General features: G+C 38.8%; 1 protein-coding gene and 1 long non-coding RNA gene across 5 annotated transcripts; one reads left to right on the forward strand and one right to left on the reverse strand.

Annotated features, from left to right (window-relative positions):
- The first annotated feature begins 1,216 nt into the window (after positions 1-1,216).
- On the forward strand, positions 1,217-56,895 carry LOC106070797 (cholinesterase 1-like). 4 transcript variants are annotated; one of them, XM_056036385.1, is made up of 13 exons: positions 1,217-1,502; positions 8,201-8,267; positions 12,666-12,781; positions 29,337-29,530; positions 30,063-30,196; positions 37,147-37,317; positions 37,681-37,765; positions 38,949-39,122; positions 43,374-43,598; positions 46,141-46,403; positions 51,920-52,177; positions 52,689-52,849; positions 56,395-56,895. In XM_056036385.1, the coding sequence occupies exons 4-13, from the start codon at positions 29,354-29,356 to the stop codon at positions 56,526-56,528; spliced, it is 1,782 nt and encodes a 593-aa protein (XP_055892360.1). In that variant the 5' UTR covers positions 1,217-1,502; positions 8,201-8,267; positions 12,666-12,781; positions 29,337-29,353; the 3' UTR covers positions 56,529-56,895. The 4 variants fall into 4 exon arrangements, with proteins under 4 accessions (XP_055892360.1, XP_055892361.1, XP_055892358.1 ...); XM_056036383.1 differs by having other exon boundaries at positions 1,218-1,502; positions 29,333-29,530; XM_056036384.1 differs by lacking the exon at positions 8,201-8,267 and having other exon boundaries at positions 1,218-1,502; positions 29,333-29,530.
- On the reverse strand, positions 8,659-28,533 carry LOC106070814 (uncharacterized). Its single transcript, XR_001218314.2, has 3 exons — positions 28,400-28,533; positions 27,999-28,289; positions 8,659-9,910 (listed from the first exon to the last, which is right to left on the reverse strand). It is a non-coding gene; the product is annotated as an uncharacterized LOC106070814 (long non-coding RNA).
- Positions 56,896-69,683: the final 12,788 nt, after the last annotated feature.

The raw sequence follows: 69,683 nt of genomic DNA on the forward strand, positions 1-69,683 counted from the left end.
TTACTCACTTTCAGTCATTGATTTCTCTATTCTCTCATTCTTGGTTTCAGTAAAACTAAAGTTCCTTCCATCCTGGTCAGCTTGTCTCTCAACATCTCTCAGGACGTAGTCTAAAGCTGTCTTCAAACTTGTAATGAACATGAAGGAAGATGCAGCTTACAAGTATTTTGATTTTGTTATACACAATACACCTCAGGCGCGATCTGCCTTTGACACTTGACTCAGTACGTGTTGTACTATCTGTTTGTCAATGTGGGCAAACAATGTTTAGTTTGGTGAATGGAGCCTTCAAATCAAAATGTTTGCCTGCCTGAACAAATAGTCCCAACTCTCAGTACATCAAGAAGTCTGACCTACTTCACAAACTTCAGATAAGCCGAACATGTTCATCACGAATCAAATGGTCCAAAATACTGGCAAATAGGTCAAAGGTTAAAACTAAGGCAGAAAATTTTGCATATGAAGAGGACTTAAGAATCAGGTAGTGTGTGTGTGGGGGGGGGGAGGTCTGTGTTTGTGTTAGTATTGAGACGTCTTGATGTAAAATGCAGCATGAAGTGATAGATCTATACATGTACTTATTTTGTCTTAGCTTTAATGAAATTGCTGGTGTGTCAAAAAAGGTTAAGGGTTATCTAGGAGGATACTTGTCAGCATTGGTTTGTTAAGTCTTGGGCTTGTTTGCCCGGGTCCCTGACATTCTAATCAAGTAGAAAGCAACAAATGAATACAAACTCTATGAGAGACAACCTCAATGATCTCCACAGTAAATGTTTCTGTGGTTTTCTACGTCTAGACAGACGCAACTTCTCATGATAGATTTAGATAGATAGATAGATAGATAGATAGATAGATAGATAGATAGATAGATAGATAGATAGATAGATAGATAGATAGATAGATTAGATTAGATTAGATAGATAGATTAGATTGAATAGATAGATAGATAGATAGATAGATAGATAGATAGATAGATAGATAGATAGATAGATAGATAGATAGATAGATTAGATTAGATTAGATTAGATTAGATAGATAGATTAGATTGAATAGATAGATAGATTAGATTGAATAGATAGATAGATAGATAGATAGATAGATAGATAGATAGATAGATAGATAGATAGATAGATAGATAGATAGATAGATAATTTGTGTATTCGTTCTACATAAAACTATTTCTATAATAACAGCTAGGAAGCTTGAGTTTCTCTACTGATACAATATACACAAACAGTAAAGCTGCAGATCAAGTTACGGAAGAAAAAAAAAAGTGCGGGCTGGATTACGTCTCAATGTTACCTATAGATTGAAGCTCAATGCAAGAAAAAGGTGAAAGGTTCCCTACAGATGACATCTAAATCAGTCAGGGCTCTTTTTTTAATATGGTAGCGCTGTGCACTCAAGTCTCTATTTATTGTCACTTAGGCTGACAGAATTTAATTGACACCCTAGTGTGATTATTCAAAGAGGATTTTAAATTCAAGATTTTTTTTAAAAAGGTTTGATTTTTTTACAATTTTTGTGTGCTAATGTGTTGTTGTTGTTTTTTTTTGACTTCTTCCTTTAGGAAAAGCTGTTATTATATTTTTTGTTCTTCGTCTGTCCCTTTGTCTGTCAAATCTATATTTCCTAAGATAAAATTTCATTTGAAAACCTATTTCAACATCGAACTTATCCAAGGAACGAAGGCTATTGCGTGCTTCCGAGCTATTCCGAGAACGTATCCTTTTAATTAAAAGCTAAGTATGTGTATCTTATGCACACACACATAAACCCTTTTTTAAACCAATAGAATAAAAGGCAGTTCGAGCTAGTAATGGCGTTGTTGGCTACATAGCGTAGGAAGGAAAGATTTTTTTCACGGACCGAAATCCATTGTCATTGACTACTTAGAAAGAAAAAGTTATATTTTTGAGATTGACTGTATAAGTTCATAGAAACTATTTTTTAACAAATTTTGAAGGTGTGTCTACAGTATACAATAGACATTAGCAGTGTTATCATTAGACACATGAAGACAAGGAGGACAAAGCATTACGCAGGAAGGAATACAATTGATGAAGTAAACTTGACAGATTAGACTTGTGTTAGTAGCATGTATGGTGAGACTGAATGTATTTTTTAATTTAGATATGGAAGAGTAACCCTCATTCATTTCTGACTTCCCAGGGTACTGAATATTTTCAGACATGAAACTATAAATAGCTCAAGCTTTCTGGTGTCTCCGGTGTACAAACTAAAGGAAGTGTTGAAAAGCTCTGTGTGTGTGTGTGTGTGTGTCTGTGTGTTATTTGAGAATCGACTTCTCTGAGCGTTGACGTTTTGATCACCAACTAATTTGTACATGGAGGAAGCATTAGACTTTCACTTTAGGACTTCAAGCGTAGCTCAAAAGAAAAGGGCAACTAACTGGCGGTACTGAGACCATTAGCGAAGAATACAGTTTTAATTTTAATTGGAAGCTAGTTTTGCTCTTCGAGATTTTTCACAGTTAGCAGCGGATGGCAAGCGGGTTTTTCTCTTTTATTGATCTTCCATTTTCTTTTAACAAAACATAAACCTCTTCATACATTTTTATTGCGTCCTGATTAATGAGGTCTTTATTGTCTCCGTATGTTCATATCGGCCGCGCATTACTCCACTCTATTCTGCTAGGATCTGGCTCTTTGCTAACAATGGTCAACATGACAGAACAATTTCAAGACGTTGACAGCTCCGCGTTCAAATGGCATGATACTTTATTATGTGTAATAAGTTAACAATAAAATATATTGTACAGTTGACATCACAAAACGACTAACTGTATAACCTCTGTACTGGTCTCTGTCTCTTCCTGAACTGGTGCTAGGCTCTCTGTCTCTTCCTGTACTGTCGCTAGTCTCTCTGTCTCTTCCTGAACTGTCGCTAGTCTCTCTGTCTCTTCCTGAACTGTCGCTAGTCTCTCTGTCTCTTCCTGAACTGTCGCTAGTCTCTCTGTCTCTTCCTGAACTGTCGCTAGTCTCTCTGTCTCTTCCTGTACTGGTGCTAGGCTCTCTGTCTCTTCCTGAACTGTCGCTAGTCTCTCTGTCTCTTCCTGTACTGGTGCTAGGCTCTCTGTCTCTTCCTGAACTGTCGCTAGGCTCTCTGTCTCTTCCTGAACTGTCGCTAGGCTCTCTGTCTCTTCCTGAACTGTCGCTAGTCTCTCTGTCTCTTCCTGTACTGGTGCTAGGCTCTCTGTCTCTTCCTGAACTGTCGCTAGTCTCTCTGTCTCTTCCTGAACTGTCGCTAGTCTCTCTGTCTCTTCCTGAACTGTCGCTAGTCTCTCTGTCTCTTCCTGTACTGGTGCTAGGCTCTCTGTCTCTTCCTGAACTGTCGCTAGGCTCTCTGTCTCTTCCTGAACTGTCGCTAGTCTCTCTGTCTCTTCCTGTACTGGTGCTAGGCTCTCTGTCTCTTCCTGAACTGGTGCTAGGCTCTCTGTCTCTTCCTGAACTGTCGCTAGACTCTCTGTCTCTTCCTGTACTGTCGCTAGGCTCTCTGTCTCTTCCTGAACTGTCGCTAGTCTCTCTGTCTCTTCCTGAACTGTCGCTAGTCTCTCTGTCTCTTCCTGTACTGGTGCTAGGCTCTCTGTCTCTTCCTGAACTGTCGCTAGGCTCTCTGTCTCTTCCTGAACTGTCGCTAGGCTCTCTGTCTCTTCTTGAACTGTCGCTAGGCTCTCTGTCTCTTCCTGAACTGTCGCTAGTCTCTCTGTCTCTTCCTGAACTGTCGCTAGTCTCTCTGTCTCTTCCTGAACTGTCGCTAGTCTCTCTGTCTCTTCCTGTACTGTCGCTAGTCTCTCTGTCTCTTCCTGTACTGGTGCTAGTCTCTCTGTCTCTTCCTGTACTGGTGCTAGTCTCTCTGTCTCTTCCTGAACTGTCGCTAGTCTCTCTGTCTCTTCCTGTATTGGTGCTAGTCTCTCTGTCTCTTCCTGAACTGTCGCTAGTCTCTCTGTCTCTTCCTGAACTGTCGCTAGTCTCTCTGTCTCTTCCTGTACTGGTGCTAGGCTCTCTGTCTCTTCCTGAACTGTCGCTAGTCTCTCTGTCTCTTCCTGAACTGTCGCTAGGCTCTCTGTCTCTTCCTGTATTGGTGCTAGTCTCTCTGTCTCTTCCTGAACTGTCGCTAGTCTCTCTGTCTCTTCCTGAACTGTCGCTAGTCTCTCTGTCTCTTCCTGTATTGGTGCTAGTCTCTCTGTCTCTTCCTGAACTGTCGCTAGTCTCTCTGTCTCTTCCTGAACTGTCGCTAGGCTCTCTGTCTCTTCCTGAACTGTCGCTAGTCTCTCTGTCTCTTCCTGAACTGTCGCTAGTCTCTCTGTCTCTTCCTGTACTGGTGCTAGGCTCTCTGTCTCTTCCTGAACTGTCGCTAGTCTCTCTGTCTCTTCCTGAACTGTCGCTAGTCTCTCTGTCTCTTCCTGTATTGGTGCTAGTCTCTCTGTCTCTTCCTGAACTGTCGCTAGTCTCTCTGTCTCTTCCTGAACTGTCGCTAGGCTCTCTGTCTCTTCCTGTACTGTCGCTAGGCTCTCTGTCTCTTCCTGAACTGTCGCTAGGCTCTCTGTCTCTTCTTGAACTGTCGCTAGGCTCTCTGTCTCTTCCTGAACTGTCGCTAGTCTCTCTGTCTCTTCCTGAACTGTCGCTAGTCTCTCTGTCTCTTCCTGAACTGTCGCTAGGCTCTCTGTCTCTTCCTGTACTGTCGCTAGTCTCTCTGTCTCTTCCTGTACTGGTGCTAGTCTCTCTGTCTCTTCCTGAACTGTCGCTAGTCTCTCTGTCTCTTCCTGTACTGGTGCTAGTCTCTCTGTCTCTTCCTGAACTGTCGCTAGTCTCTCTGTCTCTTCCTGAACTGTCGCTAGTCTCTCTGTCTCTTCCTGTACTGGTGCTAGGCTCTCTGTCTCTTCCTGAACTGTCGCTAGTCTCTCTGTCTCTTCCTGAACTGTCGCTAGTCTCTCTGTCTCTTCCTGAACTGTCGCTAGGCTCTCTGTCTCTTCCTGTACTGTCGCTAGGCTCTCTGTCTCTTCCTGTACTGGTGCTAGGCTCTATGTCTCTTCCTGAACTGTCGCTAGTCTCTCTGTCTCTTCCTGAACTGTCGCTAGTCTCTCTGTCTCTTCCTGAACTGTCGATAGGCTCTCTGTCTCTTCCTGAACTGTCGCTAGGCTCTCTGTCTCTTCCTGAACTGTCGCTAGGCTCTCTGTCTCTTCCTGTACTGTCGCTAGTCTCTCTGTCTCTTCCTGTACTGTCTTGATTTCTGACTTTCTTTAAACTGGGTCCCCTAAGAACTTCTGGAAAGCGTTCGAAACGGCACTAGACTGTGGCCAGTTCTTTCTAGACGGTCTTATGCTCAACTCGCCGGTTACGAGCACATTCAACTTTCGTACTTTCCTGAATGGTCAACCTTTTAAAGTCGTTATTGTGGACCACTCGCATTACGCTGTTCCTTGCCCCATGTTGGCTAGTCACACACACACACACACCGCTACATCTGTCAGGTGGGTTTTGTCCTCGCGCTCATCTAGGGTATGATGTACTCCACCGGGCTCCCCACCTGAACAGTGTTTATTAACTTTATGCCGGGGTTATAATTTAGCCTTGGCTCGTCTGCCTGGGCACCCCTAACAGTCTAGCAATCAATTTATGCAATAAATATCCAGGAAGGAATAAACCAAATCTTAACGTATACGAGTGAATAACAATATTGCATATAACAACAAAGGTTTAATGAGTTAATGATATATATGATATTATGAGGCATACATTATGAATAAATATCAATAGCAATTACAAACTACATTCAAAGGACTATAGCACACCTTAATCTCAGTGCCATATTCAATCAGGCCTCACAACGCCAACCCAACGCCAACGGGCAATAGTCAACTACCAAGCCTACAACTCAGACTTGACTCCAGCAGAGTCCCAAGCCTGCGTCCCTAGATAAGAAAAATACACACTCCTTTGATACCGCCATTCTCACGATTATAAAAGAAACGAATTTAGATCTACGGACATGTAGAAGATAGTAAAATAAACTAACTTACCCAATACTGGGGAAGAACATCACACAGATAACTCAATCTCAAGGCACACCAAGAGAACACAAAGAGACTCATCTCAAGACACAACAAGAGAACAATGACACTAATATAGCGCATCCTTAGGAACAGAACTAATAAGACCTTATGGTGCTCAAACGAAAATACCCTACAAGATGCGCACGACAACATCTACCAGCGTCTACAGTTTATTGACAACCAGGTTGTGATCGTGATGACAGGGCGGCTATGACAGGGCGGCTATGACAGGGCGGCTTTGACAGGGCGGCTTTGACAGGGCGGCTTTGACAGGGCGGCTATGACAGGGCGGCTTTGACAGGGCGGCTATGACAGGGCCAGGGCGGCTATGACAGGGCGGCTTTGACAGGGCGGCTATGACAGGGCGGCTATGACAGGGACTGTTATAATTGCCAGATAGGTGTGACTTTGTCAGTGACGCGACCAATGTTAAAAGGCAAATCAACAGAGGCCGTCTACAAGTTTGTAACAAAGACAATTCACGTTGAAGTTATTAGCTTTGTATAAAGCCTAAACAGGATGTGGAAGGCTGTTTGAGGAAACATAGAAAAAGGCAAATGTAGTTGGACTTCAAGAAAGTTGACTAAAAGTTAGATTCTATGAATCGTATACAGACTTGGTAGGTGTGCAAAAGAAAACCATTCGTTTAGACGTGAGAGTAACTGATGATAGGCCGAGCAGTATGAAAGAAACATTTCTCTACGTGTTTTCGTTCATTCTGGTGTATGTTCTATGGACGAGTTCTTGAAACATCTTTGAAATAGTTCAATCATAGTTAACAGGGTGTTTTTTTCTTTAGCTATTTATTTGTATATCGTGTTAAGCCCTGAGCTGTTTACCTGAGTATATAGATCTGCGTGTTCTATGGTATATAATTGGGCTCTGTGTTTGAGTAGTGGTTACTTACTAACGTGTGTAGCCCTTACTGGCATTCGTTGAAATCAAAAGGCGGCCCATTTCATTAAGCCATGTTGGAGCCTTCAAGTCTTACGACTATGTTGGCGGCTGGGAAAACGAATTTGTCTTCTCTTTCAGTTCAATTATAACTTGTCAAATATTCAAATAAAATATGAAGTTTGATTTTATACAAGTGTTTAGCACAATCAATAAATAATGATAATAACATTGCTGTCTTCAATTGATCCTTTCTTTTCCAAGGATCCATTACGTCACTAAGCCTCCATTATAAATAAGCCAATGTTACAAATGTCTGTCTGTGGCATTCTGCGACTCGAGAGACGATCATTTCCCTTCCAGCTTCTCATGTGACTCAAAAAACTAAAATCCTTGATGCACAGCTGCAGTCCCAGGTTGGACATTTGTAGTCATCAGACGCTGCAGTATTTTCCCCCATTCTTTCTACTTCTGGTGTGTACAGGACATCTGCAATCCAGAACCTTACCCTATATGCTTGCTCTCCAATGAGGATCTGTCCAGGGCCTTTTTCTATCAATTGTGTATGTCGCGCTTGCGTACATTAGTGTAACGCTTGTGTGATTATTGATCAAATAAAAAGATAGAATTTGATCATTTAAAAAAAAGTGAAATGAAAAAGACTTGTCCTGGTTTATAAAGCTAATGACTTATTGTAAGAGTGATCATTTTCTTCTTCATAACAAGTGAATAAGAAAATAACAAAAATGACATTTTTTTACCCCACCCCAATTCCCCTACTACAGAAATTATTTTGGTTACGCCCAATCTACTCAGTTTATAGAAAATTCTACTTTATTATTATAGATCCAGACATTAAAACATAAAAAGGCAGCAGACTAGACTAGAATAGTGGGTGATCGGTCATTTCATCCCCGGTCATTTCATCCACAATTAAATATTTTTTCTTAGTAATTGTGTAATTGTGTTGTTAAGGCTTTGCCTGCTCTCATTTCATATATTATACTGCTGTAAACCTGTTCCCTCCTAACTAACCTTTTTTTTTCCACGTGACAGTAAAGTGATTTTTGTTGTGCTGTCGGGCATAAATGACCTGAACTAGTGTGATTAGAAACTTTCGTGTGATGATTTTGGATTTCTCGACTGATGATTGTTTTCTTTAATGTGTGCTAGTGAAACGGGATATGTAAATTTTCATAGGGGTATTGCGAAGTTATTTCTTTTTCCCAGGAGTATTGACTGTTTATAGTTGGACTGTGTTTCTACAATTAGAGAGATACCAGCGACCAGAGAATCGGTAAGTTGTTTTCTTTAGTTCACTCACATGTCTTAACAATTGGTGTCGCAGCGGGATATCGCCTACTCTACTTACCAACATGTCTACTTCTAAACGCCTACATGAACTCGAGATGAACAAAATCTGTTAGAAGTTGGGACATCGTATCGTAAGGAAACAAAGAAGACTCGTTAGCCGACTGAGAGATGCCTTGAAAGTTTGAAAGGAAGGTTGGTCTCGGTAGAATGTTGAGTGAAATAAAAGAGGAACTTCTAGGGTCAATGCGAGCAATGGCGACTGGTCTGAAAACAGATCTGGAGGAATTCAGGGAGGAAATCGCCGCTGTGAAGTCACAGGTTAGAGTAGAAATGGAGCAAAAGATTAAAACAACGAGGCAGTTAGAGTCGAGCTGGGCAAAGTTCAACGCATACAAACAAATTCAGGATCGAGCGAAGCAATTCGGAAAGTTAAGCCACCTATTTTGGATGATACAGTTTCTTGGACAGACTATAAACGGCAATTTGAGGCGGCTGTCAAAGTGAACAACTGGAGTACAAACAATGCGACAGGATTAATGTTAGTGTTACGACGACAGGACTCTGCTACAGAGAGTTAACGACCAGCAAGATTACGAGGCCATTGTTAGAACAAAGGAATTGCATTTGGGGACGAACACATGAAGAAGCAGATATTGAACGACTGGCACACCTGGCTTATCCGACCTTGACCCTGGAGACCTTAGACGTTCTCATAATGGACACGATTATTGATGGTGTTCGTGACCCCGAATTGAAGAAGGCTATCCGATCTCGTAGAAAAACGAGAGGCAAGCAGTGCTTTGATATACGCCTTATCTTTTGAGGGGGCTTAATGTTCAGGAGGAGGACCTCAGGCAATAATGGAAACTATAGAGGACAGGCGCTCTCAGCAATATTAATATTATTATTTAAAATGTTATTTGATATTTTAAAGTGTTTATAGTGTTCCCCCTCCTCTCTACATTCTCGTTGAAAAATAAAATAATAGATGTAAATAAGTAGATTTATTGTAAAACGGGGTTTGTAAATAATTAAATAGTTTCTATTTGATGTAGGGGGATGTCAATATAGAAGTACGATTAGAATAATTATGATCAAGCCGCTTATAACTTACCTCCTGACGGCAACCTTTCACTTTATCCATTTTGTTACTCGTTCTTGAATATAAGCGTGTCAGTTCAAACCCTGATACAACGTTTTCTTTAGTCTAATAAACGCTCACCTCAACTAATACGCAAACACTGGCCAAGAATTTACAAACGATTTACAGCAAAACTAATCAATGGATTGTCTTTTGTACCAATAGCCAATCTTATTGATTTCAATCATAGACTAGGATTTCAATTAGCACACAAAAACAATTGTTACATCAGCTCTATATAGATTTTAAATTTTTATTTTTAATAACTTTTTATTCTATTCGTATTTAATGTGTCAAGTAAATGAAAATAAATGTATGAAATATTGTTATTTTCATACTTTTTACAATTATTATTTGATGAATCAGAGGATTAAAATGACCAGCGGATGAAATGACCAGTGGATAAAATGACCAGAGGATGAAGTAAATTGGCTCAGCTATCGTCTCTCACAATATTGAAGAGTTCCTCCGTTTTACCAGCAAGACTGTTGACAGAGATGAGAACAGTACTACTTAATTCGGGGCTTTGAAGTAAATTAAAGTAAACATTTCAGACCTTACAATCTATGGGAAGATGAGGTAAAGGCTGTGGTGTCACTAGGGGGTGCGGGGTAGGGTCCGCACAGGGTGACACACAAGAGGAAAATATTATATCTTGGCAAAAGAAGACACATTAAAAAAACGTCTTTACATATACCCAAACCTGCCTAGGCACATATAGTGCAGTAATTTAGATCTATGTATTTTATTTTAGATCTTAGTGTATTTCGTGTGTCGGTACAAATGTTTAAAACGTTACGTGCTTACAAAGGGGAGGCAATGATGGTCTTTCTTTTACAAACAAAAAATCGGTTGTATTCACCTAGTATTTATTTTGTATTTTAGAATTGATCAGATAAAAATGATATTATTACCAAATAATTTAAGAAATAGTAGAACCTTTCTGCATTAGCAACAAGATCGATTCACAAGGTTCTTTTAAAGAAGAACTTTTAAAAATCTTTTCACCAATTTGATTCTAAAGTCTACCCCCCTTCTATTGCAGAACAGACTAATTTTTCCCGACTAACATATAACCATACAATTGACGCTTTTCTGATTGAACATAACAGGCCCGCTACAAGATTTTAAGATAAGCCCATTACAAGCTTTCATGGTCTGCTAGAGCTTTTCTCAAGCAGGAGGGGGGTGGGGCCCCATTGGCGGGTGCGACGTTCTCTCGCATTGGGCGTGATCACCTGACCAATGGGGAGGGGGCAAAGCCATTCTATTTATTTTACAAGTGTAAAATATAGACGTTGTCTTTGTAGTTATCAATCAACATTGAATAGTAACCAACTAAAATAACATTCGGAAATGAAAAGTAATCAAGAAATATTAAGTGTTTTCTTGATTTTCGCGGGGTATACCTTCTAAGGGACCACCCGCGGAAGTAACATTTTTGCGGTATTTAATTTTAAATACGTAAACTATTGTTTACGAACAGTATCACAGGGCATCCTCTAACACTTTTCAGCCCCTAAATAACTCTTTGACACACCATTAGCAACATTTGTATGCTAACTTTTTTCTTTTGAAATACTCCTTAAATATTCAGTAGTTTATTTTTTAAAGTGCCAAAGTACTGCATTATGTCGCACTACAGTTTAAAAAGAATTGATACGTACAGTAAGTTTACTGCAACTTAAGTCTGCCATTGACAAAAAAAAAAGAGACGATGGTATTTTGTGAGAAGGATTCCTAGCTCGTATTGAACCAATGGATGTGCTACACAGCTATTTCGGTCAATCAGCATGCAGAAAGTTTGACGATGACGTTTCCGGATGTTTCTTGTCCAATAGGCTACTGTCCATATACATCGGGAGGCCGTGGGAAAACCTGTTCCCATGTTTAAAAAAAAATAGGGAGTATTTTTTCATAAGTTTTCTTAAAAACCTTCTACGAAAGTCGTAGCTGCGAAAGTCAATGGACCACTGTAGCTCCTATCGCACACCTGGTGTATGTAGCACCTCAGTTTGGCTTCGGTATTCGGACCGCGCGTAACGAGAGAATATTTTCCAGTTGATTTGCTTCTGTTAGTTCGTTTATGGGGCAGAGAAAACCAGTGACCGCCATGAGTAGCACTGGCAGAGACAGAGTCCGTCAATACAAAAGTGGGGCGGTGAAAACTAAGAAAGGGAAAGAGAAGATTACCTTCAGACCCAGAAGAGATCTCTAAACAAGTTTGTTGAACATGTAAAGCTAGAGAATAAACGACAAAAAGCTGAAAATGAGGAGGATGATTTGTCCGTGAGTGCGTTGTGACAAATCGGGTTCTAATGCCAGGTTGTGAACCTGAATAAAAAAAAAACGCCAACGAAAGTGTTTCTATCCCCTCTTGTAGTGATTGGCTACTCTCTGATGACAACGTTAATGCGGACACAGAAAGTGAGTGCTGTATCTGTTTTTTTGAAAGCGGAAGTAAAACTGAAAAAAAAATATTTGCGTATTTCTTTGGATACTCTTCTTGAAACAATCGATGACATCTACAATCCAGATCGTGGGAAACATGGAAACTGTGATATACGTAACATTTTTGTGGAACAGGGCCCAATCAGGTAACCAAATGACTCGGAATACCCAAAGAACAATTTAACGGACAGTTTTTTTAAAACGTTTTGACACGCAGAATGTTTGACGGAGGTTAAATTATTCGAAAATCAGAGTATTTTGTTTTCCATGTAACTTAATTGGCACGATAGCAACAGGAGACTCATTAGCAAGCGAAAGCTGCTGCAACTGGAAATATCTTGGTAATAACTTTCAGCAGTACGACATTTCTGTAAATCAGGTTAAGGGTGTATCAGCGTGGTTGGATTTAGCTTCGAGAATGTCCAGTATGTCAGCGTGTTTGGATTTACCTCTGAGGATGTCTAAAAGTAGTTTAATGTATAACTATGATTGTTTTGAAATGTTGTATGCATGTGGACACAACTGTACCTGCAGAAGATTCGCGCGATTTGGACGGAATGGAGTTTTCGAGACATGATTTCTGATAACATTAAAGTGTCTTTAGTACATATGGCCTATTCGAGATTTTGCTCCAATATTGCTGTTGCATACAGAATAAAGTTAACAATTCATTTAACTGTTGGGAGCGCGGAAAAAAGCTTTTCAAAGTTGAAACTTTTCAAAAACTATGAATGATCAACAATGTCGCAAACCATTCGGTGAAATTTACCTTTTTTGTCAATCCAAAAGGAAGTTGTTATCAACATTGGACTACGAGGATCTTATCAAACAGTTTGCACAGCGACAAGCCAGAAAAGTGGAGTTCCGTGACTTTATCCGCCTGTGACCGTCTCAGCAATTATTTGGTAAGTGTTCGTTTCCTCCTTTAGTAATAGTTACTTTCCGACTCCAACGCATTTAGCTAAACTATTATTATTTACTTTGTGGATTTTTCATATAAAAAGTATGAACCATTAGTTACGTTTATTAAACTTAAAGGCAAAACTTTCAAGTAGAACAACTACAATACAGCATACAATGTAGTCAAACGGCCAATAGAAAAGTATCTACGTAAGGTACTATGTTTTGTATAAAAAAAAATAAGGCCTACAGCATTAGACGAGCTCGTTATTGTTATGTGGTACGGTATACATCAGACATGTTAAATATTGCATTCGCATGCGGCCCGGCGTCACTTTGCATGCGGTCCGCTTGGCCACCTCAAAAATTATCAAAATAATGTTTAATTATTAGGCGTTTTACAGTCACACTAATTTTCGGGTAAAATATTTACTGAAAAAAAAATAAAATTAAAACGTAACTCTGTGTATTTATTTCTTGTTGTGTGTTGTGAACTGATCTGTAATAGTTTCTCAAAATGGCTTGGAGTCCAGGTCAGCTTGTGTGTGTGTGTGTGTGTACTGTGTTAGTATGAACTGTTTTGCCATTCTCTCGTATTAAACTCATGATAGAGACACGTCTTCGTAGTGTTGTTATGTCTAACTGCTCCAACTATCGAGACATTACACTTCTGTCAGTAGCAGGAAAGATCTTTGCTCGACCAACTAACCCACTCTTTAGTGGACGAGGTCTTATCTGAGAGCCAGTGTGACCTCAGAGCCGGTAGAGGTACATCTGACATGATATTTGTTCCGCGACAAATTACAAGAAAAATGCAAAGAGCGGAACCTAAGCCTATACGCTGCCTTTGTGGACCTCAACAAGGCTTTCGACATGGTCCGTCGCGATGGTTAGTAGAGGATTTTGGCAAGGCTTGGATGCCCATTCACGTTCTTATCTATTCTCATGCATTTTCACGTGGGACAAAAAGGCCAGATCAGACACAATGGTGACCTGTTTGATCACTTTCCAATAATAAATGGTGTGAAGCAGGGCTGTGTACTTTCTCCTACTCTATTCGCTGTCTTCTTTGGCGTAATGCTGGGTCAAATGAGGCAGTGATTGCACGAAGGCATCTATATCATGTTTCGTTCAGACGGCAATGTGTTCAATCTTCGACGTCTACTATCCCATACAAAAACAAAGGAGGTGGTCATAACGGAGCTTCTCTATGTCAATGATTGCGCCCTGCTAGCCGACAATGAATTTGCATACGCTGCCTCCTCTTACGGTTTATTTATAAGCCTAAGGAAAACAGAAGTCATGTTCCAGAAGTCACCCAATAACAAATGAATCAGTCCTAAAGGTCACCGTAAACGTGGTAGACCACTTCACATATCTACCAAGTACAGCATCAAAAAAACGCCTCGCTTTCAAGGGAAGTTGATAATCGTCTGGCCGGGCCAGTAGTGCTTTTGGACGCCTTCAGGCGAGAGTTTGGTGGAATAAATCGCTCCGCTCCAATGTCTACTAAACGTCGGTTCTCTCAACCCTTCTATATGGATCTGAGACATGGGTGTTATACAGAAAGCAACTAAGACTACTAGAGAGCTTTCATCAAAGATACTTGCGCTCCATCATGGACATACGGTGGCAAGACCGCACTAAAAACAGCGATGTCCTTGCGGACACCGGTATGGTCAGTATAGAAGGACTTCTTATGGTCCGACAGTTACGCTGGGCAGGGCAAGTATCCCGTATGGGAGACAAACGTATGCCAAAAGCAGTCTTTTTTAGTTAGCTAAAAGATGGTTGACATAAACAGAGATTCCATTTCGGAAACGATTTAAAGATCAGCTTAGGCGCCAATTTGCCTTAGCTGACATAGAAGAGAGCAACTGGTTGCATGCGGCCTCAGCACGAACCAGCTGGAGGTCACTCACAAAGGCTGCGGTATACACATTTGAGACCTAAAGAAAATCCGATGCCGAGGACAGACGCAGACGGCGAAAAGAAAATCTTAATTGACCAGTTTATGCTTGCCCAGGATGTGGAAAAATATTGTCATAACCGCTTCAATAACTTTTTCGTTTGTTATCAGAAAGTGTTTTAGTTGGTATAGAATTAAAGGGAAATGCATGCTCTTTTTTATACAACACAAAGTCAAGTTTATAAAATTAAACATGTTTATTTTAATGAGGTCAAAAACCAACGATGGTATCGTCGATCAGGAGAGAAAGAGTTAAGTGGAGGCAACTCAACGAGATATTGATGTTTATTTACACGATGACATCATATACATGTAGAGCAACGTCTGTCTTGAGCACAACATCTTTATCAGCTCTGACTTTGGCGGAAATCGTTCTCTCTTTCTCATGTCCACATCCTTCCTAGTCAAGTCTCTGATAGTGCGCACCTTCTGCACTAGCTTGGATGGCGGTGTGCATGGCAGGGTTATAACAATATGTTGGTCACAGCTGGGGCTGCGTAGCCACGAGAAATACTGCAGTCCTCATAAGTCTTCGGACTTGAAGACAAGTCTTATTATTTCATAAAATTACTTCAGTAATCAACTTCGTTGAACTTAAGTATTCTTTAATGATCAGATTTTTTAAAAACAAATAATTTTTTGCTAATTTATTTTAAATTGAATTATGGTAATTTAGTGTGGTATTTATTAACTTCAAATTAGTTTTCAAGTTATCTATTTAGATTAGTGTTGATTTGTTAACTTTTTAATCATTTGTAAAAGTTAAAGTTCACATCATAAATAAGCCACGAATATGATTGTTCCCTACTAGTCTACACATATGTCCACTGGCTCTCCTGTCATAAAGTATTGAAAAGTTTTTTTGCACTGCGTGAAGAAATTGTATTGTTTCTGAACATAAAAGGTGAACCTGTTGAACATTACAAAACTGACGAATAGTTCGGAATAGGTACAGGATTTGGCATGTGCAGTTGATCTCACTAGTCACCTGCAAGACTATTTGAAACTTCAAGATAAAGACCAAATTGTCACAACTGCGTGTGATGATGTGAAGTGCTTTCAATCAAATTAAGACTGTGGATAAACCAAATATCAAGAGAAGACTTTGTTCACTTCTCAACGCTACTGGAACTACAAAGATTAAATAGGGCTGCAAAATTTGCTGGATATGTCGTACACCTGGAATCGTTCTTTGATGCTTTCAATGACCGTTTTTGTGACTTCGTTCCATACAAGAATTTTTGTTGTTTGTATCTCCATTTTCATTTGCACCTGAAAATGCTGCTGGTAATGTGCAACTAGAGCTGATAGAATTCTGTCAGATTCTTTTTTTAAAGCGAAGTCTATAGAAGTGGCTGTGCCAAAAGTTAACAGTTATTTACCTGAACGGTACGTTGAATTGCGAACATTGGCAGCCAGAATTCTTGCTATGTTCTGCAAGCATTTATCTCTGTGAGCAGTTCTTCTCCATAACAAAAGCTACAAAAACACCGCACCGTTTGAGATTATCTGATCAAAATTAGTCATCAGTGATGAAAGTGTCAGTGGCAAACAAGCTTCAACCTGACATTATTAAACTTGTATCCCAGAAAAGATGTCAAGCCTCTCAGGACAACGAAAATAATGCTTAATCATAGTAATTTTTTATTAACAAAATAGTACTACAAATTTAGCTAACTAAGGGACATGTCATGAGCGTAGCCAGGATTTTTTTCCGGAGGGGGGGGGGATCAAGTCGCCACCTGTTTCAAATTCGAGCTTCGAGTCTCTTTTTACGAAAATATTAAAGAAAAGCGATGTTTGCCCCCCCCCCACTCCCCCCTCCATTCAGCGATATTAAGTGCACTGTAAATACTTGTTTAATGAATAAAAAAAACAACAACTAAATATGTTAAAAAAAACTACTGTACACGTTGTTAAGTGTATACGTGCGGCCCGTGCCTACCAACGGTCAACCAAACAAAAACTGCAAACGTTGACTGTGGCTGATGAAACTATAAATTACTTGACTAATGAATTGCTTCTCGTCGTGACGGACAAGCTGGCGATGAACTCTTATGGTACACAGTGCTGAGAGTCTTCTTCTCGTCGTGACGGACAAGCTGGCGATGCACACTTATGGTACACAGTGCTGAGAGTCTTCTTCTCGTCGTGACGGACAAGCTGGCGATGAACTCTTATGGTACACAGTGCTGAGAGTCTTCTTCTCGTCGTGACGGACAAGCTGGCGATGCACACTTATGGTACACAGTGCTGAGAGTCTTCTTCTCGTCGTGACGGACAAGCTGGCGATGCACACTTATGGTACACAGTTCTGAGAGTCTTCTTCTCGTCGTGACGGACAAGCTGGCGATGAACACTTATCGTACACAGTGCTGAGAGTCTTCTTCCCGTTGCAGCTCTTGCATCAATTTTCCGATGACGACAAAACAAGCTGTGAATTAAACTATTTGTGTTGAAAAAGTTGAGCCGTTAATGAAGAAACTAACCAAACAAGATACCGAATGTATAACCGTGTTCTGTAATAACTTCCAATTTTGAAGTAACGTCTGTATTATATAAGATAAGTAAGGTAAATGTAGTTTTTGCTACTCATAATCCAGGAATGGGGGGGGGGGGGTGCATGTGCAGTTGCGACCTGCGTATTTTCCCGCATCTCGTGCAGTCAAAGCCGTTGACCTCTGACCTATTTAAGTTTTCTTTCCGTCTTCAATACTGGCTTTTCTTTTCTCCTCAAATGTTTGTCCCGCAGTCTTTGAGAAAGCTCTCAGTCTCTCACAGAGACCATCTGCTGCCAGCTACTTTCCTCTATATGAGGGCGAAATGGCACCTGACTTGAGCTTATAGGGGGGGCACCTCTGTTACGCCGTCCTCCTTATAGCTCCTCCGTTAAGCTCGCCAAAGAATATCGCCTTTGGCATGCGGACATTTCTCAAGCGGGATTAATGTCAGATCCAGCGTAATTATTGCTTTTTTACTGTCCACACCGGCTTCGAGCAGAACATTTATTTTTAATGTAGTCTTACCAGCATATGTCCATCATGAAGCGAAGACACCTTTGATGGAAGTGTTTGAAGAGCCTTGTATGCCTGCGATAGAGCACCCAGGACTCTGAGCTATGCAAAAGTGTGGTGACATACCTTTTTCACCATACTCTCAGACAGAGTCAGTGACGCTTCGTTGGACACTGCTACATAGGTAGGTAAAGTGGTCATCACGATGGCCATTCTAATTGATCTGTGGATCTGGATTAGTTCCCATTGGGGACTTCTGAAGCATGACCTCCGTTTAATTTAGGTTGATGGACAGACCAAACGAGGCAGCAGCCTCCCTAAATTCATGGACGGCAAGTGGAAGATTCTGTTCGGTGTGTACAAGAAGGGCGCAATCTTCATCGTGGAGCAGTTCAGTAGCAATCATCACTTTAATCTTTTTATGGGAGAGCTGGGGCCGTATGTTAAATATGCTGCCGTCGGTGCAAAAACTGATGTAGATGCCCTCATGCTGGCGTTGTCTCATTTTATTTAGCATTGCTCCAAAGAATACTGCAAAGAGTATTGGACACACCCCTGCCTCACACTATTCACCAAGAGAAGTGAGCTGACAGGTCAGCGTTGTATCTGATTTTACCCTTTTGACCCTCATGCAGTTGCTTCAGAATGGCGATGAATCTTGGAAAGCCTCCAAGTTGAGATAGAATTCTCCACATGCCATCGCGACTCCCTGTGTCAAATGCTTTTGTGAGATAGATGAGTTCAGTGTACAAGTCCAAGCACTGCTCCCTGCATTTTTCTTGCATTTGACGCAAGACAAAAATCATGCTCGATGTGCCTCTACCAGCTCGAAAACGACATAAGCAGAGCGGATTGATTCATATAGTAAGCGCGTGTCATCTGAATCAGCGTACTTTTGTATGTTTTCAGAAAGCTACATTTGTTGTTTTTTTTTATTCGCGATCTTTTGTCTGCAAAATATTACACGAGGCTCTGTAGAGGGAATATCTGTCAGTGCTGTTGGGCTTCGTGAGCTAAGAGCAATACTGGATTGCTGCGTTATTCTCGTCAAACCAGTCTCTATTGGGCCTGTGGCAATAGCCCACTGCCCTGGCCGTTGCGTTCTGGAGAGTTTGTTTTAGCTGGTTCCAATTAGTCGGCACTTGGCTTAACCCTGGTGGGTATTACTTCACCAACATCGCATTGCTTCACTAGTATATAGTCAAGTAGATCAGTTGCGTCACTAGGTGGGTGCGGGGGGTGCGGGCCGCACCGGGTGACATCCACCAGGGGGGGGGGTGACACCCAAGTGGGAAAATGTATTTTTCCGAAATGCAACTTTAAAAAAATTACTGCCTCGAATGTCTTTCACAATTTAGTATCCACATGTCCTAAATCTTCTTAATTTAATTCTATTAGACTTTATTATGTGTTCTAGACGCCAGGGGAAAGAGTTTCCGAAGCTCAGAAATTTTAGAAAAAGAAAAACGCTTGGCGCCCGGGGCATCGCCCCGCTGAGTGAAGTTTCCCCCAAACATCTTATCTGACCAGTTGAGTGTTGAACGTAACATTTTTTGTTGCAATGTGTTGAAAAACACATAGGCGTAAGCCTCTCGCACGCCATTCGACGCTTACGGCTGCAAGCTTTCTCCACAGAAATCATTCTAAGTCGTCTTTCACAACCACTTCCCAGCTGGTGCCCACGAAATTCAGAACTTCTACAAAGGTGTGACGCCAGGTTAGACGTGGACGGACATGTTTTTTTATTTCCTCCTTTCTGCTTTCATGTTAAGGCTGACTTTGGTAAACGTGTTTCGTCTTGTCTCACGATATGTCTCACAAATGTCAATTGACGTTCAGTCGCCACTTTCTTTAGACGGCGAATGCCTGTCCGGTAAAAGTTTTCTCTATTGGTAAAAATTTCTCGGGAGGATTTGTAGGATCCTTCTCAGCCATCGCTACTCAGCCTCTTTTCAATCTTCCACGCCTTGAAGCGTAGGTGGCCGTAGACGGTTCCTGCTTTCCAATCCGACATGCAACACCATGATATGCATTTCCGTCACTTGAGATAACACTGCCTAAATAGGTTAACTTTACTACTTGTTCAAGATCTGCATGACCAATGTTGATCGGGAACTGGATAGCCTGCACCCTATATGTATAACTTTGAGGGCGTCTTTATCCGTCATCTCGCGTATAAATTTAATTGTATATCAAAGTAATGCTATCTCGTCTGCAAAATCCAACTCGGTTTGGTTTACGCCTTGAGAATCCGAATGCAGCCTGTTTCATGACATCATCGATGGCTACAAGAAAGAGAAATAGGGATAAGATACACCCTAATTTCATATCCATGTTAAAGAATTCCACCATCTGTTGTGAGACAACAGCTTGATTTGCTTTAGGCATGTAGCTGAATCTGGACAAATTGTTGCAAGATGCCTTACTCTTGCTATTTCCCAGAGTGATTCCGATAGACGTTATCAAACTTTTTTTTAAATTTATAAAACTGAATTTTTATCCTTAGTTGGTATTCTAGGGGGTTTTTTTATTAATTTTTTTTTTTGACGAAGTTTCGCAGGACGTAAACCTGTTCAGTGCTTGATTTGTCTTTTCGGAAGCAGCTGAGAAACACTAGTGTAATTTAAGACCTTTTCCTTAAGGAGTTCTTAAACCATCTCTAGTAAAAAAATATGTTCAACTCAAGGTTTCTCAATTCTATGATTGCACATTTGTTATTTAAACAATAACGTTTGATTATATGTAAAAAAACAACGACATTTTAAAGTAGAATCGAAAACCATTTTTCGAGTAGAACCAATTTATTAATTAGCTTACAGTTTTATTGTTCAACATAAAGAAGGTTGTTTGTTTTTTAGGGGAAGATTATATTTTCTTTGGTAGGGGGGGGGGGGGCTTACACTCCGAGCTTACAGCATCGGGTGACACCGACCCTAGTGACGCCACTGAAGTAGATGTCAATGTTTAGAGCGCGGATGTCTCCATGTTGTCTTGAAAGTTTTTGTTGTTGTTGCTGTTGTTGTTTTGTTTTTGTTTTGTTTTTTGGTTGGAAAACGAGTTTAACAACCACAAGTTTCAATTTGGAGCAGACTTCCAGCAATAGTCTACCGTTGTCGTTGAAACTACCAATACCATGTCTCCTCAGGACACCCAGCTGTAGTCACTCCCCATTCGAGCGATAAAATCACCCAACACTACTAGTTTGTCGGTGGTATTCACCTGTCCTAGGATTCGCCTCAAGCCTCCATAAAATGTGTCCTTCGCGACCTATTCCGCCAGTAGCGTGAAGGCATAGACGCTAATTACTGTAAGGAACTTAGATCCATTTAGTGGAAGTCTAAGTAACATCTGTAGATCAGAGTGAGTTATATCCTGCCTACCCCAGATTATCTGTTTTCCTCGGGGCTTCTCCCAGACCAGTAGAGAGTGTTACCAGCTCCCCTGTCAGTGATTCTTGACCTGCCAGGCGTATTTCACTAAGGGCAGCAATGTCCACTCCCAGCCGAGTCAGTTCCATTACCACTAGGGCAGATTTCTGCTGTGGTCAGTCGTTCACGTCATTGTCGTGCATTTTGCGGACATTCCAACATGCAATTTTAAGTGGTAGCCTCTTTTTTACTTTGGGGTGATTCGCCATTATGTTTGTTTGTAAAATGTTTTTACATGTTTCGGATGTTCCTTCAGAAGTGAAGATAATTTACTTCCTAGTCCCAAAACTCCCGCAGGACGACGGGGGATGGGAGCGGGCAGGGTTTGAACCCAAGTCCGAACGACAGTCCAGCGCGCAAACCTTACGACCAGGCAGCCATCCTACATGATACACTGCAAGGCACCCATCATACGCTAAGTATTTTTTTATAGTTGAATGTGGATTGCGCAGACCAAAACCACTATTTAGGCCAGAAGCCAAACTCAGTGGCTCAGTACTCTATGACGACTGTATATAGCAGATGGCTGTAGGTTTTTTATTTTTGAGTTTCCGTCTCCTAGACTTGCTGCCGACCAACGCTGTGGAGCCCTGTCCGCCCCTCGAATGCAAATACAATTCCTTACAACAGATTCATCGCGTAGAATCGGTAAGTAGAATAAAAACTTGGTGTAGATCTAGACAAGTTGAGAACTATTCATAACTACGTGACGTAAATCCTAAATATGGCGCCAATCCGGGTTGCACAAGTGAGAATCTAGAGATAATTTTAGACCAAATAATAATTATATAGATAATTCGATGCGCCGTTTAGTTGAGCACTAGTAAAAGAAGAGTTTTGCACAGCACTAGTCTCACAAAAAATGTTAATAGATCTCAAGTTCTTTTGTAATGAAGACAGTCCAAAGCATAGACTTGTATATACTATATCTAGACTGGACATGGAGACTTTTTAACACTACAAAAAATGTCGTGAAAATGTTTTAGAAAAATGGATCAAGGCGTTGTTTTGTAAAGTAGTTAAAAGAAGTAAAGGCTATTTTTCTTAACCCTAACCTATGTAACATATAATTTAATTTTTAGATCTAGATCTAGTAAATGAACATAAAAAATTAGAGTAGCCTACTCTCGTCTCATAATTATTATTTTGCAATTTTTAGATACATAATCTTCTTTATCAAAACACTGGATGCAACACTAAATTGTGATTTTTTGTGTGTGTATTTTTGATAATCAATTACTAGATCTAGATCTAAATAATAAAATTATATGTTACATAGGTTAGGGTTGAAAAAAAACTTTACTTCTTTTAACTACTTAACAAAACAACACCTTGATCCAACTTTCTACAAAATGTTCACTATCGATCAGTCGCGGATAAGAATTTATTTCCGGTTTCCGGTCTAGTAGTAGATATAAGTCTATTGTCAAACTGTAATAATAAATGGCTCTAAATTAACACCGATAACAGTAAACTCAGGTGTACCTCAAGGAACAGTCTTGGGTCCACTACTATTTTTAATTTACATAAATGATTTACCAAATTGCATTACTTCAGGAACAAAAGTCAGATTATTTGCAGACGATTGTATAATATATAGAACAAAAAAAACAACAGAAGACACATATTTTACAAAGAGAATTAGATGAATTACAGAAATGGGAATCAAATTGGAGCATGTCTTTCCACCCAGAAAAATGTCAGTAGTTAAGAGTAACAAAAAAACTAAAACAAATTAATTCCACTTATCTTATTCATGGAAAACCAGTAACACAGACTAAAAATGCAAAATACCTAGGTGTTATAATAAATGAAAAACTGTCATGGAATCCACATAATGATGAAACTACAAAAAAATCAAAAAAAGCATTAGGATTTATTAAAAGAAATTTCTATAAATCAAATAAGAACATAAAACTAAAATGTTATTTAACCTGGTTAGGCCAATAATAGAATATACATCCTCCGTTTGGGACCCCTCAACTCAAGAAAACATTAAGAAACTAGAACAGACACAAAATAGAGCAGTGAAATTCATAACAAACGAATATTCGCATTTGACTAGAGTAACACCTTTAGTAAAATCACTAAATTTACAAAGCCTTCAGGACAAAAGGCTCAAAAGTAAACAGGCACGACATGGCCTAAATTGTGCCGATGTGCCTCAAATCAAAAATCAAATCAAATCAATCAAAAGTAAAGTAGCAATCATACATAAAACACTGAACCATAATCTTCAAATACAAAAACAAAGTTTAATAAAATACTCTGAAAGACACAAAGATAAAGGCACATTCCTCGTCCCATATGCTAGGACAAATTTGTACAAATACTTATTCTTCCCTAGTGCTATTGAGCATGGAATGGGTTGCCTGAGCTAGCCAGGAAAACCAGTGACTTGGCTGAATTTAAGTCATTGGTTAATATGCATGACTAAATGCATGACGCGTAGGACGTAATCATCTTCTTCTTTGAAGTAACGTCTGTATTATATAAGATAAGAAGAAGATAAGCTTCTTGCGGCCAGCTTGAAAACAAACAGGATTAGATCTATAAGTTATAAGCTATCATCGACATTAAATAATCTACATAATCATATAGACATAGAAATATAGATCCACTTGGGTACTTTGACAGTTTTTATTAATGTAATTCAACAAAATTATCTAGTTGTATAGATCTTGATGTAAAGATTAGTGATACCGAGATTATCTTTTTATGTCAAATGTTAAAGAAGTTATGGCCACAGACCACTAGCGGATCCAGAACTTTGGAGTGAGGGGGGCGATTTTTTTCCAAACCCTAACCCTAACGCCCAGTAAACCCTAACCCTATGCATAAACGTGTGTACAGAACACACACACACACACACACACACACACACACACACACACACACACACACACACACACACACACACACACACACACACACACACACACACACACACACACACACACACACACACACACACACACACACACACACACACGCACGCACGCACGCACGCACGCACGCACGCACGCACGCACGCACGCACGCACACACACACACACACACACACACACACACACACACACACACACACACACACACACACACACACACACACACACACACACACACACACACACACACACACACACACACACACACACACACACACACACACACACACACACACACACACACACACACACACACACACACACACACACACACACACACACACACACACACACACACACACACACACACACACACACACACACACACACACACACACACACACACACACACATACATACATACATACATACATACATACATACATACATACATACATACATACATACATACATACATACATACATACATACATACATACATACATACATACATACATACATACATACATACATACATACATACATACATACATACATACATACATATATATATATATATATATATATATATGACAATTTTGAAAAGCAGCATTTCTCAACCTGCGGCGAAAAATTGGGGCAAAGCTATAAGGTTCCCTAGTGGGGTTTGGGGCAAAGCCCCGACGCCAAAAGCGTTTTCTTGCATTCTTCACTAAAGAAACGCATTCTCCTGACATCTACAGCTCATCATTCATCAATGAAGTTCGGGGCGACAAAAGCATTTTCTTGTATTCTACACTGCAGAAACGCATTCTCCTGACATCTACAGCTTATTATTCATCAATGAAGTTCGGGGCGAAGCCCCGACGCTAAAAGCATTTTCTTGTATTCTTTACTGCAGAAATGCATTCTCCTGACATCTACGCTTATTATTCATCAATGGAGTTCGGGGCGAAGCCCCGACGACAAAAGCGTTTTTTTGCATTCTTCACTGCAGAAGCGCATTTTCCTGACATCTACAGCTCATTATTCATCAATGGAGTTCGGGGCGAAGCCCGAAAGGACAAAAGCGTTTTCTCGCATTCTTCACTGCAGAAACGCATTTTCCTGACATCTACAGCTCATTATTCATCAATGGAGTTCGGGGCGAAGCCCCGACGCCAAAAGCCTTTTCTGGCATTTTTCACTGCAGAAACGCATTCTCCTGACCTAAAGCTCATTATTCATACTATTAAAAAAAAGGACCTTTTGAATAATATTGTAGTTGAAAGATATTCTAATATGAATTTATAGGCCCTTAATACATTGCAAATAAAACCGATTTGTTCCTTGAAAAGATAAGATACCCCACATATTTAGATTTTGGCTTTGAGGATCGCCGCCAAAAAAAATTATTCGATAAATAATATTCAATAACAATGTAGTATAAGTTGTGAGTTATAGTCCCAAATTTATTTAACTAGAAAAATATCCGATTGAGTAAAGGTTGGGAAAAGGCGACTATAAATGTATTTTTATCGGTTTAGAACTCATCTCAATCATGATTCTTATAGTGAAAAATTTCGTTTGAATTCTAACTTTTCCAATGTAAAGTCTTTCTTAAAATAATTATGATAAATTCATGTGAAATTACATAAACTCTGGAAATGGGAGGGGCGGTAGAATGAAAACGATTAATCCTCGCTCCTTTAATAATTTCTGCTAAAGATTGCATTTGGCATTAAAGAATAAAAAAAAAAAAGTAGGGCGACTCGATATAAGAATTTAATTATAGTATATATAAATTATATTAGTGGCAGATTTTTTACATTTTGTAATTTCTAAACTATAATACTAAAAGAAAAAGTATTGGTTTGTCCGATGGGGGAAATGCAATTGCATATATCGCCCTTCCCACCTGGTGCAACCCTTTTTCATTTAAATTTACTAATGATAAAATTTGAGATTAGAGTATGGTACGACATAATATACAATGGGTTCACATATCAATACGTAGTTTATATTATATAGATATTCAACTAATTTTGTTCACATACTATGATTCTCCACAAAAATAGGACCGCCCCCCCCACTCAGAGGGCTAGAGTGGGAAGGGCAGTACATGCAATCGCCCTCCCCCCCCCCCCCCCAACCCCACCGAATCGACCAAGATACCAGAAAGGGAGCGACATAATATAAAATTTATAGATTAATTCAACTAATTTTGTTCACAAACTATGATTTCTCCATAAAAGTAGGACCGCCCCCCCCCCCACTCAAATGGTTTAGGTGGGAAGGGCAGTAGAGGTATTCGCCCCCCCCCCAAACGGTAAACAGGGAACGACATAATATAAAGATCGGTTAAAATATCAAAAACAAGTTTTAATCATATAGATATTTAATTGATTCTGTTAGCAAGCTGTGATTTCTACAAATAAATTGGACCCCACTCGAAAGTGTAGGGGGGGGGCGGGATTGATACCATTGCCCATTCCGACCCCACCAAATCGGTCAACATACTAGAGGAGGGGGCGAAATAATAAAAAAATAGGTTGAAATATAAATAATTAGTATATATTATTAACATAAGTAATAAATTTGTATACAAATTGTGTGAATTATATACTAAAATTCGCCCCTACCGCCCCCCCCCCTGGATCCGCCAGTGCCACAGACCTATATATATTATATCTGGACTGGAAAACGGAAACACATTTTTATCCGCTATTGATCAATTCACTGACATATATATATATATATATATATATATATATATATACAGTGCTTTTTTGTGACGGTACGCACCGGTACGGCGTACCGGCAACTTTTTCAATGTGGGGAAAAAAATATTACTTTCTTGTATTTTAAAATTTATTATTAATTTATTAGTAGTTAAAAGTTAGGCAATCTATCACTGAGTACCGGCACCAATTTTTTTTACAAAAAAGCACTGTATATATAGGGGCTCTGGTAAATATTGCATTCCTCATAAATCAGCAGACTCGAAGACAAGATTTATTATATATATTTTTTTTTCGAGCTATAATGGAAGTCGCCCCGAATCTAGGAAAATTGATCTTTTCTGTTTTAGAAAGTAATGATCATTAGTTAACAAAGTATAGAAATAAAGCAATACCATTTTCTCGGATTTTAATTAGAACAGGCTATTAATCCCAGAACTATATATTCACGCAAATATATGAAATAAAGTTATTTCCTGTTAGTCCCCATAGAGAAAATGTCTCAAAAATTCTAGACTGAAATAATTCACGTCTGTTGATTTTAGCATCATATGTACATATAAATAGATTGATTACCTAGATCTTTGTAGATTATGTTTCTCAAAATGGCAAAATAATAATTATAAGAAGAGAGTGCTCTTATTTGCGATGTTCAATTACTAGATCTAAATATTCACATTTAATTATATGTTACATAGGTTAGGGTTGAAAAAAAAACACTTTTTATAACTACTTTACAAAACAACGCTTTGTACCAGCTATTTCAAAGTTTTTCACATTTTTTAAGTGTTAAATAATCTCCATGTCTAGTCTAGATAATATATAGGTCTGTGTGTCAGGACTTTGTTGATTTCATTACTGAATTTTTAATTGTTAAAGTGTTAAAAGTATAATTTCAATTTTATTGTGTGTATATGTTATAATTACTTTATAACTTCTATTATGTTTAGGCCCAAGTTCGGCCCAACAGACACACCATACACTCCCAGATATAGGCCTACATTAACTAATAAACGATGTGTGTGATGATTTAAATTAAAATTATAAATTTAATGTAATGATATTTCTACAATGACAATGACATATGATCAAAGATAATGATAGACAATTATGAGTGCATATAGTATGGTGTGAGAAATTTCTAAATCATAATCTAGTTCCAATTAATTACTGAATTAATATTTCAAATACAATGATAACCACCTTTTTAATATTCTCCATCAGCATTGTTCTCCCAATAGTTCATTCCAAGACAAAGACTCTGTAATCAGGTGCGTGTACTTCTTATACCAATGGCAACACAAGTAGATCTATCTTCAACCAAGATAAATGTTCAACAACAATGTAGACTCAAAGTTCAGAGTAGCAACACCACTCCCGACGTCCACCAAGTCCAGATACAATCTGGAACCTGAATCTTCAGTCCCGAAACCTGAGACGACAATCTCAGACAGAAAAACCTGAGACTGAGAACTTTAGTCCTGATACAAAACCCTATGGAAAGACAAATAATAGATTCTTGTAATCCTCTAATCTAATTATAAAATACGAATACGACCAAATACATATTAAGAATAACTTTACAATGTGAAATTAAAACTCACCCTAAACAGGGGTCAAAATAATCCTTCAAGAATATATACCAAGGCCAACGCTAAGGCTATCCAGTAACGAAGACACAAGTATAATTCAAGAACTCCAAAGATACAGCAAGATGGAGGGAGTCTACCAAACGATCAAGAAGAAAAGTTTGACGTCATATGAAACATTTATGACGAGCGACAAGGGGAGATCAACTAGTACACAAAATAAAATTATTGAAAATGACGCCATCGCCTATTGATGAAAGCGGCGCAATAAGATTAAGAATATTATTATTACACAACTAATTCAATAGTTGCGACACTGTGGTTATGGCATTTTTTATGTGCATGGAATAGGACTATAGAAAATATCCGAAAAACTGACCGAAAAATAAATATTTGTCCTTAATTCGTCCTAACTCTGTAACCATGATAGAAATTTGCAACAGTTATACTTCATTATATGCTTTTCAAATTAATTTATTTTTGTTGCAAGCAAACTATACTTGTAATGAAATAAAACATTGTAGAGAATTAGAACATAAGGTTAAATAACAACTCTTTAGCGCTCTGCTTTCTAGGAAGCTCTATTTCAAATCCTTATTCCAGAAGAGTTAGAAGAATCTTATTATTGGCGACGTGTTGTCTTGTTTGCTTTTAAGTGTAAAATAACGCCAAATGATTTTTGTTTAATGTTACTACTTTAAACAATGAAAACAATACCATGGCTTAAATATTCCTGGTCCATGCGTGAATTAGTCTACCACTCTGAGTTTGTGTGATAATGTTCATGCAGGTTCCTGGTTCCTGAAGGTACCATGAAGTTCTGACTTGAATAGAATTATTGTAAAAACATTATTTTTTATGTTTTGTAAATAAAATGTTCGAAAGTAGGAATGTGCATAAAATGTCAATAGTCAAAAGTTATGTAAATGATGAGATCTCTTGCTCTAGGTAGGAACGCCCCTGGACAAGATGAGTATCATTGTCGTCTCCTTGGTCATGCTGATGTCTTTAGAAGTAGCTCATGGTTTGGCGTTTGTGAACTGGAACACAACGACAGGACCGGTCACCGGATTCTTGGACGGGAGTATCAAAGTCTTTTGGGGCATACCTTTTGCTAAGCCTCCAGTTGGCCCAGGACGTTTCAAGGTAACCATCGCTCTAGGAGTGGACTAAAGAAATGTTTCATAAAGAAATTTCTAAAACAAAATATTGATAGAATGTCTACCACTACCAGCTTGACAAAAAAAAATTGTCAGTGGCACATTTTTAAAAGTCACTGATAGAGGCTATGTAACAATTATAAAAACTCAATAATTGTGAAGTGAAAAAGTGTAAAAACATGATTTATTGTACTAATATTACATTTTTTTTTAGAGATTATTAATTGTAACAAATAAAAACTCACTTTTCAATTACAGCAATTGAACAAATTAAAAGAGATGAAAAAAGTCAATGATTGTAGCGATGTTACTAATGAATAATGAATATGTAACATTTTCCCCTAAGATTGTATGTTTGAGATGTACAGAAACTTATGTATTGTCCAGCTCCCTCACTTTGGGAAGTCGATGTGTGTGACTTTATATTGATACAATTAGCTTTAAAAATATACAGATTATTCAACAATGTTATTTTCACAATTTACAACTGTATTCCTCTTTGTATCTCATTGATCTAGCCGCCAGAGAAGGTCGCTAACTGGAGCATACCTGTTAACGCGACCCAGAGGCCCAACGCCTGCTGGCAAAACATTGATTCATCATTCAACAGGTCGCCCAAAGTTGAGATGTGGAACCCCAACACTAAAATGAGGTAATCTCAAATACCGAGTTGACTCCCAGCCCTAATAGTTATAAATTATGCATCGTTATTTGTATGACAGATATAGTCTGAAATAATTCGTATATATCTTTCAATCGAATGATTGAGAAGGGAGTTAATGTCAGATTGGAGGATTGTGGGGCGAGCTCTAACTTATCTACTTACAACGCAAATAAAAACAAATTAAATCAGAGACAGAATAAAATGTAGTTTTGTATATTTATCAAACATTATGTTTCTTGTTGTCGAGACGAATGCGACTTTATTTTCGATGTATGTATATACAGAGAGACAGAGTCCGGACAAGTTTATTATCAGTGATTCTAATTGAGAAAAGCTAATAATGTTGTTTCCGATAAGAAACGTGTATATAAAACAAGATTACTATGAGAGTTACTGTTTCCCCACAAACTAACAGGCGGTCCCTGCAGGGTCCAACTATCGGTATTCTGTTGGGTAAGTAATTAAGAAAAAAAAAAGGATTTAATAATTTAAACACGAATATCAGAAACTAGAAAGTACAGTAACCACAATTCTACTTCCTGTATACAAAATGGACGTGCGAGACCATTCGTTATAGAAGGCCTGAACACTGACATCACAACCTGTGGGCTGTGGAGACCAATAGCGCGTTGACACGTCGTACTGACCTGTGACATCGCAACCTGTGGGCTGTGGAGACCAATAGCTCGTTGACACGTCGTACTGACCTGTGACATCGCAACCTGTGGGCTGTGGAGACCAATAGCTCGTTGACACGTCGTACTGACCTGTGACATCGCAACCTGTGGGCTGTGGAGACCAATAGCTCGTTGCCACGTCGTACTGACCTGCGACATCGCAACCTGTGGACAGTGGAGACCAATAGCTCGTTGCCACGTCGTACTGACCTGTGACATCGCAACCTGTGGGCTGTGGAGACCAATAGCTCGTTGACACGTCGTACTGACCTGTGACATCGCAACCTGTGGGCTGTGGAGACCAATAGCTCGTTGCCACGTCGTACTGACCTGCGACATCGCAACCTGTGGACAGTGGGGGACCAATAGCTCGTTGCCACGTCGTACTGACCTGTGACATCGCAACCTGTGGGCTGTGGAGACCAATAGCTCGTTGACACGTCGTACTGACCTGTGACATCGCAACCTGTGGGCTGTGGAGACCAATAGCTCGTTGCCACGTCGTACTGACCTGCGACATCGCAACCTGTGGACAGTGGAGACCAATAGCTCGTTGCCACGTCGTACTGACCTGTGACATCGCAACCTGTGGGCTGTGGAGACCAATAGCTCGTTGCCACGTCGTACTGACCTGTGAGGTGGCAATGAGCTGTTGTTCTCCACTGACTACAGGTTACGACGTTGCAGTTCAATGTTTAGGCTTTCTATGACGATTGGTCTCGGTGCGAGGGTCAAAAGTGTTGCCGATTGATTGTACTATTATGCGGGCTTATTATTCAATTATTGAAAATACAATAAACATACATATGAAATAGGTTATTACATTGTTAATATCTATAAGCTCTATGATGTAATTGTTAGGAAGATATTGTTCATTTTGATCAACTGTGACTGCCTGGCCATGTTGTATGTGGTCCCATATAGTCATAAGTTCGATAACTGCCTGATGCCATTCCGTACCGACTTATTTTGGAATATAAGAAAAATGCATGCATAAGGTTCATTTGTTATATTCAAAATGATTTATTTTGCCTGTTTTTACTACTACTAATAAATTGTTTTAAAACCGGTGCATATTTAATTAAACAAAAAAGTATAAAATATCCTTTATATTCAATTACAGAAACTACAATAAACATAGATATGAAATAGGTTATTGTATTTTCTATATAGTCTTTCACCCCTGCAGCAGTATATCAGTGTGATTTAATTCTTAAATTAAAACGGTTCGCTTTGAGACGCTAACAAGCACAATAAAAAAGAAAAATATTTTTTTACACAAAGCTTATCTATGGGGAAGAACTTTCATATATCTCAATACTGCAGAAATAATCTCCTTTTTCTATATAAAACAAAATTAATTGATTAACTAATTGGTTAATTTTGTATTGATTCGTGTATACACTGTAGTGTAGTCTTCGACTATGAATAATTATGTAAAATTTCAACTTGATCAGAGAATGGGAAGTGGGAGAAAAAATACAAGGAAGAGACGCAATAAGGGAAATAATTAGACCCAAACAGCCACATCCTCAATAAGAAGCATTCATTTCCCTTTGTCGATACCAAACAGAATAATTTATTACCAATAATTTAACGAAATAATTAATTAAAAATCATTAATTAACTAGTGAATATTTTTGACTAATTTATGTTATGTACAATAAATATTTTTTTGTAATTTGGAATTTAATCTGAGAATAGGTGTGGGAGAAATAATGTTGGCAAAAATGGCACCAGACAGAGAGAGCTGGTATAAGCTTTGGAAAAAGTAGCCGTTGCACCCAAACATTGCAAGTTGCAAAATATCATAAAATCGAAATTTCAAATATTTTTTTTTAGTTTTTGAGATCCAAACTTGATAAACTGACAGACAGGCAGACAGACCACACAAACCTTTGAGGGCCGCTAAAAAAAAAGCTTTAATTAGATCTAGTTACAAATAACCAATCTAAAGATGTATCCCATGATTTGTGTAGTGTTTGATTCGTAACACGCCACAGGGAAAGTGAGAGTAGGCTACACTCTGGTCACTGGCTGTACTATTCACGAATCAGAAACCCCAGATTACTCCCTTAGAGCACGTGAAAGGAAGCGAGCTGTGAGTTTGAAGGTCGCCTTCCCCCGTACAAGGACATCCCTAATGCCGTACACGGACCAGTTCTCTCTCCTTGTCCAGATCGCCCTTCATGCAGAACGAGACATTCATAAACGATGTGGTCTACTGTTTCTTCGTCCGTGTGTCGTAGATTTCTCGAAACCGTCCGAAGTAAACACTAATTGGACAGTGACCGACTCCGAACTGGGCTAGGACGGTGTCCCAGTCTCAGTTGACATTGCCTGATTGAATGTTCACCTCTGGTTAAGACGTTGAAAAGACTCGTGAAGTCCTGATGTAGAAAACAGGAAGTAGAATGAATAAAATTGACTTGCAGTTCAGTCAGTCAAGTCAGATAGTCAAGTGTTATCCTCTGTACGAGGCAGTTATGTATTATCAAGTATTATCAAGTAGTGACTTAGAGAGTCGAGTTGTAACTCTGAGTTAAGTAGGATCTTTTGGGCAGTTGAAGCCAGTGAACACTACGTATATTCCTATTAGTTTTTCTCTACACTGAGAGTTGGATATGTATTATTGAAGTATTATTGTTACCAGCTGTGATGCGGACGTTACTTGTGGTTTATTCTGTAACTAATCATCTTGGACATTCAATACCGCTGTTATGTGGATGTAATTATGTTTCACATCGGAAGTCTTGATGTAACTGCCAATAAGGTGCAGACCAGGGCCGCCGCGAGGGTTGTGGCCGCCCGCGTGCGAAATAAAAAATGCCGCCCCCCCCCCCCCTTTTTTTTTTTAGAAAAAAATCCATTATGACAGAGCTGGACACTATTTGTTCTTTGAATCCATCTTTTGTAGACCATTCCATTTTCCCCGTTCATGTTCGCCCAGTTGTAGCCCTGAAGTACAACTAGGAATCATGCAAACAATTTCGGATTTACTTGCATTCAGAAATAAGAATCTTGGTTCTTTGGGATCAACATTAAAAATTGATCTTGTTCTGATTACTGGCTTATGCTCCTGTATTTGCGACGATTATAATTGATGAGCTGTGGTGGGTATATTACAATGAACAATTTAAATGATCATGATCTATATACAATTTCTCGATAACTTTGACTGCTCAACAGTGTTACATGATCTGGACGTGGAATTGTTAACTTGTTTGTTAATGTAAGGTAAAGTAAAATCCGAAACAAAAGCTCTAAATACAAAAGCCATTGACAGTAGAACTTTTTCAACGTTCCGTACACACTTTCATAATAATTATTACGATTGTATTTTATATTTTTTCATGAGTTTAATACAAAGTAAATAATACAAAGTACAAGTCACTTATACAATGACTTGAATTAAAACATAGTCAGGCAGTGTTTCTCACATTCCCGGGTGGCGACTCCCTAGATAACATTTTCGTTCGAGCCCCATTTAGAAGCTGGAGCCCAGAGAAGCGATGTAGGCTTCCACAGTGAGGTCCGTGAGTTTTTTTAGTCCCAACTTTTAGGTTTGATTTTTCATTTCTATTAATTTAACACTTTGTAAAGATTCAAAGTGACGTCATGAAACTTTACTAAAACGATGTTGTTGTTGTTTTCGGAAATTGTGTCAGTGTCTACATCATTTTTAAGCGCTTTTAAAAGGTCTTACTGGTGGCTGGAGGTAGAATGTAAGATGCGACAGGTTTCCGCTCAAATCGGCAAGAGGTCTAAACATTCTTTTGCCGCCCCTCCCCCATCCGAATAACTAGTACAGCTGAACTGATGAAGGCGTTATATATTTTTTCATAAATAAACTTTAAATAACTTGAATAAACTTCTTTGTGAACAAAGACTTAATAGAACTGTTTTATTATTCACAGATTTAACTTGAGATATAGATCTAAAAGTAATGAAATAAACTGATATTTAAACAAAATCTAGCTTACAACCAAAATAAAGTCTTTACTCTTTCATGTCTTAAGATCGTCTCACATTTACACTAGGTACGTTAATTTCATCATCGTCACTCTTCTCTTCTCACCAAACACTCCTTAACACCTCTTTTTTCAGGACGTTGCGCCCTCCCCCCTCCATATCAGAGGAACTAGATACCCTCCCCCTTCAGTGAAAATGTTTTTAAAATTTACCTTTTAATTACCGGTAATAGATCTACTTACAGAGCGGGCTATTCGACTTAAAACAAATATGACAAACAACCAGAGAAATTTCAAGGCTAGAAATGAGTAGGCGCTTATGGAAAAAGCCGAACGCTGCTCTATTTTATTTGTTCTAGTTTCCAAAATAATCTCTCATGTACGAATATTATTTATATTTTCTAAGAATAATGGAGTAATTAGATTTTAAAATATTTAAGTTACTTTTTTTTCTATTTAATAATTATTTTTGTTAAAGTAACCTTGGAATAATGATTTGTGCACACATTACACAATAGGTAGCGGCGGCCCTGGGTGCAGTATTGTTATTATTGTCATTAAATAAATATTATATTTGTCTTCCAAAGAGAACTTGAGTCAATCTGTAATGTCTGTGTCTGTCACGTGTCAAGTGTGACTCCAGGAAGCACGAACCCAGCAGTTTTCGCAATCGCGACACATTGGTAGTGACCAGTCCAATGTGTAATAGTAATACAGCATTCTCCAACGTTACACACATTACAACATTACACGCATTACAACATTACACGCATTACAACATTACACGCATTACAACATTACACGCATTACAACATTACACGCAATACAACGTTACACGATTTAACCTAACGTTGACAGACGGCCTGGTCCTACACATCTGCCTATGGAGCTCGCGGCTTATATCGGAAGCGTCCCAAAGTGCTAACAAGCGCCTGTCGCTTAGGGATCGTACACGTTGGTCATTGTTGTCAGATTTGGATTTGATATTTTCCTGACAATCGGAAACATTTTCGAAACGTCGGCCATATCATGTCAGACCATCAGTATTGTTGCATGGTGAGACTTCCAAGGAAAGCCAAAACAAAGACAGATTGCGTGCAACAAATTTAAGGCTCTTGATTTAAAATGTACGAAGGCAAATCATCGAGATTATTAAGAAAAAAATGAGTTACATTTAGATCGAGATTTTTAAAACTGAAGATTGCAATTTTACTTTTGATCAGATTCCCCAAAACTTTATGCCAATGGTATTTATTTTTTACTGTAGATTGCATAATAATATGAAATAATAAAATCAGTTCTATATATTTCTATTATTTTCTATGTCAATGGCCTAATTAAACCTAAGGAAGAGGCGAAAGATAGTGCTTTTGTTAGATTTGAATTAGATATTTCTAATGTCTTAGGGTTTTTTTTATTCGGATAAATCTTAATTGTGAAGTACATTATAAAAACAAAACAAGGTTACAAAGACAGACTCAAAATCTGCCCCCGAAGTGGTCCACTCAGGCAGGTAAAAAGGCAGGTTGTAATATTTTAAGAAAGAACATCAGAATGAAATTCTATCAAAGACAAATGACAATGATGAATGGAGTTAGAAGGTTGATAGATCTTGTGTGGTGCCCCAGCGGCTGATTTTGAGTTCATGTTTCCACACAAACTGTCTTTGTAACCTTGTTTCTTTTTTTTAAATAGAAAACATTCTTTTGTGTATAAATGTAGTCATTAGTAGGACAGAACTGACGTAACATAGCAATACAAATGTAAAAATAAAATTGACAGAAAATCTAAAACCATTTACATAAATGTGTTAAAAATATGGTAAATTGTCATCTCCCCTATTAAAGAGCCTTCAGTGTTTGTTACTATTAATAGTGAATAGTTGTAAAAGTGGTGTATTTTTATGATAAAACTTCTTGCATACGTGATTGAAAATTTTTTTAATTTTTTTTCGCTTTCAGAAAAGAAAAAAGTAGTCGTTGCATCAGAACTTTGAATGGTGTAAAATATTATGATTTCGGATTTTCACTATTTTTGCTAGTTTACGAGATCTAAACGGGACGGACGGACGGACAGTCAGACATTCCACACAAAACTAATAGCCTCTTTTCCCCTTTCGGGGGCCGCTAAAAATTAATGAGTAACGTTTTGATTACCCAGAGGATCTAGAATAATCTAGAAGCAGACCTATATAAAACGAAATTATTCTCTTTGCTTAATGGTATTTCCCTTCTCTCCTTTCTCTAATCTGGTTTATTATTAGCTGACGTCCATTTCATCTCCTCCATAGTGAAGACTGCTTATACCTGAACGTCTGGTTGCCAAATACAACAGGCGTCAAGCCAATTTTGGTCTGGATCTACGGCGGTGGTTTCTTCAGTGGATCTTCTGCGTTGGATGTCTACGACGGAAGCGTACTGGCCAAGAAAAACAATGTCATTGTTGTCTCGTTCAATTACAGGTTGTAGCACTTGCCAAGTTGCCCTTTAGATCGAGTCGTTTTGCAAGCATCGCCCTTTGATTGTTGTTTTAGTATAACAAATATGATTTTATTGTTTAATTTACGAATAGAACAAACTCACCACTTCATAATGTGGGAAATGTCGATGAGCTATGAACTCTAAATGGTATAATTTGTATTAATCTTTGGGCCTATGACAAGCCTTATTATTATTATAGTCTTAACATAATTTTTAGTTAGGCTTACCTTAACCCTTTGTATAAAGACCATGCATATATAGTTGTATCCAGTCATGTAAGGAACATGGACTACTAGCTGTCATTCAGTCACCAACGTTTACTTTATGTCCTGTACTACTGACAGGGTTGGTGCGCTTGGCTTTCTCTATACCGGAGACGCTGAGTGTCCTGGAAATGTTGGTCTTCTGGATCAAGTCATGGCTTTACAGGTTAGTGAGTTCATTGTTTAGAGCAGTGATTCCCAAACTATGATTCGCGCCGTGCTTTCTGGCCTCTACTGGTTTATGATGCACGTTTTTACAAAGAATGTTATATGTCAACGTTCTTTGAAGTAGCTTTTACAATATTTATAATTTATATGAATGTATTCATTTCATATCAGGATTAACATTAACAGACTGACAGTGAACATTAAAAGGTGTCGTCTTTTACTATGATGATATCTAAATCCTAAACTAAACTAGATATCGTAATTATAGTACCGGTAAATAAATGTTTTTTAAATGGTTTATACGATCTTGCATAGAAAATGAAATGTTTCGAATATTTATAATATATCATTGCACAATGAACATGTTTTAAAGACGTTGAAGGCGAGAATGAAATCATATCGAGGCACACAACGTACTTGAAATACGTTTTTACAAAGTTTATATCAACTCTGTCTTTCTGTCTGTCTGGTAAAAAGGTTTGTACACTTTTTTTTTCCACATCCTATATCGGGACAAGCAGAAATTTTGCACAATTATTTCTTTTACCTGAAAACATAAGAATCTTTTTTTTTCTAAAAGTCAGATACGTTGGCTGGACTCAGGGGAGCCCAAAAATATCAAAGTTCAAAATCTCTTCACCAAGGTTCAGAAGCCAAGCGCTTTACCACTCAACAATAGACAGATAATCGACAGATAATAGTTCTTTTCGGCTTATATGGTCAACAATAGACAGATAGTAGTAATTACTTATAGTGCCGGTCTCTGGGAGATTAAAGCGCAAAGTAAAACATAGGTAATATTATTTAATTTTTATGCAGAAAAATCTTAGTACTTTTTAGTAAAAGTACCCCTTTCAGACCATGCGATCTATTTGTGAAGGTCATCTGTTTCTATGGCTAACAGTTAACGAGGGTAGCCGCGTCAAACCTGTGACGTGGCAACGAGCTTTTGGTCTAAACTGCCCACAAGTTGCGATGTCGCAGGTCAGTGTTGAGGCCTACACTACCGATTGCTCTCGGCCTACCACTCAGCCAGCCTCTAGATAAATGACACTTTAACAAATCATTTGGTGGATTTATAGACAAATGCAAAAAAGTAGACATCGGTCAGCGACATTGGATTAAGAGTTATAAAGCACAAACACTATAATTGTATGTCATTATTTTTATTTATTTCACAGTGGATCAAAGAGAACGTCTTGAACATGGGTGGAGATCCCAACACTATAACGTTGTTTGGAGAGAGCGCAGGGGCAGTCAGCGTTGGCTTTCATCTGATGTCCAATCTATCCCGGAATCTGTTTAATAATGCTATTATGATGAGTGGCTCTCCGATAGTAGACTGGGGAATCAAGGTGATGCTATAATCAACTCTTAGAAGCGCGCTTGATTTCATTCTTGGACTTCTCGGGTTATTTCTGGAACCATTTTTTTTAACTATTTTCCTCTCTCCCTTCGCCTCTCTCCCTTCGTCTCTCTCTCCCTCCCTCTCTCTCTCCTTCCCTCCCTCTCACCCTCCCTCTCTCTCTATTTCTCTTTTTCTCTCTCCCTCCCTCTCTCTCCCTCCCCCTCTCTCTCTTTCTCTCCATCCCTCTCCCTTCCTCTCTCTCTCTCTTTCTCTTTTTCTCTCTCCCCCCTCTCTCTCTCGTTCTCTTTTTCTCTCTCCCTCCCTCTCTCTCTCCCTTTCTCTTTTTCTCTCTCACTCTTTCTCTTTTTCTCTCTCCCTCCCTCAATCTCTTTCTCTTTTCTCTCTCCATCCCTCTCTCTCTTTTTCTTTTTCTCTCTCCCTCCCGCTCTCTCTTTTTCTTTTTCTCTCTCCCTCTCTCTCTCCCTCCCTCCCGCTCTCTCTTTTTCTTTTTCTCTCTCCCTCTCTCTCTCCCTCCCTCTCCCTTCCTCTCTCTCTCTCTTTCTCTTTTTCTCTCTCCCTCCCCCTCTCTCCACCTTCTCTCTCCCTTTCTCTCTCTCCCTGTTTTTTTCTCTCTCTCCCTCTCTCCCTCCATCTCTCATCTGTCTCTTGATTTCATTCTTTGACCTCTAATTATTTCTTGAACCATTTTTTAAAACTATTTTTCTCTCTCCCTCTCCCTCTGTCCCTTCGCAGCTCTCCCTCACTCTCTCTCTCCCTCCCTCTCTTTCTCTTTTTTTTCTCTCCCTCCCTCTCCCCCTTCGTCTCTCTCCCCCCTCTTTATCCCTCCCTCTCTCTCTCTTTTCCTCTCTCCCTCCCTCCCTCTCTCTCCATCTCTCCCTTCGTCTCTCTCCCTCTCTTCCTTCCTCCCTCTCTCTCTCCCTCACTCGCTCCATCTCTTTTTCTCTCTACCTCTCTTTATCTCTCTCCTATCTATCTCTCCCTTTCTCTCTCTAACTGTTTTTCTCCTCCTCCCTCTCGCTCTCCCTCTCCCTGTTTCTCTTCTTCTCACTCTTCTTCTCACTCACGCAAAAGCGTTTTCTTGCATTTCTCACTGTAGAAACGCATTCTCCTGACATCTACAGCTTATTATTCATCAGTGAGGTTCGGGGCGAAGTCTCGACGCTAAAAGCGTTTTCTGGCATTCTTCACTGCAGTAACGCATTCTCGTGCCCTACAGCTCATGTCTCTCTCCCTCTCTCCTTCCTTCTCTCTCTCCCTCTCTCTCCCTCATTCCCTCTCTCTCTCCCTCTCCTATCTCTTTTCCCCCCTCTCTCTGTCTTTCTCCTTTTCTCTCTCTCTATTTCTCCCTTTTCTCTTTCACTTTATTTTTCTTGTCTTTGTCTCTTGTTTTCTTATTTCTTTCTCCTTTACTTTTGTTTTTCTTTCGCCTCTTTTGTTTTTTAACTTTTATTTGTTTCTACCTAATATCTAGGTTGTTGTATCGTATATTAATTTTTTTATTTTTACATCTAAATATTTATCTACTTGTCTGTGTATGTGTGTGTGTGTGTGTTCCTTAAATCTCGTTGGTTGTTACATCTATCTAGTTTTCTTTCTTCTTTCTTTGTTGTTCCCTAGACCTTTATTTTTGTTTCCTGACCTATACCAAGGTTTAGTCACATACCTATATCTTCGTTTATGTTTCCTATACCAAGGCTTAGTCACATACCTATATCTTAGTATTTGTTTCCTATACCAAGGTTTAGTCACATACCTATATCGTGGTATTTGTTTCCTATACCAAGGTTTAGTCACATACCTATATCGTGGTATTTGTTTCCTATACCAAGGTTTAGTCACATACCTATATCTTGGTATTTGTTTCCTATACCAAGGTTTAGTCACATACCTATATCGTGGTATTTGTTTCCTATACCAAGGTTTAGTCACATACCTATATCTTGGTATTTGTTTCCTATACCAAGGTTTAGTCACATACCTATATAGTGGTATTTGTTTCCTATACCAAGGTTTAGTCACATATCAATATCTTGGTATTTATTTCCTATACCAAGGTTTAGTCACATACCTATATCGTGGTATTTGTTTCCTATACCAAGGTTTAGTCACATACCTATATCGTGGTATTTGTTTCCTATACCAAGGTTTAGTCACATATCTATTTCTTGGTTTTTATTTCCTATACCAAGGTTTAGTCACATACCTATATCGTGGTATTTGTTTCCTATAGCAAGGCTTAGTCACATACACTGGCGGATCCAGAACTTTGGAGTGGGGGGGGGTGATTTTTTTCCAAACCCTAACCCTAACGACCAGTAAACCCTAACCCTATGCATAAACGTGCGTACAGCATATATATATATATATATTCGATATATGAGAATAAAATAAGACTGTTTCTCAATCTTCGGCGAAAAAAACAAAAAAAAAAAAGTCTTTCTCTTGCAAGCTTGGGGGTCTGGGAGAGCGCTGTAAGCTTCTTCAGTGGGGTTCGGGGCGCAGCCCTGACGCCCAAAAGCGTTTTCTTGCATTTTTCTCTGCAGAAACGCATTCTTCTGACATCTACATCTCATTATTTATCAGTGGGGTTCGGGGCGAAGCCCCGACGCCAAAAGCGTTTTCTTGCATTTCTCACTGTAGAAACGCATTCTCCTGACATCTACAGCTTATTATTCATCAGTGAGGTTCGGGGCGAAGTCTCGACGCTAAAAGCGTTTTCTGGCATTCTTCACTGCAGTAACGCATTCTCGTGCCCTACAGCTCATTATTCATTCTATTAAAAAGTGCCTTTTGAATAATGAGAAAAATATTCTAATATGAATTTATAGTCCCTTAATACATTGCAAATAAAACCGATTTGTTCTTTGAAAAGATTGGATACCCCACATATTTAGATTCAGGTTATGAGGATCGCCGCCGAAAAAAAAAATATTCGATTAATAATATTCAATAAAATTCTAGCATACATTGTGAGTTATAGTCTTAAATTTATTTAACTAGAAAAATATGAGATAGAGTAAAAGTTGGAAAAGATTATCTGGCTTTTGAACTCATCTCAACCGTGACTGTTATATTGAAAAATTTCGTTTGAATTATAACTTTGCCAAAGCAAAGATTTTCTTAAAATAGTTATGATAAATTAATGTCAAATTACACACACTCAGTCTGGAAAGGGCAAGGGCGGTAAAATGAAAACTATTAATTCTCGCTCCTTTTTATAATTTCTGCTATTGATTGCATTTTGCATTAAAGAATAGGGGTTGGGCGACTCGATATAAGAATTTACTTTATAGCATATATAAATTATATTAGTGACAGATTTTTTTAAATTTTGTAATTTCTTACTATAATACAAAAAGAAAAAGTATTGATTTGTCCGATGGGGGGAAAGGGATTGCATGTATCGCACTTCCACCTGTTTATATTATATAGAAATTCGACTAATTTTGTTCACATACTTTGATTTCTCCATAAAAGTACGACCGCCCCCCCCACTCAAAGGGTTTAGATGGGAAGGGCGGTGGAGGTATTCGCTCTTCCCCTTCCAATCGGCCAACAGGTGAACGAAATTATATAAAGACCGGTTAAAATACCAATAACAAGTTTTAATCATATAGATAATAATAATAATAATTGATTCTGTTAGCGAGCTGTGATTTCTACAAATAAATAGGACCGCCCCACCCCCACTCGAAAGTTTATGGTGGGGGGGGGGGGCGGATTGATGCCATCGCCCCCTCCCGACCCTACCAAATCGGCCAAAATACTAGAATACTAATCTAAAAATAGGTTGAAATATAAATAATTAGTATATATTATTAACATAAGTAATAAATTCGCATACAAATTGTGTGAATTCTATACTATAATTCGTCCCCCCCGGGGGTTCGGCCGAGTGGGGGGGGGCGTTCGCCCCTACCGCCCCCCCCCCCCTGGATCCGCCAGTGGTCACATACCTATATCTTTTTTGAAAACTATAACATGAAATTAATATAGCATTGTGTGAAAACACGAATAAATGTCAAAGGAAATTTCTGCTCTGTTATCTCTTGATTACTGACAGGAAAGTACAAATTTAAAGAATAGTTTTATAAAATAATTTGTTCGAGAGAAAAAAAAAAGACCTATTCCGTCAATTTTGGAAGAATTACTCCAATGTCCACTTAGCTTCCAAAAAATTACGAGAAAAATGAGAAATGTATTTTGACTTTATTGTTTATTTGTGTGTCCTGGTCAGACTAGGGAAGACGCATTGAACAGAACGCAGTCTCTTGCCTCTGACCTCGGCTGTTCGTCCAAGAACCTGACAACTTTAGTCAACTGCCTTCGAGATATTACGTCCGAACGGCTGACTCAAGGAATTTTAAAACTATTCAGAACCTACTTTGACCCACCTTTAGCTGCGGTTGTGGACGGATATTTTCTTTTGCAACATCCAAAAGATCTTTTACGCGATGGCCAGGTATAGTATAGATGTTTAACTTTTTATCCACAATGTGTTCTACATGGTTGTCCTTGGCTGTCTAGATTTAATCAGCTTCCAGGGTGACTAGCGTTGCAGGGGTATATAAGTAAATAGACAGACTAGTAATAAAATCATGTGTCAGATATAATTAGTTAAGAATTGTGTTTGACCAATAAACAAGTAACAAAAAAAAAACATTTAAAGAAGATCAATTCTCCTTTATAACTAACACGTACTCCATCGCTTGCATAATTTATGACGTGTAATTCTTCAAGATTGCAAGAAGTCTTACCTGTGAGCTCTACATAATCGAGTTCTTCTGTAGTCCAGCTAATGATTTCTCCATAAGACGATGCCCACAATGTTCATGTAGACTCACGTCTAGTCATTTATCCAGCTTTTTACTGAATACAAAGAAACATTTGAGTCGAGTTCGAGAATTTCAACTAAGCAGTGCTAAATACTTAAATTTAACCAAGATTATTATATTTGGAAAAACTACAACGGTCAAACCAGAGTTTTCGATTTGGTAGTTTTTTTCCCAAGCTATAAATAAACTTAAATTTCTATTTTTTAAAAGATTGTTATAACCACACTTCCTGTCCAATGTCCAGGTTCTGCCCATTTGAACCCAGGAAGAATTTGCAAGCTAATAGGAGGATTTGTAAAAAAAAAATATATTAATAAGTATGCATACACTGCAATACTTCATTTATAAACGTACAAGTGAACTACAAGAAGATGTTACAAGTATGATATCTCCTATAGGCCATAAAGCATAAAGTCTCCCAATTGCAGTGGAGCATAAAATTCGAAAATTTAACTTATTAGTTAACTCGAAGCTAGAACAACAGACATTTTTACTATTAAAATCGCAGCGGTTAACTTTTCTAAAAACGATTTTTTTATTCACAATTTCAACCCAATATGTTTTTTGAAGCCGACATTTAAATGTCTAGTTTTATAATGAATAGCGTGATCTACAAGTAGGCCTCTATTCTAAATCGAAAATTTAAAATCCTAAAAATTGTAAAATTGACACATTGCATATAAGAGCTTATGATTATTTTTTTAGGGGAAGGGGGGTTTATGGAGATTATTCTAAATAAGGTGCGTCTCTAAATCTAGATCTATGACTGACTAAATTTTAAAAGAAATATGTAAATAGTTGTGAATAGTGATGTTTCTTCTTCAAACTGTTCTGCGAGAAGAGAATAACTTCGATTAAATATTTTTTCCGTATTTCTATAAATTACGTGTAAAAATAATATGTGTAGTGCGAGGATGCAAAGAGTGATTCAAAGATGGGTTGGCTACTCTTTGTTTCAAACACTGCTTTACTGGCCTTTCATTTCAGGAATGAAAAAAAAAGTGGGGCGGCCAAAAAGTTCGTGGTAGTGAATGAGTGCTTTCTATTGGAGGATGCCAAAAATTATGCGATGTTATTGTAATGCTGGCTGTTCCGCTGAATATCTTAGTGCCAAAAATGTGTTAGTTGAGAGACTCAAAAAAAAAAAATAATTGACTGCTGCTGTGGGGAATTAAAGTAAACATACATATAGGTAACCCTCCCGGACCAAGTAAAAAACAATGGTTGTTTGGGCCATGGGGCCTTCATCAGCTATAAACAAACAAACAAAAAAGACAAACAATTAACACAAATAGACTCATAGTTAATTTATATGTTTAATATTGTTGTTTATAGAGGCAGAAAAGAAATGAGCTGCGCTTGGGAAATTGGAAGGTTCGATGAGGTCTGACAAAGATAAATGGGAAAAGGGTGTCCTCATCTCATTTTAAATAGAAGTGTGTTGGTTGTTGATCCCCTAAGGATGGAGGGTGCCTGACATGTTAATAAGTTTATTTATCTGCAAAAGAATGTTTTTAAGTTTTTTTATTTTTATTTTTAATCAGCTAATGGGCTGTTTTGCCATTTGCACTGCATTGCATCACTGCGATACAACAATGTAATCTTAATCTTGTCAGAACCTCAACGCCCCTTCCTATTCCCCACGCATTTATATAAAAATGTTTCTACACCAGTGCAGCTCATTTCAACCGTAGCGCAGCACAGGTATACGCTCGCAGTTTTAGTTATTGTTATGGCCCCCGGTGCACGGTACTTTATGGGCGTCACCCCCCCCCCTTTTTGTGTTTTGCTCCAGAAACAGCGCAGTAATACACTAAATAGAATGTAGTCAATAATAAGAATGTAATACAAATAGCAATAGAATGTACTTAAATAATATGTGGCTTCCCAAATATGGAATGGTACTTTTACTTTTATATTAGAGGTGGGGGGAGACTTGATATAAGAATGTAATACATCCCTGGTGTTAGTTTTATATCCTATGTATTTCTTTGCATAAATTATGTAATTTCTCCACTAAAATACGCTCGCCCCCCCCCCCAAAAAAAAATTATATCTGTCGAGGGAGGGGTGGGGGCGATCGTATCTGCCTCCCCCTTCCTCCCCCGTATCGGCCAGTGCAGCCAGAAACTAGTGGCACTAACAATTAATGCCTTTTTTTGGTTTCAGGTCAAGAAAACGAAACTTATTATGGGCGTTGTTAAAAACGAAGGAAGCTATTGGTTGACCTATGGCCTCCCGGATATATTTAACGTTTCCAGTATCTACATAGGTCCTACAAATTACCTGTCCACTGTGAGTCAAGTCTTGGCGCCTTTTGGAGAAAACTATACAAAGACCATAGTCCGAGATATTGTTGCAAATGAATATTATGATACTCTCCCGCCTTGGGAGAAGCCAACAAGCTATCTCGAGTCGTTAGAGAATCTGAGGTAAGGTGTCTTCTGTTCTTAAAGAAATAGAACTAGTTTGGTGTTTATGCTTGAAGACAAAAGTTTTATTAACTAGATATTCATATTTTGTTACTTGAAAGTGTTCTTTTGTACGTGGCATTTTAAAAACATAATTCCGAAACATAACAAGATTACAAAAAGAGTTTGTGTGATAACAAACTCAGAGGCGGCCCGCGTCGGATCCCTGTCAGATCCGCCTATTCGCAAGGAATATTCAAGACGGGATTTTATTTTGATTGTCAAAAGTAATAATTTTTCAAAGATTCCTTTGCCGTTGTAATTTTTTTTTTCTGTTTTACATGTTTTTGATGTTGCTTCAAAGTTAAAGATAATTAACTTCCTTGTCCAAACCTCCCGCTGGACGACGGCAAATGGCAGCGAGAAGGGTATGGACCGTGAAGGTCGAGTTAATCAGTTCAGCACACTAACCGCTCGACTAGGCATTGCTGTTAACTTAAGAACAAACTGATTACAAAATAATAGCCTATTATTGATAAAGAGATATATATCCCCATATTGATGAAACTATCAAAAAAACAAACAAAGCATTAGTCCAATAATAGAATATGCATCCTATGTTTGGGACCCCTCAACTCAAGAAAATATTAAGAAACTGGAACAGACACAAAATAGAGCAGTGAGATTCATAACAAACGAACATTCACATTTGACTAGAGCAGCAACTTTAGTAAAATCACTAAATTTAGAAAACTTTCGGGATAGAAGACTCAAAAGTAAAGTAGCAATGATACAAAAAACGCTGATTTTCAAAAAATCTTCAAATCCAAAAACAAAATTTAATAAAATACTCAGAAAGACACAAAGATAAAGGCATATTCCTCGTTCCATATACTAGGACAAATTTGTACAAATGCTCCTTCTCTCTAGTGCTATTAAAGCATGAAATGGGTTGCCTGAGCTAGCCAGGAAAACCAGTGACTTGGCAGAATTTAGGTCATTGGTTAATATGCATGACTGAATGTATGACGCGTAGGACGTAATCATCTTCTTTTTTGAAGTAACGTCTGTATTATATAAGATAAGATATTACACATTACGGCATGACATCCACCGGATATGTACAATATGTCAGACGAGCGATTTTAGATAATCTTTCCGCATTGATTTGTAATTGAAAAAAAACAAAAGAAAAGAACACATATCGTACTTATGTACTTCGATGTCTCAGCACAGTTACCAACAGAGCTATTGGCATTTTCATTTAAATGGAACTAGATTGAGGATGTAAATCTACCTAAACTAAACTTCTGATTTAGCACTCTTAAGATCTATATCTACTAGATCTAGATCTAAAATATAAATTTGGAATCATTTAGATGTAATTTAGATTAGATTTATGCACACAAAAAAAAGCCTAGATAATCTATCAATAGGCTGAATGCAACATTAAACTTTAAAATAGTATAGGCCCTTCTAAACTAGACCTAGAAATTCTAGATCTAGAATCTACAATGATTTTAATTAGAATATAAATGTAGATCTAGTTTTAAAAATCTAGATATACTGTAAAAAAATCTAGATCTAAAGTAAAAAATCTAGATCTAGTTTTAAAAATCTAGATTAGATCTAAATCTAGCTATTATGTCTTTTTTAAATACGAGTCTGATAACGTGGGTTAATAAACATTACTATACCGAGTTGTTTTAGCGTTTCATTTGAAGAATTCATTTCATATAACATCAAAGAAAATAAATCTACTACGTCACAAGGCCTAGTTAGACTAAAAATGTCTTCATCAATACGAGCAAGTTATCGAGGGTTCAGAGACATTGGTGCACCGAGTTGTTGTTGTTTTTTTTAGCTTTAGCATTACATTTAAAGAATTCTTCATATGACGTCAAAGGAAAAAAAATTCTATTACGTCAAAATAGGCTAGTACCAAAAAAATTCTTTATTAACACGAGAGATTTAACGAGGGTTCATAGACATTGGTGCACAGAGTTCTAATAGAATTCATTTAAAGAGGATTAAAGCCGCATTTTTTGTGCGTTTTGTCTGTCAGTCTGTCATGTTAATATAAAAAAAACACTAAAAGTTATTGATTAACCTTAATTTTCCTTCCGAAACATCGCAATAGTTTTAGGTAAGTATGTATAATAAATTGTTCCAGATGTTTGTATATATAGTGAGAGAATAAGAGGATTCCAGATAAATCTAATACCGTTTATTAAAATTTTGGATTCTCGTATGAAAATTAGATTACCATAGCCTTGTGGAGAGATTTTCGTGCCATACTTTGGTGTTAGGAAGTTGTTTTCGTTTTCCTTAAAAATTGGAACATAATATTAACGATAATAAGATTTTGTGACGTTTTAGCTAGAAAATTAAATGTAGTGTAAGAAAGAAGTGAGATTTTACATAAATATTTTTAGTAAAAAATCCGGTACAACCTATTTTCGTAAATGAGAAGATTATTTGTTTTATTTATTAGAAGAGGGATTTCAAACAGGGTTTTTTTTGGCATTAGTAAATTTTTCATATAAAATTCGGAAATTTTTGGCGACGATTTGTAAGAAAATTAAAGTAATGTAGGTCGATTTCTTTTTCAAAACAAAATCCGGAACAATTTTACCGGTTTAAAAACTTTTGTTATATTTCAGCAAGAAAATTAGATGTAAAATAAGTTTAAAATGTTACTTTCAAGAATCGTTTCTAGTAAATTACTTTATTTTAAAATCCTGAACAGCCTATTGTCGATATTTTTAAAAAAATAAAGTCATTGATATACATTTCTTTTAAGATAAAAATACGGAACAATTTGATATCGATAATTAAACTATAGGGACATATTGTCTAAGAATATGAGTGTAATTTTAGTCAATTATGCGTTCTCAAATAATCATATTTGACATAATTTATTTTTTATAAAACAATATCCGGAACAACTTTATAGTTAATGAAATATAAGTCAGTATAGAGATTTTCATTTAGCCTTTATATGCTATTTACTTTTAAAAAACCGGAACAACATATTATTGATCATGTGTTTTTGCAACGGTTAAGCATGGAAATTAAAAGTAATTCAAGTTAGAAAAGCAAACAAACATTCGTTGGTATTGATTTGTTTTTCAAAAAAACATCCGGAACAATATATTATAGATATTTAAAACTATTGAAATGTTTCGTAAAGAACATTAAAGGTTAAATCAGATTTTCAATAACTTTTAGAGTTGTTGTTTTTTATCTAAACGTGATGGACGGACTGACCGACAGACAAAAAGCACAAAAATAAGCGTCTTTTATTCTGATGGGGCACTAAACAAAAAATAAATAAAATCTGATTATTTTAAAAATTTTGAGGGAACTGATTAGTACCATGTCTTCCGCTGCTTGTCACGCTACTGCACGAAAGTCGCTGCATAAAAAGTCCATTTTAAAAAATGTGCGTAATATTTACATACAATGTGCTTTCTTAGTTTTTATAAACAAACATAAATGTTTTCTTTTAATTTTAGCAGCTAGTTGACCAGAAAAAAACATCTATAACTAATATTTATGAACATTGTGAACATTTCTTGTACATTTTATAAATATATCTGATTTATTGATACTGAAAATACACACAAAAAATATATTTTTTTTAATATATTGTAACACTATCTCCCAATATTTATGCATTGTTTTAGAATTTTTGTATTTTTATGAAAAAAAAATCGCTTGCATAATTATACGCTTGCATAATTAAACGGTTTGCTTTTAGAAAACCAAAAGTAGTCATTGTACCTAGACTTCAAGCCGCATCGCATGGTGAAATAATATTTTTAATTTCTCTTCTAGTTTTCGAGATCCGAGTGTGACAGACGGACAGACGGACATTTTGCAAAAGCCTAATAGCTGCTTTTCCCCTTACGGGGGCCGCTAAAAATCATTTATTGGACAAAAATTGATGACGAACAGTTTATTAAGAAAAGAACATGATGGCACAGAAACTGATGACGCGATTGTTTGAGGAAGTGACGCGAAAGTCTATATTTATATATGTTATATGAACTTGGTGCTGAACGTGTTAACAAGAGAACACCACAGCCCACTGTATTTCTGTACAAAATATGTTCATATTTATAACCTATTGGATTCTTCTGTGAAACAGTCTTAAATATCAACAATCTGGCCTCACTTGAATTGGCATTTTACCATGAACTGAAATAAATCAGCCAGACCACATTTAGATACTGTAATAACTTAAGTGAGGCAACTCAACGAGGACATAGACGTTTATTTACATAGAGACATGACAAACACAAAGGGGCATCTGCCTTGAGTACAGCATCTCCATATTGGCTCTCTCCTTGGGCGGAAATCGTTAGTCTCTGAATGTCAACATCCTGTTCTAGTCTGGTTACTAGAAGTGCGCATCTCTGCACTAGCCTGGACGGTGGTGCGCATGGCAAAGTCATAACAATACGTTTTTTTGACCTTATTTGTGAGTGAAAAAAACTTTAATTTCAAATATTCAGATATCTTGGTTGAATATCACCCACCCTTTCTCGTTTGAAGTTAAAATTTAAAATATCATTTAATGTACTTAACAAGACATGAATCAATTCAAAAATTATCTATTAGTCAGTAACTATTGGTAATAAATCATTTTGTTTGATATCTAAATTGGAAAATAACTTTCTACGTTCTTGAGTTATATATAGCTGTACAGTACCGGGCTTTTCGATATTATGTTTATTAAAAAATATATATATAGCTGGTCATTAGTTTAAAAAAGAATTGCTCCTCAGACTTAATAATATCTGTGAGTTGCTCACAATTAAGTTAATAATATAAGACAAAACAAAAAATATTTCTTTTAAGTTGTAATCTCTTATCTTAAAGGCAATTCATAACCAGCATGAACTCGTCGGGCACACACACACACACACATAAATCTTCAAATGAGGTCTATTTCTGCCAAAATCATTTCAGTTGGCTAACCATCTTTATTATAGATTTTTTTTTTTCAATGATGAAATGTCTTCTTTAATTTTCTGAACACTTTAACAATTACATACATTAAACGAAAAAAAATAATTAAGATTACAAAAGGAGTAGGCCTATGTATTTCACCCCAAAAAAAATAAGATTACAAAAGGAGTATGTATTACACCCAAACTCATAGGTGGCTCAAGTTGGTTAGTCATAATTACAAATTACGTTACACACAATTTCAAACCCATAGGCTTATTTCATTCCCAAGTGACTTCGCATTAACTTATTTAAGAACAACGTAGCACTAGTTTTTATACGAGAAAAGATGCCTGAGTAATTGTAAACATTTTTAGAATTTAAAAGTGTATAAAAAAAAAACTTCAATCATTTTTAAACCAGACGATATTAATAATTCGACTATTTTCACACTCTCTTCTCTCTCTTTCTCTCTCTTTCTCTCTCTCTCTCTCTCTCACACACCTTATCATTTTTTCTTTCTCTCCACGACATTTAATGTCTGCATTTAATTTGTTTTGCTTTTTGATTCTCTATTACAGCAGCGACACTTTATTCAAATGTTCTGTCGTGACGTTTGCTCAGCTGTACACATTGTACGTTGGAGGCGAGGTGTACATGTACTCATACGAACATCGAGAGAGTATTCTTGATTGGCCGGAGTGGTTTGGGGTACCGCACGGCTACGAGCTGGGATTCTTCTTTGGCGTCCCCTTCAAGAACAGCTCAATTTATCGGGCGTCCGAGCTGAGTCTCAGTGAAGAGGTGATGAAACGAGTTGCCAACTTCGCCAGAACGAGGTAGCTAGAATTATAGCTTTTGGGTTTAGGGAGGAAAGTAGGACAATGAAGGCAAATGCATCCCAGTAAACAGTCACTAATTTCACTCATGACGATCTGTCGGCATTCTTGAGGTATCAACCCTAAAAGCGGTCACCCATCTAGTACATGAGAATAGCAACCCAACCTTTGATATTTTTCTTAGCTCAAATAGACTAAACATCTGGACGCCCCTCGTATTTCGCCTGAACCTTAGGCCTATATCAAATCATTTGAGACTTGACAGAATCCATTGTAGGCTTTGTTTAAAGGCTGAGGTGTTGATCTTATTTCCAGACGCCCAGCCATTGAACAAACTTCTCTGGTCAATGTTCCTCTTCAGCAATTCGTTAATGGTCCTATGTTTTAAAGATACGATAATTATTTCAATACTTTAGATTATTCCTTATGCATGGTACTTAGTTATTTTTTTTAACTTGACTTCTTCTTTGTGCAACTCTTTTTTTAATTTCTTTTCAATTGATCTTGAAAGTAACCCCAACTACCCTGAGGTCAAAGTGGTGTGGCCCCAATACAGTTTCCCAAACGTTTCGTACCTAGAGATTACAGAGAACTCCACAAGTGTCAAAGTGGGACTGAGGCAGAGGTCATGTGACTTTTGGACTAAACAAGTACCAATACTGACTCCATTAGGTAGGCTGGTTTAACCAATGTAACAAACAGCAGTTAATATTTATCAACAAAACTTCTAGCTAGACATAAACTTTAAGTTTGTTGATAAACATACTATCGATGGATATAACATAAACTAATAGGCCTACTATCGATGGATATAACATAAACTACTAGGCCTACTATCGATGGATATAACATAAACTAATAGGCCTACTGTCGATGGATATAACATAAACTACTAGGCCTACTATCGATTGATATAACATAAACTAATAGGCCTACTATCGATGGATATAACATAAACTAATAGGCCTACTATCGATGGATATAACATAAACTAATAGGCCTACTATCGATGCATATAACATAAACTAATAGGCCAACTATCGATGGATATAACATAAACTAATAGGCCAACTATCGATGGATATAACATAAACTATTAGGCCTACTATCGATGGATATAACAAACTAATAGGCCTACTATCGTTGGATATAACATAAACTAATAGGCCTACTATCGATGGATATAACATAAACTAATAGGCCTACTATCGATGGATATAACATAAACTAATAGGCCTACTATCGATGGATATAACATAAACTAGTAGGCCTACTATCGATGGATATAACATAAACTAATAGGCCTACTATCGATGGATATAACATAAACTAATAGGCCTACTATCGATGGATATAACATAAACTAATAGGCCTACTATCGATGGATATAACATAAACTAATAGGCCAACTCTGTTGGCTCGAATAGAAGAAAAAACGAAAGAAGTTAGTAAAAGTGAAGGAGAGTCATTTTGGTAACCTGAATAATGAAATCCTAAGGTCGCTTGCTTACTACACGGTTTGATCATTCGGAGAAGAATAAAACATAGGGCTGAATGTCAAGAGAAAGTGAACTGATGTCGAGAGAAAGTGAACTGATGTCGAGAGAAAGTGAACAGATGTCGAGAGAATGTGAACATATGTCGAGAGAAAGTCAATTGATGTCGAGAGAAAGTAAACAGATGTCGAGAGAAAGTAAACAGATGTCGAGAGAAAGTGAACAGATACCGAGAGAAAATGAGCAGTTGTCGAGAGAAAGTGAGCAGATGTCGAGAGAAAGTGAACAGATGTCGAGAGAAAGTGAGCAGATGTCGAGAGAAAGTGAACAGATGTCGAGAGAAAGTGAGCAGATGTCGAGAGAAAGTGAGCAGATGTCGAGAATAAGTAAATTGATGTCGAGAGAAAGTAAATTGATGTCGAGAGAAAGTAAATTGATGTCGAGAGAAAGTAAATTGATGTCGAGAAAAAGTAAATTGATGTCGAGAGAAATTGAACAGATGTCGAGAGAACGTGAACAGATGTCGAGAGAAAGTGAACAGATGTCGAGAGAAAGTAAACAGATGTCGAGAGAAAGTGAACAGATGTCGAGAGAAAGTGAACTGATGTCGAGAGAAAGTAAACAGATGTCGAGAGAAAGTGAACAGATGTCGAGAGAAAGTGAACAGATGTCGAGAGAAAGTGAACAGATGTCGAGAGAAAATGAACAGATGTCGAGAGAAAGTGAACAGATGTCGAGAGAAAGGGAACAGATGTCGAGAGAAAGTGAACTGATGTCGAGAGAAAGTGAACTGATGTCGAGAGAAAGTGAAAAGATGTCGAGAGAAAGTGAACTGCTGATGTCGAGAGAAAGTGAACTGATGTCGAGAGAAAGTGAACTGATGTCGAGTGAAAGTGAACTGATGTCGAGAGAAAGTGAACTGATGTCGAGAGAAAGTGAACTGATGTCGAGAGAAAGTAAACTGATGTCGAGAGAAAGTAAACTGATGTCGAGAGAAAGTAAACTGATGTCGAGAGAAAGTAAACTGATGTCGAGAGAAAGTAAACAGATGTCGAGAGAAAGTGAACAGATGTCGAGAGAAAGTGAACAGATGTCGAGAGAAAGTGAACAGATGTCGAGAGAAAGTGAACAGATGTCGAGAGAAAGTGAACAGATGTCGAGAGAAAGTGAACAGATGTCGAGAGAAAGTGAACAGATCTCTAGAGAAAATGAACTGCTGATGTCGAGAGAAAGTGAACTGCTGATGTCGAGAGAAAGTGAACTGCTGATGTCGAGAGAAAGTGAACTGCTGATGTCGAGAGAAAGTGAACTGATGTCGAGAGAAAGTGAACTGATGTCGAGAGAAAGTGAACTGATGTCGAGAGAAAGTAAACTGATGTCGAGAGAAAGTAAACTGATGTCGAGAGAAAGTAAACTGATGTCGAGAGAAAGTAAACTGATGTCGAGAGAAAGTAAACTGATGTCGAGAGAAAGTGAACTGATGTCGAGAGAAAGTGAACTGATGTCGAGAGAAAGTGAACTGATGTCGAGAGAAAGTGAACTGATGTCGAGAGAAAGTAAACTGATGTCGAGAGAAAGTAAACTGATGTCGAGAGAAAGTAAACTGATGTCGAGAGAAAGTGAACTGATGTCGAGAGAAAGTGAACTGATGTCGAGAGAAAGTAAACTGATGTCGAGAGAAAGTAAACTGATGTCGAGAGAAAGTAAACTGATGTCGAGAGAAAGTAAACTGATGTCGAGAGAAAGTAAACTGATGTCGAGAGAAAGTGAACTGATGTCGAGAGAAAGTGAACTGCTGATGTCGAGAGAAAGTGAACTGATGTCGAGAGAAAGTGAACTGCTGATGTCGAGAGAAAGTGAACTGCTGATGTCGAGAGAAAGTGAACTGCTGATGTCGAGAGAAAGTGAACTGATGTCGAGAGAAAGTAAACTGATGTCGAGAGAAAGTAAACTGATGTCGAGAGAAAGTAAACTGATGTCGAGAGAAAGTGAACTGCTGATGTCGAGAGAAAGTGAACTGATGTCGAGAGAAAGTGAGCTGATGTCGAGAGAAAGTGAACTGCTGATGTCGAGAGAAAGTGAACTGCTGATGTCGAGAGAAAGTGAACTGATGTCGAGAGAAAGTAAACTGATGTCGAGAGAAAGTAAACTGATGTCGAGAGAAAGTAAACTGATGTCGAGAGAAAGTAAACTGATGTCGAGAGAAAGTAAACTGATGTCGAGAGAAAGTAAACTGATGTCGAGAGAAAGTAAACTGATGTCGAGAGAAAGTAAACTGATGTCGAGAGAAAGTAAACTGATGTCGAGAGAAAGTAAACTGATGTCGAGAGAAAGTAAACTGATGTCGAGAGAAAGTAAACTGATGTCGAGAGAAAGTAAACTGATGTCGAGAGAAAGTAAACTGATGTCGAGAGAAAGTAAACTGATGTCGAGAGAAAGTAAACTGATGTCGAGAGAAAGTAAACAGATGTCGAGAAAGAAAGCACTTAATTTAGAAATGACGTAGTTTTAAAAAAATTAAAAAGCTGATAATCAATAAATAAGCAAATGTATATAAAATCACACTAGTGCCACCCCCTTGATGAGAGAAAAATAGTTTGTTTCGGCATTACCGGTAATTTTTATATTTAGAGCAACTTTTATAACGCGTGTGCAAACTTTAAACTGTGATTGTGATTAACAAGGTAATATTTGTTGCTCTCACTACTTTAACCCCCACAGATGTCAACACAGGGACGATAGCGCCACCTGGTAATACAGATACAAAAGGATGTGTTCGATCCAACGCCAGTTACACAGCTGCCAGACTTGCTCCTTGTCTTCTCGTATTATTATTTTTGTCTGTATGTGTCTAAAAATGTATGAATGAGAACACATGTTAAAGTTATAGCTTCGTGATAGTTACTGGTATGTCTGAAATGTTTCTTTTATTGGTATGTCACATATTCATCTCATTTGTTATGCTATGTATGGAAGGGTAACTAGGGTTAACAGTTAACAGGAAGACAGTTCTAATCTTTTTGAAGATTATCCTCCATCCGGCTAGCATTGTTGTAAAGTGTAAAAATGTCCGGCTTCCACCCATTTATCAATCGATTTCCATTCTAAATCTCTCAATCCTATCAAACTCATTCATAAACAAGTGTTTGCGTGTTGCTGTTTAGTGCTATTCAAAAGAAACTCTTTATTTTAGATTTATGATCTTTCTTTTTTTTTTTTTTTCATTTTCGGCTCATAATTTCTAACGTTTTAAAAGTGTTTTCGCTGATCCAGGAAATGTGAACATAAGATAGAAGTCATTGACTCCTAGAGAACAGCAAGTACCTTCTGTAGAGTATTTTGTACCACGTGTGACAGGTGGGGAAATGTGACGTGTGTTTGGCACGTTTTATGTCTAGGGGATGATTATTTTTGATAGCAATCACACCCCCACTTATCAGCGTATGAATCGGGAGCAGACACGCAACGAGACAAAGCAATGAAAGATAGATACAAAAGTTAAAATAAAGGATATTTATTTACATAAATATACATATAATAATAAAAAGGGGGAGGGTTTGCATCTATCTCTAGTGTATTCTACGTTTAATCATCACTCTTGCACCTAATAAGAGAGTATGTCACTTTGTCCTCTGACTTAGCTGGTTGTCCTGTTGATGTCGCAGCTGGCTGTGTCCTGGCTTGAGGTTCTGCAGCTGGAGGTGGCGCTCTAGCGGATAGAGGGACGCCGGCGATATAGTTCTTGTGGAGTCTCAGTCCCAAGTTCTAGTATCTGTAGTGGGCACAGTATGGCGGGTGGCCGGATACCGTGGGCACAATGTTACTGCGGGCAGAGCTGATCTGCCGTGGGCAGCGTAGTTGACAGGATATGTCCAGTGAGTTGCAGAGGGTTGGCGTAGCTATGACGTCTCACACAGATCTGGTCTATAGGGACGTCGCACCTAATAGCTTGACAGGTGGACTGTCGAATAGGCGGGCAATGCCGATAGCGCCAAGTAGTAGAGTTGAGTAGATCTCAGTAGGCAAATGCGGCGCTGAATAGCACCAAGCACAACTGCAGGTAAATGGATCCAGTAACTAGGCAATAGGTGATTCTTGATAGCAACTAGGCAAGTGCAGCGCTGATTAGCACTAAGCACATAGATAGGCCAGGAAGGCAAATAGGTAGGTAAGTGATCCGATAAATAGGCAGGTCAGTGAGCTAGTGCAGTGCTGAATAGCACTAAGCACAAAGATAGTAGGTGATTCTTGATATCAAACAAATAGGCAGACACCTGAGGGAGGCTGCGGATAAATAAAGACAAGTTAGGACATGTCTCTCATACATCTTATCAATGCCCTCGACTGAGGTGCATTCGTCAGATTGGTAAAATTGCTTTAGAGCATACAGGGGAGATGATGAAAAATGGGATTTGGAAAACTAGATGGCTGATAGTAGCAATATAAAAATGTACATAAGAGGGAAAGTAATAATATAAAAATGTACATAGAAGGGGAAATAATAATCTCAAATAAACAACACAGGTGGATAGAAAAAGAGAGGGGGGGGGAATGGGCGGTGGTCAGCGACCCAGACGATTTGTTTACATATGACCGTGGGTCGAGAACAATGGGGCGCGCTTGAATGGAAAGGGTGTCCGTTCAAGCGGCGCAACTCTAATTAGAGTAAAATGAGTAAAGGGGAGATAATTCACTACAGGGGAGATAACTCGTATCTCTTTTCTAGACGCAGTATTAGTGCGCTAGTAAAATTATCAAGGCGATCAACCGAGATAAAGGAAATAAAATAAGGTGTACAAATATATACATGGTTGCATCAATGATCAATTGAGCAACGTAGCATTAATAGATTAATGCAATACTAAAATATATACATAGCACACGTTTATGTTTTCTACTTACGCCAGTGAGAAATACACAATGCACTAATTAAATATAAATGAACTAAGCAAAGTACACATGATAAAATCCAATGGAAATATGCACAGAGTAATTAAGATGGAACTTGTGATTAAGTTCGGCTTACCACCAGGTATTCCTCTAGGAGAAAGAATAAGTGATATAGTCCAGACTCGATAGCTCAGCTCGAATGAGAAAGAGAGGGTCTGACTTTGTTTAATTTACTTTATATATGCCTGGGAAATGTGGGACACAGGAAATGTCCTAGGCTAAGAATTAGCTTACACGTGGGTGAAGTCCGACAAGAGTCACACCTTGGAGTACCACGCGGTGTATTGACCCGTGTAATCTCTTAGATCAAAGAGAGACGTGGGGGGGGGAAGAGTGACCTACATTCCACCCAAGGGGGGGGGGTGTCAATCGCGGCGGACATCCGCGGATAAGACTAAAGAGAACGTGTCTATCTTTGCCCCGGTCAAGGGCAAATAAATGAAAGGACGCGCCTTAGCTATCTCCAAGGTGGTCAACTAAGTCTAGCCTGGAGAGGAAAAGGTGTGGCGGGTGAATGATTTAGGGGTAGGATGGACAAATAATCAAAATAAAATAAATAAATAGTGAAAAATAATAATTAATGTTGTGATAAATTTGAGTGACTCTGACAGCGAGTTTTTGACTTGTCACATACGCCGCCGCCAAGATGGATCTATCGCAGAAAGATCCATAAAGTGCGAGCAGACTGATGTCACTCTAACTTTAAGATCAGTTGTTATCACAGCATTAGAAAAAAAAATCTGGAAGAATAAAGGGGTAGCCATGCCAGGAGGAGAGTCTGTCCAAGTCTGTCCGTGGTCTACTTTCCGTCCCTGATTATGTAGTCACCTGGGTGAAACATGTGGGGCTGCTGGGGAGAGTAGATTGGGCGATTGGATGAGTTATATTTCCTTCCTGGGGCGGATTGGGGAGGGTGATTGGGGCTTAGGCGGGGTGCCCGAGGCACGTGTGCTCGTTGGGGCTTACCTCCGAAGCCGCTGTGAGGCGCTTCTTCACGAGAGTAAGTAGTCAGCTTACCTCGGTATCGTCTGACACGATCAATGTCAGGGAAGAGTGGCCTGATAAAGAATGTGGAGTTCTGCCTGAGAACGTCCCCACGAGTGCGATGATCCGGCTTACATCGTGGCTTCCTGACACGGTTAATGCCAGGGGAAGGTTGATATTGAATGGTGGCTGAGGAGCTATGTTGAGAAGAGTTTTCACGAGCGCGAGGGTTCGGCTTACCTCGTGACTTCCCGACACTATCAATGCCAGGGGGAGGTTGATTCGGAATGGTGGCCGAGGAGCCATGAAGAGGAGTGAGTCCACGAGAGCAAGGGTTCATCTTACCTCGGGGCATTCTGACACTGTCAATGTCAGAGGAATGTTGCATGATTTTGGCTGAGTAGCCTGGGTCAAGTAGACCCTCACGAGCGCGGGTAAACGACTTAACTCGTGACTTCCTAGCAGAGTCAGTGCCAGGGCAGAGTGGTTTGAGCTTCGCTGATGAGTCGGGACCGGGTGGGTGAGTGTGGCGACCAGGGCTTCCAACCTGCTGGTTGCTACCACGTTTCTGCTTCGTCGATCTACCGACGGGCAGAGAGAAGTATGGCTTGTTGACTACTCCAAGAGGGACATATTTGGAGCCTAGAATGAAGTCGTACACTGGCGTGTCCATGACGGCGGCGTCAATGGTGCCATGTACGTATCTGCACTCCACGTGCACCCTAGCAATAGGAAGAATCTTTGGAGGAATCTCACGGTCAAGGGACTGAATCGTCACAGTTCTATCTGTGAGATCAGCCGGATCAACCAGTGCTTTGCAGATAACTGAGCTTACCGCACAGCCTGTGTCAAATAGGGACCGGACGTACCGCCCGTTAACCAGAATGGTTTCTATCCCGGGGGAAGATGAGACAGGGTGAGGAAGTGCCGGTAGGACTTCCGTTTTCGTAGGACCAGAAGCAGTGTTTTCAGGGGCCACAGTCAGAGTTGATATGACGTATGGGTCGCCCGCTGTTCTATCAGTCTGTGTTTGCTGATTAGTCACAGAGGGTTTGAGGACCGAGGTCATTACTGAAATGGTCTGTGGGGCCTGCTGCTTTTGGCGGTTGCGATTAGATTTGCGGCTACGCATACTGTTGTTGCAGTCATGGTAGGCTTGGTTAGGTTTGTTGCCACGAGTGCTGTTGTTACAGTCACGGTGGGCTTGGTTGTTCTGGTTATGACTAGGCTTAAATGCTGGGCGACTACAGTTTTCGTGCTTGGCTGGTCGTTGGATTGGTGCCTTTTTAGGTTGGGGTTTGCTTGAGGGCATGGGCTGGATTGGGACGTCGCCGTTTACAGAACTATTAGACTGAGCTGGAGGGTTAGGCTGGGTAGACAATGTGGGATTGTTGAGAGGAGGAGTATCAGGCATGAAAGTTTCATCCTTAGAAGCAACTTCTGTCTCTGATGGGGCGGTGTGCTCTGTTTCGACATGAGTCATGATTCCACTCTCCTCTGCTTCCTGGTCTTGTCTTGCGGATGTGCTGTTCAGCTCCAAACTCTGCGGTCTATAGCGCTGTCTAATTTCTAGTATTTCCTGCTTAATCGCATTCATCTTTAACTCATGTTCCCTGTCTAGTCTCCTTTCTTCCTCTTCCTCTTCTATCATTCTTTGCTTAGACTTCGCTTCTCTTTCTTCCCTTTCTTTTTCCTCAGCTTCTCTTCTAAAGGCCTCAAAACGTTCCCTCACATATTTTGTTCGTTCTGCTTTATCATTAAATAGGGTGGCCGCTATTTCTTTGAATTCGGCTATTTTCTGCATTAAGTCAGAGTGCTCTTTGGAGAATGTGCCACTGGCCATAGTGATGAGGGGTGGGTAATGAGGGGGATGAAGCAGAATATAGAGTAAGAGGTGGAGACGAGGAAGGAGCTGCTGAAAGCAATTACTTAGAAGTTATAGGGAAGAGTGCAAAAGGAATGTGGTGTCTGCCTAAGTTAATCACAAAGTTCCTGCAAGAAAATATTACACATGAAATGCAATAATAGTAATAAATAAAATATGACAGAAGTGACACTCTTGATAATGCGAAGTGATGATACTTATAAATATTTTTAGCAAAATATTGATAGGAATTTAGTTATTGCTGCTTGTTCGTGCCTGCTGTACTAATGGGTTAAATCCCGGACGGGCTCGCCAAAATGTGACAGGTGGGGAAATGTGACGTGTGTTTGGCACGTTTTATGTCTAGGGGATGATTATTTTTGATAGCAATCACACCCCCACTTATCAGCGTATGAATCGGGAGCAGACACGCAACGAGACAAAGCAATGAAAGATAGATACAAAAGTTAAAATAAAGGATATTTATTTACATAAATATACATATAATAATAAAAAGGGGGAGGGTTTGCATCTATCTCTAGTGTATTCTACGTTTAATCATCACTCTTGCACCTAATAAGAGAGTATGTCACTTTGTCCTCTGACTTAGCTGGTTGTCCTGTTGATGTCGCAGCTGGCTGTGTCCTGGCTTGAGGTTCTGCAGCTGGAGGTGGCGCTCTAGCGGATAGAGGGACGCCGGCGATATAGTTCTTGTGGACTCTCAGTCCCAAGTTCTAGTATCTGTAGTGGGCACAGTATGGCGGGTGGCCGGATACCGTGGGCACAATGTTACTGCGGGCAGAGCTGATCTGCCGTGGGCAGCGTAGTTGACAGGATATGTCCAGTGAGTTGCAGAGGGTTGGCGTAGCTATGACGTCTCACACAGATCTGGTCTATAGGGACGTCGCACCTAATAGCTTGACAGGTGGACTGTCGAATAGGCGGGCAATGCCGATAGCGCCAAGTAGTAGAGTTGAGTAGATCTCAGTAGGCAAATGCGGCGCTGAATAGCACCAAGCACAACTGCAGGTAAATGGATCCAGTAACTAGGCAATAGGTGATTCTTGATAGCAACTAGGCAAGTGCAGCGCTGATTAGCACTAAGCACATAGATAGGCCAGGAAGGCAAATAGGTAGGTAAGTGATCCGATAAATAGGCAGGTCAGTGAGCTAGTGCAGTGCTGAATAGCACTAAGCACAAAGATAGTAGGTGATTCTTGATATCAAACAAATAGGCAGACACCTGAGGGAGGCTGCGGATAAATAAAGACAAGTTAGGACATGTCTCTCATACATCTTATCAATGCCCTCGACTGAGGTGCATTCGTCAGATTGGTAAAATTGCTTTAGAGCATACAGGGGAGATGATGAAAAATGGGATTTGGAAAACTAGATGGCTGATAGTAGCAATATAAAAATGTACATAAGAGGGAAAGTAATAATATAAAAATGTACATAGAAGGGGAAATAATAATCTCAAATAAACAACACAGGTGGATAGAAAAAGAGAGGGGGGGGGGAATGGGCGGTGGTCAGCGACCCAGACGATTTGTTTACATATGACCGTGGGTCGAGAACAATGGGGCGCGCTTGAATGGAAAGGGTGTCCGTTCAAGCGGCGCAACTCTAATTAGAGTAAAATGAGTAAAGGGGAGATAATTCACTACAGGGGAGATAACTCGTATCTCTTTTCTAGACGCAGTATTAGTGCGCTAGTAAAATTATCAAGGCGATCAACCGAGATAAAGGAAATAAAATAAGGTGTACAAATATATACATGGTTGCATCAATGATCAATTGAGCAACGTAGCATTAATAGATTAATGCAATACTAAAATATATACATAGCACACGTTTATGTTTTCTACTTACGCCAGTGAGAAATACACAATGCACTAATTAAATATAAATGAACTAAGCAAAGTACACATGATAAAATCCAATGGAAATATGCACAGAGTAATTAAGATGGAACTTGTGATTAAGTTCGGCTTACCACCAGGTATTCCTCTAGGAGAAAGAATAAGTGATATAGTCCAGACTCGATAGCTCAGCTCGAATGAGAAAGAGAGGGTCTGACTTTGTTTAATTTACTTTATATATGCCTGGGAAATGTGGGACACAGGAAATGTCCTAGGCTAAGAATTAGCTTACACGTGGGTGAAGTCCGACAAGAGTCACACCTTGGAGTACCACGCGGTGTATTGACCCGTGTAATCTCTTAGATCAAAGAGAGACGTGGGGGGGGGGGGGGGAAGAGTGACCTACATTCCACCCAAGGGGGGGGGTGTCAATCGCGGCGGACATCCGCGGATAAGACTAAAGAGAACGTGTCTATCTTTGCCCCGGTCAAGGGCAAATAAATGAAAGGACGCGCCTTAGCTATCTCCAAGGTGGTCAACTAAGTCTAGCCTGGAGAGGAAAAGGTGTGGCGGGTGAATGATTTAGGGGTAGGATGGACAAATAATCAAAATAAAATAAATAAATAGTGAAAAATAATAATTAATGTTGTGATAAATTTGAGTGACTCTGACAGCGAGTTTTTGACTTGTCACACCACGGAATGTCACACGTAGGCCTAGTGAGAGAAGTCACTTCTCGTGAGACACTTGGAGTTTAGAGTAGTATTGAAGCTTTTTTTTTTACATGCTTCATCAAATAGGCCGACATTCGAGTCCATCGTAGGCCTAGCTTTTAAAGTACGCGTTGTCGTCTTTTTTCCCCCTCCTCTATAAGGCTTTGTCATCCATTTGGTTCATCTATGGCAGTTCGGGTGTCTGGTTAAATGTCCCAGGTTGTTGTTGGCACAGAATTAAAACTTAAAGTTTCAACAAATTCTAGGGACAATGCATGAGAGAAAGGAAGGCTATACTCTTTTATTCAAAGCAAAATTCCTTGGGAAAACTGTCCGCTTTATTCAAATAAATGGCTTTTTAATGATGCTCTATCTCCCCTGAAAATTAGAAGTAACTTCCCTGCATAATCTACCTGCCCTGAAAATTAGAAGTAACCCAATAGAATCTACTTACCCTGAAAATTAGAAATAACATCTAACTACACTGTATTTTTATAAAAATTGACTCATCTTTTGTTATGCACAATAAATAATTGTTTTAAGTTTCATCTTGATCCGAGAATGGGTGTAGGAGAAATAATGTTTACAATTATTTAAAGGGACTAAACCCGGCATATTTAACCATGTCTGTGAATACTGAAGGAAATAATTAATAATCAGTAATTGTTTGACAAATTGGTTACTTTTTAAAATTGATTCATGTACTGTCTACAGAAATGAATAATGGTGCAAAGTTTCAACATGATCCGAGAAAAAAGTTTTAGAGAAATAACGTGTTCAAACTTTTAACCAGGCAGACAGAGTGAGCTGATATAAGTTTTGTAATAATTACTTGAAAACCTTGGTATTTTAATAAATGTAAAAAAATATCGTTCTTATAAGTAACTTCAATAAGGCCTATATGATTGTATATCATTTTCTTTTACCTTGTTATCATCTAATTATCATAATTACTATTCTGACTTTTTGTATTGGTGTGTCCATGGCATATTGTTCATCAAGATGTTGCGATACTATTTCATTGTCCGAGTGGTGTGTACATTTGATGTTTGTGGATGCGTCGTGAATTATACGATGTTTACATTTATTATTTTGTTACTTTGTATTCAAATGATGTTGAAAAAGAAACTGGGGATATGTTGGAGAGTAAAACTGAGTTGGGAGGAGAGAAGGAGTGAGGAAGGAGAGAAAGCGAAATTGTGTCAATCACTGTCTTTGTATAGCCAAGAGTTAATTTTTATATTGTTTGCATTTGTAACTTTTGACTGCATTTGTAGCACCTATGCTTAGTGGCACAACAAATAAACAAGAATTATTGTTAAAATTGGTCTCCAGAAGTAAAAGGATACTTCCATGCATTAGATCAAATCGACTGATGTTGGTTTCATGTAAACTGCTTTTATCCTTATCTGAAGACAACGTAAATTGTTTTTTAAAAAAATACTATTGCATATCAGAATAGAGTAAATCTTATACTCTTAAGCGAGCAATTCTTATATGCATGTATATATATATATATATATATATATATATATATATATATATATATATTATTTCGAAAATGGCTCTATCGATTTTCTTTAAAATTTCAAGGTATGTGAATTAATGAGAAAAAAGTCTCTACTCATTGGCTACATCTGAAAAACTCGAAATCGACCGTTATAACGGTTTGAAAATGTCTAATTATCGAAAAAATTGATTTGGCTAGATTGTTTTATGAACGAACATTTTCTATGTGACGTCAAAGGGAAAAAAAACTTGACAACTTTGTTGATGTATGATTAGTTACTGTGTTTTAAAGGCTTTATAAATTATTTACACTTTCATTGTGTTGCTTTTACTTTGTTATTATTTTGCTGGTGAATTATTGCAATGTGTTCAAGCTTCCAAGTCTACTGTCCCATACCAAAACATAGGAAATGATCATAACACAGTTTATCTACGCATTAGCCTACTTGCACACATGAACATGATATCCAGAAGCGGCCCTAGCATTTGCTGGACCCTATGTGAAATGGATTGCGCGCGGCCCAGTCAGGGTAGGGATAAGGATAATAAGATTTGATTTGATTTTTGAATTGAGGCACATCGGCACAATTTAGGCCATGTCGTGCCTGCAGTCCCTTAAGGACTACTCTCTCTCTAAACAACAAGGGCCAGATTCTATACAGTCATATAATTAAAATCAAGGTCTATTCACAGTTAAAATAGTAAAGGTAGTAAAAATTTAAATATTTGGTAAAAATCTAATGTAAATAGTGCATGTTCACAAATTCAGAAATCACATCTTCGTAGATAGCCCCACTTCCCGAATAAAGCCCAGTACCTTCCCAGGGTCGACATTATTAAATAGTGTTTTTAGATTAGTGGCTCTAAAATATTTCGCCCTGACATCCTGGTATCTGGGGCAATCAACGAGGATATGTTCCACGGTGAGGCGAGAGTCACAGTACTCGCAAAGTGGGGGCTCCTCTCTCTTCAGTACAAAAGAGTGCGTGATGTAGGTGTGGCCAATCCTAAGTCTGGACATGGTTGTGCTACCACGCCTTGTCAGACCCTTAGATGTGGGCCGCCACCTGACATCCGCCACAATCTGCCTGAGTTTACTGTGAGTCTCAGCCTCCCATCGGTTCTGCCACTCTCGATAGGTGGCAGAGGCAATACTTTGTCTCAGGTCCGAGTAGGGAATTTGGGTTCCTGACACCGCATGATTTAGGGCTCTCTTTGCTTCTCTGTCTGTGGCTTCGTTTCCCTCAATGCCAACATGGGAGGGGACCCAGATGAAGGTGACATGCCTACGGTCGGCTGTTATTTGGTCCAACAGCTTCAGGCTCTTATGTACCAATGGGATGTCAGTCTTCATCCGCCCCAAAGCTTGCAATGCAGATTTGGAGTCGGAGCAGATTATAAATTTACTCCTTTCTGATGCTTTTACGGCCATAAGTGCAAGCAATATTGCGTGCAATTCGGCCGTAAAGATGGAGCAGCCATCGGGGAGTCTACGGGAGATTGTTTTGTTCCGAAAGGAGCAGGCACACGCGACCTTTCCCTCCATTTTGGATCCGTCTGTGTAGATGGTGCCACAATCTCCGTAGCTCTCCTGCAGTTCCCTAAAGTGGACTTGTAGTATGCTTGGGTCTGTATTTTCTTTTTTGAAATTAAGGAGGGATAAATTTAATTTGGGTTTATTCATTAGCCAAGGAGGATTCTGAGGGGTTTCTATTTTAGAGATTTGGTCAATGGGTGGGGTTAAATTTTGGATGGGTTCTCTCATTCGAAGGCCCAACGGCTGTATGACGTTAGGCCTTCGATTGTATAATTCTACCTCTGTGGGGTTAAATATGGAGTCAAAAGCAGGGTTCGTGGGGTTGGATTTTAGCTTGACTATATACTGCATTGCAAGCTTTTTCATTCTTATATCCATGGGGAGTTCTCCAGCCTCCACATGGAGACTTGGGATAGGTGATGTACGAAACGCGCCGAGACAGAGACGCAGGGCAGCATTTTGTATTGGTTCCAGTATTTTTAGGTACGACTTCCTTGCTGCTCCATATATTATGGATCCGTAGTCTAGCTTGGATCGAATTAGACTCCGATAGAGCAGCAGCAAGGTATCTCTATCAGCTCCCCAGTCCGTATGGCTGAGTACTCTTAGTATGTTTAATGACTTTTGGCATTTCTTCTTAAGTTCCTTAATGTGGGGGAGAAAATTAAATTTGGAATCTAAGGTGAGGCCTAAAAATTTTGTAGTTTTCACGACAGGGATATTCTTTTTGTGTATAAATAGTTCAGGGTCTGGGTGGAGTCCCCTTAGATTACAAAAATGTATACTAACTGTTTTGGAGTCTGAGAATTTGAAACCATTATAGTTTGCCCAACCCTGAATTTTGTTTAAACATAACTGTAATTTTCTTTCTAAGGTGTTCATGTTTTTCCCATAAGTAAGAATGACAAAGTCATCAACATACAAAGAGCACTCTATGCCAGGGGACAGCGCATTTATGATGCTATTTATTTTAATGTTGAACAGGGTGACTGACAGAATGCTGCCCTGGGGTACACCCATTTCCTGGTCATGAGTGTCAGAAGCGGAGTTGCCCACTCGGACCTGAAATTTTCGATCTTTCAGGAATTCCTCCACAAAACGGGGGAGGTGTCCCTTAAGCCCCATAAGCGCCAGGTCACGTAGAATGCCATGTTTCCAGGTTGTGTCATAGGCCTTTTCTATATCGAAGAATACAGCTACTAGATGTTCTCTTCTGAGTAATGCATTTCTAATATAAGCTTCCAGCCTTACCAGGTGGTCAGTTGTAGTCCGCCCCTGCCGGAATCCGCACTGGTAGTTTGAGATCACTTTATTCCTTTCCAGGTACCAGACCAGCCTACTGTTAATCATTCTTTCCATGGTTTTGCAGATGCAGCTTGTTAGTGCTATTGGTCGATAGTTAGCTGGGTCAGAGCCGTCTCTTCCCGGTTTAGGTATCGGTATAACTGTGGCTTTCCTCCAGCTGTTTGGGAAAGCGCCTGTTTGCCACACACAGTTATAGACCCCTAGTAGGACTGCCAATGAGGGTTCGGGAAGGTGCTTGAGGAACTGGTAATGGATTTCGTCTTCTCCAGGCGCTGTATCATGTGACTTGTCCAGCGATTCCCTCAGTTCCTCAAGCGAGAACGGTTTGTTGTAGTCTTCATTGTTCTCTGACCTGAAATCAATGGGGTGTCTTTCCTCCCTGGTTTTGACTTTTTGGAACTCTGGCGTGTAGTGTGCAGTGGATGATTTTTCTGCTATTGAGGATGCAAGGCAGTCAGCTATTTCTCTGGGGGACGTGACAGTTCGTCCTTGGTTTTTCAAATGCCCTATTGCATTTGATTCTTTCCCTTTGATTCGCCTTACTGCCTTCCAAACCGCTCTAGCAGAAGTTTTGGCATCCAGACTGCCGACAAAACTTCTCCAGGAATTCCTTTTGGCTGACCGTATGGTTTGTCTAGCCTTTGCTCTAGCTATCCTGAATAGCTTTAGGTTTTCCTGGGAAGGATTCTTTATAAATGCAGCCAGTCGTTTTTTCCTATCACCAATAGCACTTTTGCAAGCTGTATCAAACCATGGTTTGCTAGGCCGTTTTGGATTTGCAGAGGTTAGGGGTAAAACTTTCCTGGCTATACTTAGTAGCTTGCTAGCAAAGGTATCAGCTGGGTTCTGTTCATGGAGGATATTTTCTGTGATATCCTCAGAGCATCTTTTTTGGAATTGTTCCCAATCGGCCTTATTCAGTTTCCACCGCTGAGGTCGTCCCAATGAAGGGAGATTGTTAGTAATGATGATTGGGAAGTGATCACTTCCCCGTAGATCATTGCTAACTGACCATTTAAAATCGTCCAGAAGTCCGGGGACGCATACGGTGAGGTCAATGCATGTGAATGATCCAGTTCCTGGGTGCAAGTAGGTCGGTGATGCATCATTAAGTATGCATAAATCATGTTGGAGGAAGATATCCTCCAGCATACGACCTCTTGTGTCGGTATTGTTGGATCCCCACATGGTGTTATGGGCATTGAAATCCCCAAGGATTAAATAAGGCCGGGGGAGTTGTTTCAATAGGTCCTCCATGTCTGTTCGGTTTAATGGAGCGCCTGGTG

This window comes from Biomphalaria glabrata, chromosome 7 (assembly GCF_947242115.1).
Source record: "Biomphalaria glabrata chromosome 7, xgBioGlab47.1, whole genome shotgun sequence".
NCBI classification, from domain to species: Eukaryota; Metazoa; Mollusca; class Gastropoda; family Planorbidae; genus Biomphalaria; species Biomphalaria glabrata.

What these genes read in the sequence shown, in the direction of transcription:
- LOC106070797 (XM_056036385.1), top strand. Translation starts at nt 29,354, where the DNA reads ATGAGTATCATTGTCGTCTCCTTGGTCATGCTGATGTCTTTAGAAGTA. An exon ending in ATCAAGTCATGGCTTTACAG is followed by an intron (nt 37,766 to 38,948) that starts GTTAGTGAGTTC and finishes TTTATTTCACAG; the next exon opens with TGGATCAAAGAGAACGTCTT. An exon ending in ATCTTTTACGCGATGGCCAG is followed by an intron (nt 43,599 to 46,140) that starts GTATAGTATAGA and finishes TTTTGGTTTCAG; the next exon opens with GTCAAGAAAACGAAACTTAT.